This window comes from Lactuca serriola, chromosome 3, assembly GCF_051521515.1.
Source record: "Lactuca serriola cultivar US96UC23 chromosome 3, Lser_US96UC23_V15, whole genome shotgun sequence".
NCBI lineage: Eukaryota > Viridiplantae > Streptophyta > Magnoliopsida > Asterales > Asteraceae > Lactuca > Lactuca serriola.
In genome coordinates, this window is record NC_136410.1 from 162,416,371 (window position 1) to 162,488,459 (window position 72,089).

At 36.6% G+C, this 72,089-nt stretch overlaps 1 protein-coding gene across 1 annotated transcript; it reads left to right on the plus strand.

Annotated features, from left to right (window-relative positions):
* The first annotated feature begins 18,058 nt into the window (after nucleotides 1–18,058).
* On the plus strand, nucleotides 18,059–19,765 carry LOC145093320 (UDP-glycosyltransferase 83A1-like). Its single transcript, XM_079031422.1, has 2 exons — nucleotides 18,059–18,609; nucleotides 18,683–19,765. The coding sequence occupies exons 1-2, from the start codon at nucleotides 18,129–18,131 to the stop codon at nucleotides 19,588–19,590; spliced, it is 1,389 nt and encodes a 462-aa protein (XP_078887548.1). The 5' UTR covers nucleotides 18,059–18,128; the 3' UTR covers nucleotides 19,591–19,765.
* The last annotated feature ends 52,324 nt before the right edge of the window (nucleotides 19,766–72,089 follow it).

The following is a 72,089-nucleotide window of genomic DNA, read 5'->3' on the forward strand; positions in this document are numbered from 1 at the left end:
AATTAAAAATAATAACAGAAATACCCCTAGTTCTTTAACAATTTAAAATGACAGAAATAACCCTAAACTAACATTCACATGCCCTCTTTTACCAATTAAAATGAGACTAATACACCTGAGACTAATACCTATTGCTTTAACTGATTGAAATGACTAAAATACCCTACTTTAATAAAAACATGAAATACCATACACATATTGCATAAACTGATTCAAATGACCAAAATACCCCTACTTTAATAATAACATGAAATACCATACACCTATTGTATTAACTGATTCAAATGACCAAAATACCCCTACTTTAATAAATACGTGACATACCATACATTTTATAAATACAAACACGCATCCAAATGTCAATTTTTAATATTGGCAAAACATACATCAACATGGCAAACATAAATTCCGTTGTTCAATCCACATTACAGACACAAAGTTAGAAGTGTAATTAATCTAACTCCATTGGAAATCCAACACTATTACCTTCACCCTCAACTCTTTTAGCAAGCTTTAGTTTAAGAATTCTCTCTAACTTTTTCCTTTTGCTTGGTTGACTTATAGTTTTCACTTGCCTAACAACTTGATTAACCCTGTCACACCCCCGAACCAAACGGCAGAAACGTCTGAGGGCTATTGTGACTCAATTGAATACCATCACAATGAATATACATGAATCATAACATCATTCATCACCATGCATTGAAATATTACAACCGGTATTGTTTACATTCAGTACATTGTTTCTAAACATTACATTTCCAAAACATAAGCCATTCGATATTAATTAAACAAACATCATGACATCACTGGATACATTTTTCTTCGATTTACCTGTTACCTAAGAATACAAGTATTTTGGAAAAATGTCAACATATGAAATGTTGGTGAGTTGATAAGTAAGGTTTGAAAAGAAATGCTTTGTATAATTTTGAAAACCACAGAAAATCCGATATTTTCTAAAAAAAAGTGTTGTATATGAGAAAAAGTGTGAAGATCCGTAAGTATGCTTGTTGATTATTATAAACGTGAATAATTGTTAGACTTTCTATATATATCACATAATTAAGAGTGTTGAATTTCTTAGGGAAAACCCGATGTTTTCCCAATACATCAAATTACGTGGCTTAGTTAGTATTATTCCGATACGACGTTGTTTTCTATAATTCCAGGTGACATTGGACTAATTATGGGTTGTGAGTCGTTATAATCACACATTAATGAAAATGACTAGTTTACAACAATACAAACGATCCTTTAGGCGTCGTCCGTACAACTCACTTAATCCAACCACCCTGGCTTCTCATAGCCCAACAACCGAGGAGAAAAGAGGGTGTGAAGCCCCCGTTATTTCCATAAGTCGTTCAAAGCTATCGTGAATGCGAAAGGCACTTGGCCCGACTCGCATTTGACTTCTCGACTTTGCTAGCAGTACCAAAGGACCCTTGGGGCCCAACAGGACAATAAAGCTATTGAAAGTCTTTTTACACGGAATTACTTCATATAAGGCCCAATAACATGTAAGCGCGTTCCCTTCGGGCCTAAAGATCATGTCATTGGGCTAGCTAGGCCCAATAAACACGATTTGAAACTTTCGAGCCCAAAGATGGTGTATTGACTTATCGTAAACTTCCGCGTGTGTATTGAAGTGTCATTGTTTATTGATTTTTGATTCGTCATCGATTCGAGACCGAATCAATTCGTTTGGTAACGATTTTGGTGTTGAAAGTGTATTTATTATTATTACGTTTCGCCGGTAGACGTAGTACTCGTATTTTTATTTTAAGGGATCCATTGTTTTAAGAATGTGAGTTTATCTTCTTAAGCGCTTCCTCGGATAAAATTTACACTTTTAACCCTTTGAGTATAAAAGAATTTCCGGTTTAGTCCTTAAACTATTTTTCTTGACACTTTAGTATCAAAACTTATTGGAAAGACATTTTTAGCACAAATTTACTTGATAAATAGCTTAAGTCCTTCAAAAATGAAATTTTTTCGGTTGAAACCTCCATTTTCGCAACTTTTACAATTTTGACCCAAAATGGAAATTTTTTCCATCTTTGGTCCCTTTTTAATTGGAAAAGCATTTTTGACCATTGAAATAGATTTGGTACACTAGTAATCCCCTGTTTTACAGAAATGTGCAGTTTCAGCCCCTCCAACTCAAAATTTTCGCAATTTGGGACTTTACTGGGCAGAAAAGCCCATTTTGGCCCATTATGTTTAAATTTCACATTTTTAACCCTTCAAAAGTGTTAATATTCAGAAAATACATATTAGAAACTGTTTAGTCTCATCTCAACCTTCAGAATCTATATTTTGTCATTTTGGGGCCCTTAGTTTTGTATTTTAGCATTTTGAGCCCAAAAATGAGTTTTAAGTCCAAAAATGTTCATATTAACCAACTTGGTTATTTTTCTAGACTTGATTAGTGTGAAATGGTATAAGTTATACTTATTTCATTCATCATATTGTAGATCTCGGTTTTTAGGTTCTTTTGGCTAGTATAACATCACAATCACATAAGACCATACATATAAGCATAAAAATCACACAAGGCATACATATACTCATAGATCTACACATTTGCTTGTATTCTCCCCCACAAAACTTATAAAAACCGAAAAAGAGGGGGTATGAAGCTCACCTTTGGGTGTGATTTCGGTTTTTGGAAGAAAATGAGAAGAAATTCGGCCTTAGCAACCTTCCTTGGAAGATTTCGAAATTGAATGCTTCTTAGGTGCTAGATCATGAGTTTGAATGAATTAAGAGGTGATTTTTGGATGAAATGAAGTACCTAGTTTAAGGATTTAAAAGATTTCTTACCTTAGATGATGATTTTTGTGTAAAAATCCCCTTGATTGCTTTTTAGATCTCGAAATATGGATGAGTTATGAGAGAGTTTCCTTGAGAGAAAAGTGAGTGAAATGTGTGTGTGTGTGTGTCTGATTGAACTCGGCCGAGAGCAAGAGAGAGAGGGAGCAAAAGAGTAGCTAGACTTGGAAGTATGTGAGTGCATGGATGTTTGAGTCTTCATGCATGGATGTCCCTTGAACAATTGTGAGGTGTCACTCACAAAGTCAACTCTCTTCTTCTTTTGGGCTTGGGCCGAGAATGGGGAGGGTGAGAGGAGGTTTTTGGGCTTTTTGCCCTTAAGCCCATGTTATAGCTAGGTTGGATGATTTTGGCCTAAAAAAATATAAATATGATTTTTATGACCCATTAGGTTAGATTAGGTTAATTATGGTCCAAAATGGTTCATATAATTAATCTATCTCATTCTAGGCCCAATATGGCCCAAAATATTGAATTAAATGGAAGTGGGACCAATTAGAGCCCATTTAAGAGTTCTAAGCCCAAGATAGCCAAATTGGAAGCTTATTGGTCCATTGGGCCCAATAAGGAAGTCTTAGTCCAAAATGGACTTAAACAAGAACTTCTAGGGTTTCCAATTGCTTAATGACTATTTGAATTGCTTGCATGGGTGTTTGATTGAAATTTTGCTGACATAGAGTATGCATCATTCATGCTCTTATGTTTTTGATTCATAAATTGGTTTAAGTGTTGGTTACAAGGCACAAAAATTTCTAATTGTGACATCATCCCCCCGTTAGAGGGAATTTCGTCCCGAAATTCTTTTGAAAGCTAAATTTGAGAATGCTAGAATAGGTGAGGGTACTTTTGCTTCATTTGGTCTTCGCGTTCCCTCGTGAATTCTGGCCCACGCTTTGCGTTCCACCGTACTTTCACGATCGGGATGCGGCTTTGCTTAGTACGCTTCACCTCCCTGTCCATGATTTCAACCGGTTCTTCAACAAACAGGAGATTCTCGTTGATTTCAATCTCGTCAAGGGGAATGATGAGCGTTTCATCTGATAGGCACTTCTTTAGATTGGAGACATGGAACACGGGGTGTACACTGTTTAGCTCCGCGGGTAGCTGCAGTTTGTACGCCACTGGACCTATTCGGGCAACGATCTCGAAAGGTCCAATGTATCGTGGGTTCAGTTTTCCCTGTTTTCCGAAACGAATGACTCATTTCCAAGGTGAAACATTTAACAACACTCGATCCCCGACCTGAAACTCTAAGGGCTTTCGCCGTTTATCAGCATAACTCTTTTGTCGGTCGCGCGATGCTTGTAATTGAGCTCTGATTTAAACTATCTTTTCTGTGGTTTAACGAATGATCTCCGGTCCCGTTAGCGCCTTGTCAGATGCTAGTGTCTTTGGTAGCTGGGTGTCACCCACCTCAGCCCAACACAACGGTGATGTACACTTACGTCCATATAGTGCTTCGAAAGGAGCGACTTTGATGCTCGAATGGTAACTGTTTTTATAAGAGAATTCAACTAAGATTAAGTGGATGTCCCAAGACTTCCCAAAGTCTATCACACATGCGCGAAGCATGTCTTCGAGCGTCTGAATGGTTCGTTCGCTTTGACCGTCCGTTTGTAGGTGATAAGCGGTGCTCATGTCGAGATGGGTTCCGAGTGCTTTCTGAAGTGATTTCCAAAAACGTGAAGTGAATCTACTGTCTCTATCTGAGATGATAGACACTGGTATTCCATGAAGTCTCACGATTTCTCGAATGTATAAACGCGTCAGTCTCTCCATCTTGTATGATTCTTTTATTGGCCGGAAATGGGCGGATTTCGTCAGTCGGTCAACTATTACCCGTATAGTGTCTAATCCGTCCGACGTCTTGGGTAGCTTGGTCACAAAAACCATAGAAATCCCTTCCCACTTCCTCTCGGGAATCACCGGTTGCTGTAATAATCCCGAGGGCTTCTGGTACTCCACCTTTACCTTGGCACAAGTAAGGCACTTACCGACATAGGTGGCAATTTCTGCCTTCGTGTTAGGCCACCAATAGTGTTGTTTAATATCCAATTACATATTGTCTGAGCCGGGATGGATGGAGTATCGCGTCTTGTGGGCTTCCTTCATGACTACCTCCTTAAATCCTTCGAGTTTACGGACCCAAATACGGTTCATGAAATGGTATACTCCGTCCTCTCTCACCTCTAGGTTCTTTTCCATTCCGCGTAATGCTTCGCTTGCTTTGTTCTCCGTCTTCATGGCATCTGACTGGGCCACCCTGATCTGAGTGGTTAAGTGAGGTTGGATGGTTATCGAGAGAGTTTTTGCACGACGATTAGAGTACTCTTTCCGGCTCAATGCATTAGCTACTACATTGGCCTTGCCTGGGTGATACTTGATTTCACACTCGTAATCATTTAATAACTCCACCCATCTTCATTGCCTCATATTCAGCTCTTTCTGATTCAAGATGTGCTGGAGACTCTTGTGGTCTGTGAAGATGGTGCACTTTGTACCATAAAGGTAATGCCTCCAAATCTTCAGAGCAAAGACCACGACTCCCAATTCTAGGTCATGCCTCCAAATCTTCCGATCCCTGGTATGTTTCCTTTCAAGTATTTCTTATGTTTTTCTCTGGGACTTGACAAGTTGGTGGCCCAACTCATCGAGTAGAGTCGTGATCCGCGGGGAGTTTAAGGTGTTGTTTGTTCTTTCGAAGCGAAAATTCATGAAGTCTGCGGACCACCTCTGCAATCCTCTGTAGCAGAAGAGGTGGAACAAACGGCTGCAGCCTATAATAAGAAGCATGTTTGTTTTTTAGCATCTGTAGACTGCTGCAGTAAACTGAAATTTCAATAAACTAATTTTATAAACTGAAAATAGTTCTCAACACCAAAATTTAATAATTCTAGTTTTAAAACATTGAAATAATAGTAAAAAGAACATGTAAAAAAACAAAAATATAAAACTTTTTTTAAAAAAAAAAACAACTTAAAGAAATGTAAAATAAGCTAATAGTTTTATTCTAGAAAAAAAAACTAATTTTAAAAAACATTAAAAAAGAAAATAATAAAAAAAATTAAGAAAGTATTGCAAAAATTGTCTACAAAGTTCGTAAAAAATTACACACGTTAAAAAAGATGCAACTGAAATTGAAAATATTATTAATAAAACGGTAAAAAAAAATTAAAAAAATCATGTTAAAAAAATCGTGGAAATTATAAAAATAAATTGTGTCACATCCGTAAATAAAAATTTAAGAAAATCAAAGTTTTAAAAAAAAATTAAAAAAAAGTTATACAAAAATTCTTAAGAAAACACTTAGAAAAAATGAAAGCTGAAGAGGTTAGAAGAGGAAAGTCAAGTGCTGCGCCACGTAGCACACGCGCAGAGGTTTTTAGTCTGAAGTCTTCCAAAAAACAAGCTGCTGCGAGAGGGAAAGTGTTGTGTGTGTGCTGCGCCGCGTAGCAATAAGTGGTTTTAAGAGGTTTTTATAAAAAAAATAAACAACACCTAAATGATCTACTCAACGAGTTGGGAAACTGACTCGGTGAGTAGGTGTTGTTCTGGTGAAACCCTAATTTTGAGGGTTTGTGCCTTATTTAAACAACTTATCTCAGTCTCCACAGTCCCTGTTAGTCCCAGAAAGCATTATCTCGAAGCCCTAGCCTTGTGTGAGTGTCCTAAGGCCATTTTGGTACATTTTGGTTGATTATGAAGCTTTAAAAAGAGGAAGGAAGGTTGGGAGTTCGAGTTGGGGCTTGGAGATCCATAGATTTTGTTCCATTTCCAGCTCATTCAAGGTAAAATGCCCCTATATTGGTTTTCCATGTGCTTATTTATCATTAGGGCTTGGGTTTTGAGTATCTTTAGGGCTTTCTAAGACATTTTCAGAATTGGGAAGGGTTATATGGGGTTTTGTCTCTCGATCTGGGTCATTGGAAGGGTTACATGGCATAAAGGTGCCAACTCTGCGGCCATGAGAGCCCATGCACTTTGTAGAACATCTTTTATGCCTTTTTGAGCCAAAGACCCCTTGCATGTGCACCAATCTTGGAACTTTACGTATAAAATGGACATTAGGAGGCCAAATCTATGGTTTTGATGTGTTAAGACCCATTTCAATCGATTGTATAGTAATGATTAAGGATGAACTCGACGAGTTGTTCTTGGGACTTGGTGAGTCCGGGTGTAATGACCACCAAATCCTTTATGTCGATGGACCAGATGATAGTATGGAAGGTTCCTTAGTTTTTTAGGCTTATAAGGGACCTGGGAATCATGGGAATCATTGGACTCGACGAGTGTTCGAGCAAACTCGGCGTGTCCAAGGCAAACTCCCAAACTTTGAAGATGAACTCGACGAGTTTTCATACAACTTGGCGAGTCACAAACTGGACGCATTCATATGCTGATGATGAAATTGACGAGTTCAAGGAGGAACTCGCTGAGTCGGTTGAAGATTAATTAAAGTGTTGTTGAAGGTGAACTCTTCGAGCTCTTGCTAGACTCGATGAGTGGGGACATATTTGTAGTATTATGTGGGCGAAGGGACTCGGCGAGTTGGAGGACCAATTCGGCGAGTCTGGTCAACCAAAGAGTTGACCTGACCAGGGTTTGACTTCGACTTTGACTTGGATTCAAGATTGACCCTTGTAGGGATTGTGAGTGCAAATTGATAACTTAGTAGGGTTAGCGTGTAGGGATTGAGGAGTCGAGGAGAGCCAAATTTCACACCGAGGACAGTACAGACACTACACGACATCGAGGTGAGTTACCTTCCAGTAGAAGTGGGTCTAAGGCACCAAGGCTGACCCACTAGTAGTTGACTACAGTTGAGATGATTATATACGTGATAATTATCTGGTTGCTATAACTTGATGTGTTCTATGTGCCAATATGTTGTGTTCTATGTGTAGTGGTAGTAGGAGGCGAATAGTCCCACGATTGGTTGTTAGGACCGAAGGGTAGGTCGGACACCCCATATATGTCTGACAACATGTTTATGATATGTTATCATGTGATAGTAGTAGGGGTAAAATAGTCCTCGTGACCGGGTGAGATAGACTGAAGGGTAGTCAGCACCCCAGAATGGCCTGACACGGGTAGTCAACACCCCAGAATAGCTTGACACGAGTAGTCAGCACCCCAGAATGGTTTGATATTGGTACGTCGGGTACCCCAGAATTGCCTGGAAGTATGCATGCTATGTGATTGTATGGTATGTGGTATGATGGGGGAACTCACTAAGCTTTGTACTTATATTTTCAGTTTTGGGTTCAGGTACCTCCTCGTCTAAGGAGAAAGAGCCGGCGATGCAGCAATGCAATTTGGGATGTTACAAGTTGGTATCAGAACCTTGGTTTGAGGGATTCGGACACACCCTCGGGGGTGTTTGAACTCAAACCCAGGGCTTGAAAGATTTTTATGTAACACCACCAAAATTTAGGTCAAAAATAAATTGTTCAATAACCTTAATTAGGATAAATAAAGTGATAGAGATCGTAAATAGGTTTCCAAAAATATAAAGAACACAAAAATCCGGGTTATAACGAAGAAATTATGACCAATCAAAGATCCGCGACAAAACTGACAAAGCGTAGTTTAGTGTAAAAACTGAGTTTAATATAGACTACCTTTTAGCCTTAAATATCTTAATGAAAGTTGTAGAGTATGTCTCCACCTTCGCATGGATATAAAGAACGTCGAAAACGGAGCTCGTATGCAAAAATTATGGCCTTCCGAAGATACAACTATCTGAGAGCAGGACGCGTGTCAAAAACCGTAATTTAACTGAACTCACCACGTGAGCAACATTTCTCACGACGTGAGGAGTCAAATCACCACTTTTCAGGCCTAGAATGCAGAAGTCAAGTCTACGTTTAAGACTCACGACGTGAGCCTTAAAACTCACGACGTGAACAGTCTGAATGACCCTTCTAGAGCAAGTTGATGAGTGACGCATGCCATGAGCGAAGCGGGACCAAACTCACGACGTGAGTTATGAAAACTCACAACGTGAGAGTCGAAATCTTGCCTATAAATAGAAATCGATGCCTTCCGAGTTTGGCTGCTCATTTCCATCCTTTCTCCTACTTCTACACGCTATTAAACCCTTCTAAACCACCCCGAAGGCCCGCTAACACCTCTCACACACGATGCGAGACCCAACGCTCCGAATCTCCCAAGAAACTAACTTCTTTCCGGTCGAAGTACTGCCCACGTGAAGCTCGTTTTTTCACCCAAGACTCGTGGTTATGTCAAGAATGATCCTTCTTGGAAACGAAACGCTGCTCGATACACCACTTATAAAGTGAGTTCATACCCCTTAATTAACCTTTTAAATGTTTTTAAATTCTTTGATGGGGGGATACAAGTTGAATCATACTAGTTATTATATCAACCACATGTGATTAATAACTAGCATACAAATGGATTTACTACGCTTTTAGCTGTTTTACTCAGTATACTACTTCAAAATGATTTCTCAAAACGTTTTGACATATTAAACTCTTTATCAAACTGTCTTACATACTATATCTTCCCTTTCAAACTCTGTTATAACTACGTTTCAAACAAAGGTCTTCATATACTTCAATCCGTGTTTCAAACAAAGGATTTCTTACACTCTAAACTGTTCTTATCAAACAAACTACTTTTAAATTGCTTTATAAACTGACATCAAGTCATAAATTCTTATTTATTAACTTGTCAAAGGTTTTACAAAACTTCTCTTATACTTTTATATTTTCAAATGCATGCCTATATACGTATAGTTATATAAGTAATGTTTAAAGGACTTAGGACTGCTAGCTCGCTTTAATTCCTTTTCCTTGTTTGGATGTGGCCTTAGGGCATCAGATATTTGTCCGAATGTTGTCTAAATATTAGTTATATATTATGTATACAAATACAAACATAAAAGTTCTATTAGTCAATTCAGTACCTTTGGGTAGCAAAGGCATACTTTCGGTTATACGCGTACATTACTAGTAACTATAAAAGGTATAGTGAGGAGATACTATTTACTATTCCTAGTACAAGGAATCACACTAAGAGTCAGTTCATACATGAGTCAATACATATAATAATCTAATACATACTATACAAAGAGACACTAATACATACTATACGAAGAGACACTAGTACATACTATACGAAGAGACACTAATACATACTATACGAAGAGACACTAGTACATACTATATGAAGAGATACTACTACATACTATAGGAAGTTATACTTCTACATACTTATGGATTGACCATCCTACACTTGGCTGCTCGCAACAAAAGGTGTGTTCATCTTCGGATGTTCTCAAATGTACTATTCGACGAGTTACCACGCCATGTTTATCCTATACAAATGGATATATTCTTAAGGATTATACAATTTTCCTTACTACCTTTACTTTGTGACTCATTCACATAAACGATGAGGTAGATTATATTTTAATATAAATATACTATTTTCCTTATTACCTTTATTTTGTGACACATTCACATAAACGATAAGGTAGACTATATTTTTATAATAATAGTTATACATGAGAAAAACCGTCATTTTTACAATGATACATACTTTCAAAACAGTCGGGTCTTGGTAGAAACTACTTTTTAGACTAGTAGGAAATATGGGATTTTCTAGGGTTTTCATATTTATACAAACTTTTCCTCAAAACAATTACAGGTCTTTCATTACATGTTATTACAAATCAATGTCACTAAAATACTTATGAATTCACTAGCTTTGTGTTGATACTCGCTTTCAAAATAACTTGTATTCTCAGGTCACCAATAGACAGCTACGATGACCATGTTTTGAGAAGACGGAGCAGTCAAGACTCGTCTTTTATTTTGATTATTCATTATGTTGTTTTATTCTATGAAAGAACACACTTGTATTCAAAATTACACTATTAATGCAATGGATGATGTTGTTGCTTGTTTACTACTTTGCATTGTTGTGGTACTTTACATGACGTCCTCCGCCCCAGAACGTTTCCGCCGTTCTTGGTTTTGGGGTGTGACAGATTGGTATCAGAACATTGTTTATAGTGAGTTGAGTATATCAACCCATAAAAGATATACAGACTATAAATACCATGGGATTAAAATACTCGGACGAAGAGTTTATACTTTTAAATAATAAAATATTTAACTAAGTATACATACCTGCATTCATACTAAAATCAATGTCACAATGACAAAAACAAAACTATTACGATTGTTGAATATCACATGTAAGATCGAGGATGTATGGTCAGTCCTGGGAGTGGCATAGCTTGATCAACTATGCTGGTCCGAGGAGTCATTAGCGTATGCCCAAGAATGGTTGTGATATAGAAACAAGTCTAAAAACTTACCAACACTACTACAATGGAGACATTAGGAGTATCCTGTGTCACTATAATTACTTAGTTGAGAACTAAAAAGATCTTCATTAGCAGGTCAATAGTTGCTAAGTGGATACACTAAGGTTATATGTAACTAGGATAACATAGGCTTAGAATCTGTGAATTTTTGCTTTACACCTGTTCCTTGTGAACGTGGAGTTAAGGTCACTTATTCGAAGGCCTATCCTATTTTGATTACATATAACCGGTATGCACTTTACAAATAGCGAAGTAACTAATGAAGGTTATCTTATAATTATCTAGTTAGTACGTGTAATAATTATTTCTTTACCTAAATTCTAGCGTAGATAACATGGCTGGACTCCATCCCCACGGCGACCCGTACCTTCCGATCGAAGGCAATGATGGATGGTTTGAAAGAAGAGTCAGAAGATGATCATCCAATCCCTATGGATGATCACCATGCTGAAGGCTTTTCGGATGGTGCTAACTCCGAGCCCGAGGTTGAGAACCTACCCCCGGTAGCTCCCATTCCAAATCCTAACCCTCGTCTGGCTTTTCATGGCCCGACGCGTCCTTTGGTAGAATGCTTGGAAACATGGAGCGATGAACAAGATTAACCTATGTCATTTAATTGAGACCAACGCTTCTACAACTTAGGTGAAGGGGGGCTCAGCAGACAGGGTTCTGCCAATCCTAGTCCGTAGAGTTACCCGAAACGAAATTCCGAGGAGGACGGCTCTCCATCGTATCGCAGAGGTTGATGCCAATGAAGGAATGCATACCATCCACACCAATCGCATTGAAAATACTCATGAGAGATCTGAGAGAGGCCATGAAGCCCTGTTCCAATCACTAGCTAAAACTCAAGCCGAAGTCATAGACCTCTGAGTACGTCAGAGGGTGTACGAAAGATACCTGCTTGATATGGAACGACAGCTGGCTGAACTGAGAGTTCACCAGAGGAATGACCGTCACCAGTAGGAGAAGCTTTATTTTCCTTCCTTGTTATAAGGAATCGTTTTCATGTCTGTGTCCTATGTAGCACTTTTCTATGTAACTATATTGTATTGTAAGTACTTTTAGTTAGGCCTCTATGCTGTCTAAACTTTTGTACTCCGGATGTGATGTAAGACCTACTACAAGGTCAATTTTCCCAAACTTATTACATCATGAACATCAACGATATTGATAGTCGGCTAAATTCCATGTCACTCTTTGTTCAAATACTTTCATCATACTATCGTTGGAGTCTATCTGAAACTCACTCTAGTCAAGTTATTGGACTATAGTAATGTAGCTCCGGGATCATTTCTAATTCTCTTTCAAAGGTTGGATCATGTTGTCAACCAAACAATGGTACCCTGGTTTGGACGGCAAACGTCTTGAGACCATTTTATGAACTTACTTCTACTCTTTACTAGGACTGCATCATAGGGATGTAGGTCAAACCCTCGAGAACATACTTCTACGCTTTACATGAATGATCGAAATACATCTAGGTTCAACCATAATCACTCACAAACTCTTGTTCTTTCATATAACAGAATCATGTCATCATCCAGAAATAGTCAACCGAACAACGAAACCCCTATCCTTCATATTGACGCCGCTACATTCCAAGCCGCGATAACAACTGCCGTGACAGCTGTCCTTACAAACCTCAACTCTAGCAACACAAACAAGACTGTCAAAGGGGTTGACAATTCCAATCGTTGTATTGATACGGGAAGCCAACAAATGATAACACTCACGGACTTCCTAAGCCGTAAAACCGATAATTAGAAACGAAAGCGCCAAGCCAAAAAGGAGCGCAAGCGATCTGAAAGACTTGCCATATAACCGCAACAAGTGGCAACCCCTGCCATTTTAGCACCGATCAAATCATATCACAGAGCACTCCTGAAATGTGACAAGTGTAGCATTCATCATAATAGAGCTTGTCGGGTATTGTAATGCATCAATTGCAACAAAATGGGGCACATTACTCATTTTTGTAGAACGACCTCCACCATCGGAGCCAGCCAGGATTGCTATAGTTGTGGAGAGATAGGACACTATCATAGGAATTATCCAAGAGGGAAGATCAACGAAAGCACTTGTGTCCACATAACTCCAACCCGAAACATCACTTCCACCACCAATACTGGTACAAGCCAGATATGTCACCAATGCGGTGAGATTGGACACCTCAAGAAGGATTGTCCAATAACAAAGAACTATGGCATAGACGGGAAGATACTAAGGATCACTGCCACAGAAGAGACTACTCTGGACTCACGTTGAAGTAATTAAGGCATTTCGTTGTAACATACTCATAAACTGTTTAAAACTAGTGCAACTCGAGTCTTATCTTTTGCGAGGCCCCGTCAGTCAAGGACCCTCGTGTTGCGTATACTTGCCTTTTGTAGTATACCTTGTTCGCAGCAGTAGTCTTGTGGTTGATCTAAAGTACTGTAACTCTGTTAAAAGTTGCACTATTGTGTTTTGTCTGTAACGCCTTAATGATCAAGTCTAATGCCTTTATTTCCAAGTAAGTCAGACATTATCGTACAACTTGAGTCAATTCGATCCTCACAAAACCAGTTTCGTGCGAAAATCTCTTTCTCCATAATCGCCTTTCTAGTTAAGTTGTCTTTCCAGAACTTTGAGGTACTCATGCATAGAGTACCTTATGTTCCGTATCAACAAACCTTCCCGGAATACCACTCGTACAGCACGTCAAGTTCAATCCAAAGATGTAACACCGAAATTTTTAAAACAAATATTTCGTTTAAATTCGCTTATCTCTTTAGCACTTTTCATAAAAATCTCATTTTTATTAAATTTACAATACATGACTCTTTTGTTAAATCGTCTAATAAACCAGGATCCTCAAAACAAACGCTTCCTCTGGTGTGTACAATCGAGCCGATACCGTCCCGTGATCCTGAGAAAACCTGAAACATATAACACAAAACACTGTAAGCACGAAGCTTAGTGAGTTCCCCAAAATACCACACTAACACATATTAGCCACTCCAGGCTATAACTTTGTTCCCATCTGGTCAGTGTGTCTCAGTGGGACCCTCCAGTCCCAACTCTTTGTGGACCCTCTGGCCCTAACTCTATGGACCCAAAGGTCCTAACTCTGATAACTCTGAGTCATGCATATCACCTATCACAATAAAGCTCAACACATAAATAGCATACAAATACACTCGCACATTTAACTCTGTAAATCCTCTGGTCCTAGCTCTGTGAACCTTCCGATTCTAACTCTGATATAGTCTGATATACACATGGCATAAATCACATAGAAATAATGCAGTGCAACACATCACATAAATAGAATACAATAACTCTGTCACCTAACTCTGTTACCACTCAAGGCAAAGTATAGTGAGAAGACTCACCTCAAACGAAGTCGAATGAACTCTCGTGCTCAACTTCCCGACCTGGCCTCCTCCTATTATTCAAATAACATCCCCGATCAATACTCTCCCATTGTCTTAGCTCTAAATATTGGGTAGAAGACCATTCTACCCTTCCCTGAACTCTCTTAAGTCAGTCGTGACGAAAACCCTAAAGTCAACGAAAGTCAACGGTTAAGCTTTGACCCGACTCGTCGAGTGCACATCGGCGACTCGGCGAGTCCAAACGTGTCCACGGAATCCTCCTCCTAGCCTCTCTTGACACGTCGATCCAACCCCTTGCTCGACGAGTTACACCAGGTATGAATCGCGGGGCAACCCCGAATCGACTCGTCGAGTCCTCTCATGAACTCACCGAGTTGCTCCCAACACAACACTCATCTGACCTTCTGAGGTCAGATCCGTTCCTCTAATCCATAGATCTGACTTCCCTAGGACCAATAACCACGTAAAGGTCGAATCGTGGTACACATGCAAGGCTCTCTATGCTTATTTTGGTGAAATCCTTCATATCATGACAACCTTAGCTCATAACTCCAAGGAAAAGGCATAAAGCAGAATGGAATGGACTCTCTGGACATCTTAAGGTCCAGGTCTAGGAATCATTTCACCATGGGACCTCTCATACTAAAGATTCAAGCTAAATAAAGCATGAAGAAACCCTAGATTAATGAAATCTACTAAACAAACGAAGATGGACATGAATCCTTACCTCTCACAGCAACTCTGAACTAAATGATGGAAGATTTGAGTCCCACAAGATAGTCCAACTCGAAATCCTTCCTTCCCTTTGCTAAGACACCCCAAAAGATGATGAATTAGCCCTCCTCTTGCACTACAAGCTTCCTCTCTGCTCTCTATGGTTTCTCAGGGTGTAGTGGCCCCAAATGAAGGCCATAAGGACCTTTAAATAGGTCCCAAACCCGAGAAATTAGGGTTTCTCTGCCCAGCACCTACTCGGCGAGTCCCTCCTCTGACTCGTCGAGTCCACTCATTAAATCTGCGTGAGAAACCCGACTTGACTCGGCGAGTTGGATCCTCAACTCGTCGAGTCTCTCCTTTAATCAAATGATTATCTATACAATAATAACCTAGAAAATCCAGATGTTGCAATTCTCCCCCACTTGAATTAGATTTTGGCACTCGAAATCATTCCTTAACCAAGCATAGGTTAAATCATTAACCCGAAAGGCACTACCGAAATGATCTTCATACCACATTGATATCTTTCTCTATGGACATCCGAGGTCACATAGAACCTCCAAAACCAGAGTTTAAACCAACTCTTTCGTCGCTAAAAATACTCCTTCCCAATAACCGGAAACTCTAGTGGCCTGATCCGCCACCAGACTGCCTACTTGAGCGATCACCATGATATTTGCTCCTCGAATATCCACCCAGTTTCCTCACTGGCTCTCTGATATTTGATCCTTGTGTTGATCAGAAATAAAGACCAAACCACTTCCATCATTCCAACATTGCAAATCTTCTACAAGATTTTCAATGAACCATTTCCAATTATCCTTGTTTTCCACACATACAACTGCCCAAGTAATTGGGAATATTCCATTGTTAGCATCCCTACCAACAACACACAGCAACTCACCTTGGCAAAAACTTTTCAAGAAACAACCATCTAAGTTAATGATCCGTCTATACCCTCCACACCACCCTTTTTTGACTGCATCAAAACATATGTAAATCTTGCTAAATCAATTCTTACCATCAAGCATTGTATCCACATAAAATTTAATAGTGGGTCCATGATTTGATCTTTTATTCTCCTCATCGTAAGACCATATTCTAGCATAATTTTCTACAACCGTGCATTCAACTAGACTCAATGCCTACTTCTTTTCTCTTCTACACTGACTCATACTTACAACAATGCCAAAAGTTGTTTTCACGTCCTCTTTTAGTAATCTCACACTCATCTTCTGATTGTTGAAAAATTGTTGGGTAAAGTGGGTACCTATCCATCTATAAGTTACAATTGATCCGAATTTGAAATTCTTGGAACAATTGTGCTCACTAATAAGAGACTTAATTTGGAAAGACTTACCATCACTCATCCATGAACCCCAAACCCTAATGCACATTTTCCATCACAACATTTTCCTAGCAACCGTCTACTATCATTTTTCATAAAACATAATTGATAACCATTTACAAAAGCATAGTTATAGAGCATGTGTTTCAATTGTTTAGGACTCTCAAACCTCATACCTAACACATGTTCCTGCTCCTTCAAATGAAGCTTTTCATTGAAAATGTTTGGCAAATGAGGATAAACATCTTCATACTCATCCATGGCTTCTTCCAAAGCCAACCCCCCCCCCCCCCCCCCCCCCCGCCAAGCTGCATTGTTACCCATTTCGACATCAGGGTCATTATCCTTTTTGATAAAATGAGGGTTGCTATGGTTATCATCATCTTCATCAGCATCCATATCCTTAACCCCATGGTCATCCTCATCTTCATTTTCATTTTAATCCTCATCATCCAAATGGTCTGTCTCAATTTCTTTAACTAGTCCTGCACCATCAAGAACTTCTTCTACTATGTTATCAACTACCTCTTCTTTGTGTTCTTCCAACCATTCTTGCATATTAGTATTACCAAAATGGTGTACATACATAGGCAGTATAACACCACATTCATATGCTATTGCTATAAAATCGGCAAAATCTAATTGATTCGAAATTAAGGTCAGACCTTTGGGAAAATGAATATCTGGTTGGCAGTAATAGAGCTTCGTACACTTTTGTCCGACGAACCTTTTGATAAATTCATAACACCCGATCTTGTCCATGCTTGCGAAATCGATGTTCGATAACCTCTAAGTAATCCCCCGGTGTAGCGTATGGGGTATTTTGCAAAGATTTCTAGGAAATGCACATCGACTTGGATGATACGAGATTCATGTTTGAGGTTTAAGGAGACAGAACGAAATTCAGGGTTTATCGAAAGAGCTGGAAGTGGTGAACGGTGTACAGTAGACTGGAATGATCTCATTTAAGTTAAACTATTAGTAAATGACATGGCATACACAGTCAGCATGGCAGGGGATTAACTAACACATGTAGCAGGAATATAACCAGCTGACCCCTTCACAATTCACATAATGACTTAAATGACCCGAGAAAATAAAGTTTGTTCACTTATAAAGCCACTTAAAAGTTTAGTGACTATAAGGGGAAACCTTAGAAAGTTCATATGTCATATATATATATATATATATATATATATATATATATATATATATATATATATATATATATATATATATATATATATATAGAGAGAGAGAGAGAGAGAGAGAGAGAGAGTTATGAACTATTTGCTAATTTTTGCTTTAAGATAACTTTCCACAAAGCAGCCAACTAGCCCCTTAATAAAAAATAATAAGGCAACCAACAAAAAAAACAATATAGCCTTGACGTCTCAATTATTTTTGTCTATAAAAAGGAGCCAGCCACAAAGTATGGAGAAAGCACTATTACTTGTTTGAACCTCCAAGAAAACGTCCCTCACAAATCATGGCAAAACCTCATGTTCTAGTCATACCTTATCCCGCACAAGGCCATGTCATTCCTATAATGGAGCTTGCTCAACGCTTAGTCAACCATGATGTCAAAGTTACAGTTGTAAACACAGAGGTCACTCACAAGTTGGTAACAAGCAATGCATTAGAAAATGATGGTTTTAGTGATCTATTGCAGTCGGTTTCAATCCCCGATGGATTAGAATCATGGGCGGACAGAACTGACCTTTGTAAGTTGACCAGATCAATACTAGAAACTATGCCTGGCAAATTGGAAGAACTTATAGAGACAATTAACAAAGAAGACAGCAATAAAGTTACCTGTATTATTGTTGATGATTGCATGGGATGGGCGATAAAAGTCGCAAAGAAGATGGGAATAAGAAGAGCAGCCTTCTGCCCAGCATCGGTTACTTTGCTAGTTTCCATGTTGAGCTGTCAGAAATTGATTGCTGATGGAATCATTAACAACAATGGTGAAACATGCAACGATTACCCATTTCATTTTCTAAGAAGATCGTTTAACGTTTATTGAATTTTTTATTTCAGGCATACCTCTAAATCAGATGATTAAGCTGTCAGAAACCATGCCACCTATAAAACCAACGAATCTCTGGTGGACGTGCTTTGAAGACTTGCCCACTGTAGAAGCTATTTTTCAAGTTGTAAAAGAAGCTCCTGAAGCCGCCAGATTGACGGAATGGCATCTATGCAGATCAACTATTGAGCTGGAGCCAGGAGCACTTAACCTCTTCCCCCAGCTATTGCCAATTGGCCCTTTGCTGGCAAGCAACCGACGTGCTGATCAAGTAGGTCACTTCTGGCAAGAAGACTCCACCTGTTTAGCATGGCTCGACCAACAGCCACCATGTTCGGTCATTTATGTAGCATTTGGGAGCTTCACCATTTTCAACCAAACCCAGTTTGAAGAATTGGCACTTGGTCTTGAACTTAGCAACAGACCATTCTTGTGGGTTGTGCGACAAGGCATGACAAAGGAGACTACAGCTGCTTACCCAGATGGGTTTCTGGAAAGAGTAGGCTCTCGTGGAAGAATTGTGAGTTGGGCACCTCAACAGAAAGTGTTAGCTCATCCTTCTGTGGCTTGTTTTGTGAGTCATTGTGGTTGGAATTCTACTTTAGAGGGTGTTACAAATGGACTCCCTTTCTTGTGTTGGCCATACTTTGCTGATCAGTTTCAGAATGAAATTTACATTTGTGACATCTGGAAGATTGGGCTTGGGTTTGAAAAAGATGAAGCTGGTATCATCCGAAGAGGGGAAATAAAAGGTAAGGTAGAGCAGCTGCTCAGAGACAATACATTCAGAACTAAGGCCATGGATATCAAAGAGAAGGTTACGAGCAGTATTACAGAAGGCGGATGCTCACACAAAAATCTTAGCAATTTTATTGAGTGGATAAAAGAGAAAGATACAGGCTGCCAAGAATCCAGTTAACACTTTATTATTGTATGAACAAAACATACCCTTTCATTTGTTTCCATATGTCGAGCTGCACTTACCTTTTACACGTTTAAGAGAGCTAATGTACTCGAAATTTTAGTAAGCGTTAATTTGTATGCAAGTCTTGTAACGAATTTTTTATTAATTAGGATTATATGCTTGGATTATATATATTGGATATTCAATGTGCCGTTATAGTAATATTTTTTTCGATTATATTGGCTAATCCGTTTTTCAATTATGTAATCACAAAGATGAGTGATTATGTTATTGATTTTTGACTAATAACTAATAAGTCTTTTTATGAGTCGGTATAAACAGCATTAGTTTTGACAAATATATCGACACGAAAAAAAAATGCGTTGCAAAGGAGGGCAAGAGGCTTGGGTAATCATCCGATATATAGAATCATTAACAACAATATATGGTGAAACATGCATACGATCACACATTTCATTTTAGACATACCTATGCTTAAGTTGCAAGAATCGGTCTTTTAATTTTTATATATCCTAACGATATAAGTAAATTAACTTAATTTAAAAATATAAATAAACAAATGAAAGAATATTATAAAAAATTGTTTATGATAAAAAAAATATAAGTTAAATAGATGTATGTATATTTATATCTAAATCTATATAAATATTATAGGGTATGTCATTCCTTTCAATTTTCAATATGGTTCAAAATAAATCATTTATTTTTTACTACATTGATTTCAACCCATATAAATATTATAAAATAGGTCATCTTTTTTAATTTTCAAACAAAAAAAAATTATTTTTAACTACATTTTTTTCAACCTAAAATACTGTTCAAATTCCTTTTAAATTAATATACGTTATTAAAGTTTTCAATTACTAATAAAAATTATATATGATCCTGATTCAATATAGTTCTAATTATATTTAAATTATTTATAATAATTAGAGTTTCCAACTATTAATAAAAATTAAATATAATGTTTGCTTAATATAGGTTTAATCATGTTTAATTTATTTATAAGTTTACATAATAGAACTTAGTAAAAACAAACAAAAAAGAGTATTATATAATTTATCTTTGTACATTAAATATGAAAGTTAATAAATAAATAAAAATCAAGTTCATATCGGCAAATATAAATGATTTAACTTTAACAACATGATATAGATATAAATATAAATATAATTTTTGGTCAAATTGCAAAAAAGTTAGTATATTAGCACAAAATTTTAAATTTGACATTGAATTATTTTTTTCGTAATTATGTCGGTATATTTACCATTTTGTTGTAATATTAATCAAATGACCAGTTCTACTTATTGTTTCGATAACTATTTTTTTTTCTAATTGCAATAAAGTCACTATATTTACTAAAATTGCGATTTTGACACTATGTTTTTTTTTACAATTATATCACTATACTTATAGTTTTGTTGCGATATCAATCAAATGACCGGTTACCATCAATCTAACACCTTATAAAATAAATAACATGATATTATTGTGAGGTGGAAGCCATACCACACCTTTATGTGTCGTAGCTTGTTTATTAAATGACCTGAATCCACACGTCCAACATTGTGTGCACGAAAGAAAAGTCAGTCTGGCCTATGGCCGCGACGCGACCCTCCGTAGGATGTCGCGCGTCTAGGAAATAACTTCCCTATAAAAGGAGGGTCACCATCCTCATTTCTTTCCACCAATTCTTCCATTTTCTCTCTCTCTCCCTCCCTCCCTCGCCCTCTCGAGATTTCGGTTCATCGTGATTCGAATAAGTTACCTTGACACTTAATTATATAACTTACTTACTTGTTTCAAGAATATTCAGGTGAATTAGTCTGTTTATTTAACTCTATTCCAATAGTCCTCACATTCTAATATACAAAGAACATATATGGCCACACAAGTATAGTGAGACAACTCACCTGAATATTCTTGAAACAATTAAGTAGTTTAGATAAGGGTAAGTGTAACTTACTCATTTGATGAGGTCCAAATAGTCGCGAACAGAACTTTGACATTTACTTCCTGTCTTTAGTTATCCTCTGAAACCTCCAGAGCTTCACTACCTGGATTGCAGAACAAGAAGTCGAATCATAAGGGATCGAAATCTCGATATGGAGGGAGGGAAGGAGGAGAGAGAGAGAGAGAGAGAGAGAGAGAGTGTGTGTGTGTGTGTGTGTGAGTTGGAAGAATTGGTTGATAGAAAGGAGGATGAGTGACCTTCCTTTTATAGGGAGGCTTTTGCCTCGCCATGTCGCGCCCTATAAAGGCTCGTGGCGTGGCCATGGGTCACACTGACTTTTCTTTTTTGCATATAATGATGGACGTGTGGAGTCAGGTGCATTTAATAAAATGCGTCGCGGCACATAGAGGTTTCATATGGGTTTCACGTCAAAATATTATCATGTCATTTATTTTGTAATGTGCTAGATTGATGGTAATCGATTATTGTGTTTGATTATATTGCAACAAAACGGTAAATATAGTGACATAATTGAGAAAAAAACACAATGTCAAAATCACAATCTTGGAAAACATACTAAATTTATTGCAGTTTGAAAAAAGTGATTACCGGGACAACAGGTACAACAGTTCATTTGGTTGATATTGCAATAAAATTGTAAATATAGTGACATAATCGAGAAAAAATAAATAACATGATGTCAAATTCGAATTTTCATGGTAATATAGTGACTTATTTTCCATTTGCTCTATAATTTTGGTGAAAAATAATTACTTTATTGTCATTATACATAGCATGTACAGTTTTATATTAATTTGATACAGAAGTGTATAATAATTTAAACTATATGATAATATAAAATCAGTTGAAACAAAATTTGTGAATGACATCTAACCGTGGTTTACAAGTATAGATGACTACAATTATATATAACTTTTTTAGAGTAAATTACATGAATGGTCCATTTGGTTTAGGGTAATTTGCGTGTTTGGTCCCTAACTTATTTTTTTAATTTGGAATCCCTACTGTTTGTTTTTGTTACGCGTTTGGTCCTTGTCTTACCTAAAAAAACTATTTTGCCTTTGATTTGTTTAATTTATTTAAAAAAACACACCCCAACCTCACTCCTTCACCTTACCTTACCCATCCCACCATTTTTTCCTATTAAAATAATAGTCCTTTTAGGTAAGACAGGGACCAAACGCGTAACAAAAACAAATAGTGTGGACCAAACGCGTAACAAAAACAAACAGTAAGGACTTTCCGGGTTAAAAAAATAAGTTAGGGACCAAACATGAAAATTACCCCAAACCATAGGGACCATTCATATAATTTACCCACTTTTTTATAAGTGATATCTTTTTATATTCATATTTACCATTAGTTAAAGAACATGATAGACTTTATACACATAGTGAATAAAGTCATCATCGTCATTAATAATCTAAAATTTTTAAATATACAATTGGATGGTATGGATTCTAAATTAGTATATATCAACTTTTAAAAATAAAATGATAATATATTACAACAAAATTTAAAAAGGAAAAAAAAGTACCATGCACTTCAACTTTGCCAAACTTCATATGTTAATTAAATTGTTAAAGTCATCATTTTTATAACTTAAAAGATTAATTTTTAAAATATTTCATTCTCTACAACATGTATAAATATCCATTTCAGTATGTATATAAGATGATGTATTTACATATTAACAAATATACATCAAAGTCATATTATATACATAGTAGTCAAAATGAATCTAAGTAAATGGCATATATGTGTGACTCAAAAATCCATATAAATGTTCAAAAAATCTTCTAAAGTGTTGTATGCTTTCTATAACTAATATACATCTTTCTTTTATTGTATGTAGCTAAAATAAAATAACAAATTCACGAGGTAGTGGTCCATTTCTATATATCTATCTAAGGAATTTTTTATACAATGTTAATTATATATGAAAGTTTATTAGGTAAATAATACATGGTCATTTTAAATGTTTATGAAAATATTTCTAAGAGACTTAAAAAACGTTTTTCAAAAGCCATACAATTTTATCCTACATAACGCATGAGTATTCGTCTAGTATATATATGATCGAGATCATAATTTGCATACAAATGTGGACATCTCATGGCAACAGACACATCATTATAGACATTTTAAGATAAGTTTGCTTAATATTTATCATAAAATAACATGTTACAATTTATTTTATTAGGTCATCCATATTGATGTAATATATAAAGTTTTAACACAAATTTAAACTGTACCTTTGAATCAATCGGACCGAGAATTGAGGACAATAGTTATTTAACAATGATCAGTTATATGTAATTTTATAAACTTGAGGACAATAAAAAATCGTTTAAATTAGGTTGCTGGACTTAGATAGTTAAATTTCACTTAGCTCTTTAAAAGCAATCCATTTCCAAAGGAAATTAAACAACTTAATCGATTTTGGAGTGTACACAACTCAAAGGCCGATTCACAACATTGTCGAACACGACCTTGATTTACACCAAGCACCAGTCTGACACCAATTATCTTAACTTGCAGACCGGTACTCCTCAACTTACACCTTTATGATTTTATAATATGGTTCATTATGATAATGATTTCTGTTTATGGATGTCATATTCTTGGTGTTATATATATATATATATATATATATATATATATATATATATATATATATATATATATATATAAACATACACACACTCACAAACACACACACACACACATATATATATATATATACTGTTACGTTTCGAAATTTGTATATATTGTGTCGGAGTTTGTTGCGTAAGTTCATATTGTAATATTTTAGTTTTCATTGTATAATTCCAATAATATGTTTTCTATCGGAATTTTGTACATCTTCGATGCGTAGTGAATATAACATAACTGGTTTACAACATATCATTGTCTAGGTATCATCATCTTAATGGTTATTCTCTAACTAACTCCTTATTTTTAATCCTATAAATACAGTTATTTGTTAGAAGGCATGGTAAGTCTTTAGAGTAGTTCTTATATCCATTTTTTTGAACTCTCTGACTCTATTTTGAAAATATAAGGATTATTTTCCTTTTTATGTGAACATTTCTTACATTTTTTTTTGTACATGATCATGATTCATATGTATTGAATTAACCAATCGATCCAGCAAGTGGCGTCAGAGAAGGAAATCTTTAAGTTGATTTCAAATCATTAAATTTTGTTTTGTTCAACAATTTCGTTGTTCTCAAATTATGATTTTTTAGGTCTCTTCTGCAATTACAATTTGTTTGCATTTTTATATAGAAATTCTTGTTCTTGAAATCATTTTTGTTTGAATTTCGTTGTTCACTCTTTGATTTCATTTGCAGTTCAAATTTCAACTGAAAGCATAATAAAAGAAGACTCTCGTGCCACGGCGTTTAATTTTGTCAACTAATATTGGTTAAAATACTAAGATTCCAATTCACTTCTGATGTGCATTAAGTATACCTATCAAATTTTAGATTTATAGACCTAACTAACTTAACTAATTTACGCACTATAAGTAGTGTACCTAGTATAATTATAGAATAACTTAGGTAAGTTGGGTGTCGAACACAGGGAACAAAATTTAATTATTAATAAAATAACTATTTTTAATTAAACTAAGAAAAGAAACTTAAAATTGGGGTTTTTTTTACCGGTTTTGCAAGTTCATTAACTTAGTTCAATCTACTATCAACTAAACAACAATTAAAACTTAAAAAAAGCAAAGAATGTTATTTCTACTTCCAGATTCAAAGAGTACTTCTATTTAGTTTCGATTTCCCCCTCTCATATGGTTGATTTCTAGTGGATGGATTATATTAATTATCAATTTTTTAATTTACTAGTTATTATGATCAAATACCTAGATGTACCAATTTATGAATTATCATGCAATGATCAAGCACAAATTAAACATCAAATTGATATACGTATGAATTGGACTATGAATGATAAATCTATTTGTTACTATCCTATAATCAAGTCAAGCAACTAAGCACAAATTATGAATCAATTACCCTCTCTAACGTAGTTAAAGTTATTAACTTTTATTTACTTAACCCTAGGATATGATTAATCACTAACTCTAATTATTTAATGATCATAAACAATTAGGTAACAAATTCATGCAACTTGAATGATCATGGAACATGATTAATAAGCACTATAAATTAACACTTCAACATGCTAGGATTTTGATTATCAAACACAAGTAAAATCAATGTAAACATCCATTATAATTTCGAAATCAACTCATAAGGATCAGGATCATCTTCACCAAACAGAAGTATGGGATGATTAGCCCATAAGTAAAACAGAAACAAACATGAAATCAATGGTAGCTAGAGAAGAAATGGTAAATTCTAGCAAACTGAATGATTCAATGATTATCTTCCTTCAATTATCTTCAAAGCTTGAGTGCAAATGGAAATATTTACTTCAGAGGGTTTTCTAAAGGTTTTCAGTCGTAATCCTTAACTTAATACTCAAGCCTCTCTCAAAAATTCGAATTAATACCACAGATGACTTGTGATCATCAGATGACTTGCCACATATGGGATTTCAAAGATTCCGACAGCGTGACACCTATTCCCCACGTCGAGACGACCAAATTTTAGGAAACTATATATATATATATATATATATATATATATATATATATAGTTTCCTAAAATTTGGTCATCACGGCGTGGGGAATAGGTGTCACGCTGTGGGCATCTTTTAAATCCCATATGTGGCAAGTCATCTGATGATCACAAATCTTCTCCTCCTCACGACGTTTAATAGAATAGCCATGTTGTGGGCTTCCGAATATATGACTTCTTTTGACTTTGATTGCTATAGCCCACTTTTTCCTGCTTCTAGCTCCTTAGTTTTCTTTTTTTTTTTTATGTCGAGCATGTATTTGCTGCTACAAAACAGATATTAAACATATTAAGTACCTTTTGTCCTAAAATGATCACAATTGTAGCTAGAAATATTAAGATAATGTACAAAATATATGATTAAATATGCATATATCAAAATACCCACACTTGGCTTTTGCTTGCCCTCAAGCAAAACTGGTTTTTTTATATTATCATATGATCACATCAAAAACCTAGCCACCAACATTGCAAAAGACAATCCATTTTAAGCTTCTCTGTTACATCAAGATCGCAATGCATATATTTGTGTCTACTGATTCCTAAGAACTTTCCCAATCCTAAATACTCACAATCCTCTTAAACACTTCCTAGTTATTTTAAACAACATTCATGTTATGCATCCCTCCAAACATATCCTCAAAAAACTGTCTTAAACTCAAGGAATTTTTGGTTAAGCTCCAAGCATACATATGGTAAAGTAACCTAGAAAGAGAAAATACAATAAATAATAACTTGGAAAATTGTCTTATTCTTTAGTCTTTTTTTTTTGGATTTCCTGAACCTTTCTTCATAATATTTATTGGTCTTCATAGCTTTGTAGACTCTTATTCAATCAGTCTTTACATTTTTTTTTTCTATTTTTCTATTTCTTTTTCTTTTTTTCACAATTTTTTTTTCTTTTCTCACTTTTTACTAAGAACTAAAAATCCTAAAAATAAAAACATATGCTTAAACAAGAGAACTTAACTTCAACACTTATTGGTTAAAGGTATTAGTCTAAACTGCAATGACTACATAAGCTCTCCTAGATATATTTTAGGTACATGATGTTAAACATATTACATCCCTCAAACTAAACAAGGTTATGCTTTTGTCTCATCATTTCATAAGGATAGAGAAGCCACAAATACACTAGAACATATATAGTCTCAACTAAAAGCCTTAAAACTCGCATCATATCGTCCCACACAACATTAGCAACCTAGGTCTCAACATAACAATATAACAATTTTTATAACTAGATTCCATTTTAGACAATTATTTCAAGTCTTTCTAAAAAAAATCCTAGTTATTTTAATTATTTTTTATTATTATGCTTGCATTCCTATATTCAACCTTATACCCCGCACTTAATTCATACAATGTCATCATTGCATACTTAAACAATTAATGAGCATAAAAGGGAAAAAAGGAAAAATGAAACAAACTCCCCTGGGATAGTAATGGCGAGATCGAATTCAAAAGGCGTGTGGTTGACATCTTGTATAATTATTGGAAATAGTACTTTTGGATTCTCTTCTCGCGAATGTAAATGTGTAGAATAAATATAAACCAAAGAACCTCTTCAAAAATTGTGTTGAATAGGGCAACAATGTGGGAAATATTCACCACGTCGTGGTGATTAGTTTGACAAAATTCAGTTGCGATAAAAGTACATATGTAACGGTATAGAGGTCATGACCATGTCGTGATGACTTCACAGAATGTCTTGGTAAGCCAAAATATAAAACATCTATACTTCTCAATGGCTTAGGACATTTCAGATCTCTTCTTCTATTTAAATTCTTCCAAACTCTTTTTTCATGTGATAGGTACCCCGTAATTATTCAAAGATATGGTCTTCGACTGTAATCTTCTAAAATCTCTCGACTTTTTCCCATAAAAACATACCGTCTATCCTACACAGCAAAAAATAAAGCAAACTTACTAGATAAATTCAGAATACATTATGATCTTTTAGTTATAAGGATAGAGAAGCCACGAATATAAATTCAGAAAACATTATCATCATTTCATAAGGATAGAGAAGCCACAAATACACTAGAACATATATAGACTCAATTAAGCCTCAAAACTCGCATCATATCATCCCACACAACATTTGCAACCCAGGTCTCAGCATAACAATATAACAATTTTTATAACTAGATTCCATTTTAGACCATTATTTCAAGTCTTTCTAAAAAAAATTAAAATCCTAGTTATTTTATTTAATTTTTATTATTATGCTTGCATTCCTATATTCAACCTTGTACCCCACACTTAATTCATGCAATGTCATCATTGCATACTTAAACAATTAATGAACATAAAAGGGAAAAAAGGAAAAATGAAACAAACTCCCCTGGGATAGTAATGGCGAGATCGAATTCAAAAGGCGTGTGGTTGACATCTTGTATAATTATTGGAAATAGTACTTTTGGATTCTCTTCTCACGAATGTAAATGTGTAGAATAAATATAAACCAAAGAACCTCTTCAAAAATTGTGTTGAATAGGGCAACAATGTGGGAAATATTCACCATGTCGTGGTGATTAGTCTGACAAGATTCAGTTGCGATAAAAGTACATATGTAACGGTATAGAGGTCATGACCATGTCGTGATGACTTCACAGAATGTCTTGTTAACCCAAAATATAAAACATCTATACTTCTTAATGGCTTAGGACAATTCAGATCTCTTCTTGTATTTAAATTCTTCGAAACTCTTCTGTCATCTGATAGGTACCCCACAATTATTCAAAGATATGGTCTTCGACTGTAATCTTCTAAAATCTCTCGACTTTTTCCCATAAAAACTTACCGTCTATCCTGTACAGTAAAAAATAAAGCAAACTTACTAGATAAATTCAGAAAACATTATAATCATTTAGTTACAAGGAAATAGAAGCCACAAATATAAATTCAGAAAACATTATCATCATTTCATAAGGATAGAGTAGCCACAAATACACTAGAACATATATAGGCTCAATTAAGCCTCAAAACTCGCATCATATCGTCCCGCACAACATTTGCAGCCCAGGTCTCAACATAACAATATAACAATTTTTATAACTAGATTCCATTTTAAACCGTTATTTCAAATCTTTCTAAAAAAAATTAAAATCCTAATTATTTTAATTAATTTTATTATTATGCTTGCATTCCTATATTCAACCTTGTACTCCACACTTAATTCATGCAATGTCATCATTGCATACTTAAACAATTAATGAACATAAAAGGGAAAATAGGAAAAATGAAACAAACTCCCCTGGGATAGTAATGGCGAGATCGAATTCAAAAGGCGTGTGGTTGACATCTTGTATAATTATTGGAAATAGTACTTTTGGATTCTCTTCTCACGAATGTAAATGTGTAGAATAAATATAAACCAAAGAACCTCTTTAAAAATTGTGTTGAATAGGGCAACAATGTGGGAAATATTCACCACGTCGTGGTGATAAGTCTGACAAAATTTAGTTGCGATAAAAGTACATACGTAATGGTATGGAGGTCATGACCATGTCGTGACGACTTCACAGAACGCCTTGTTAAGCCAAAATATAAAACATCTATACTTCTCAATGGCTTAGGACATTTCAGATCTCTTCTTGTATTTAAATTCTTCCAAACTCTTTTGTCATGTAATAGGTACCCCGTAATTATTCAAAGATATGGTCTTCGACTGTAATCTTCTAAAATCTCTCGACTTTTTCCCATAAAAACTTACTGTTTATCATGCACAATAAAAAATAAAGCAAACTTACTAGATAAATTCAGAAAACATTATGATCATTTAGTTATAAAAAAACAACGAAAATAAAAATAAAAAGGATAAAAATTCTTCAAACATCGGGTTTCCTCCCGATAAGCGCTTCTTCTTGGAGGAGTCTTTAGTAGGAGTACTTCCTACTCTGCATTGTATCAGTTAGGAGCAGAATCTCCATCTTCTTCATTTTCTCTTCCCATCTTCTTTCGTATAAATGAACTCTATCTTTGTACGCTTTTCGAATTTTCATTCTTCTTTTGATTGGCATTTTCTTCGTGTTTTTGTTGCAACCCTTTTTCTTTTTCCAGCAAGTTTTGTTTTCTTATCTTCTTCTTTCGCTGCTCCTTCTTCCACTTCCATCTTGTTAATTTTTGGATCATTTTTCTCTTTTTCAATCTCCTTCTCGCTTATTTCCTCGTCATCACCTGAATCAAACTTTTCTTCTTCAATTGCTTCATCGACCTGAGCCTTGGGTGTAGTAAACTCAATAACTTTAAAAGTCATAGGATTTGAAGCTTTTGGCTTGGTATGCTTTGGTTCTTCAACTTGAGGCTTCTCCGAAGCTTTCAATTCCTCTTCCATCAGTTTCTCTATTTCATCTAATTCATTGAAACGTTCTTCTAATCCTTTTTCTTCTTGTACACGCTTCAAATCACTCACTCTTAACATCTCATCCAAAGACCGCTCATGACTCACTTCTTGGTTCATTTCAAAATTTATTTCTTCGTCTCTATTCGAAGTGTAAGCTTTGAATAATGGATGTCAAAAAGACCTTGTGCGGTGCTTAAATATGGTCTTTGCAAGATTATGGGAATGTCTTCATCTTCTATCTAGTACCACAAAATCCACTGGAAAAATGAATTTCCCAACTTTCACCAACAAATCTTCTACAATGCCATATGGATGAGTTATGGAGTAATCCACCATTCGAATTGTCATTCTCGTTTTTTGTAGCCATGCTAGAGAAATCTTCTTGTAAAAAGAATATGGCATGAGATTTATGCTAGCCCCCTAATATTTGCATATTTAGTTCATATTAAGTATAGATTTTTTTATCACTTATTAGCTAAATTATTGCATATCATGGACAAAAGGTACTTAAAAGTGTTTGAATTATGTTTTCAGTCCAAAAGTGAAAGTCGGAAGCAAAAGGAAGCAGGAGAAGCGGTTGGGAGCTCGGGAATTGAACAAAGAAGAAAACCACCAAAAAAACAACACCTACTCGGCGAGTAGGGTCATCTACTCGGCGAGTCCGATCGAATATCCGAGAAGATAAAGACTTAAAGACTCAGAGACTTATCGCATACGGGGATTAAGAGATGGACTCGGCGAGTCGGCAATGGACTCGACGAGTCGGTTCGCATCTATAAAGATAACTTCTCAGATCGACATTAAAAATTTTGGAACCCTTCTGGAGAGATTAGCTGCGATGGAAGAGCCAGAAGAACCCTAGAGAATTAAGATACAACCTAGAATCCATATCCGAAGGAGATTTGAGGCAAAATTTCATCATTCTACTTAATCTTTTGTTTTCCATTATGGCTAGACAATTAGAATTCGTTTATTTACTGTTATTTACCTCAATCGTGAGCTAAAACTCTTAAACTTCTGTTTGGGGATACAAAATTGAGACTATGGTTTGATTATTGGTAGGATTAATTCAATGTTGGTGGTTTTTGTTAGTTTTAGCTTGCTAAAGAACCTTGTGTGTGAATGATAATTAATTTTCTGTTAATATGTTTATGTGACCACTTTATCATATGTCTAGGACTAATGAACATGAAACTAGAATTAATAAGAAAATTAGGTAAATTCATGTGTGAGCTTGTGTGATGACCATCAACAAGAAGTTAACTAAAGGACCAAATTAGTTAAATATTGCAAGTCTAAATTAACCTGAATAATTAATCTAGTGAATTTAATTAAATTAGACAACTGATCACTGTTTGAGTTAGTTTGTTCACTAAGGGTTAGTGTAGATTTTTTGAGTAGAATAAATATAAACCATAGGATCAATTGCACTATTACCACAATATCACAATATCAACAAAAGAGTTGATCCATTGCACTATTACCACAATATCAACCATAGGATCAATTGAGTTAAACTAAACAGAAGTCCTTCCCATTATTGAATCTAGTTAATTCTTTGTTTTTCTAGCTTTTAGATTAAGTGATAATTAGTAAGTTTCTAGTCTTGTAAAACTAGAGAAAACCCCTATTTATTAATTAATTTAGATAAAATTAGCTTTTAGTTTTAATTTACTGTTCCCTGTGTTCGATACCCTATTTATTTAGCTATACCACAATTGATAGGTCCACTGCCTTTGTGTGTTTATTTTATAAAAGTAGGTTTAAAACTAAGTGAGTTTACACACATCACCCCCAAATTGGCTAAAGCATTTATTGAATTAGAATTTCCAAATTCACAGGGTAAAGTTAATCGACCCGGATCTCCCATCATTATAGGCAATCCATCAATGATTGCAGCAAAACTAAATTCATTAAGAAGAATATTAGATGCTTTTGCTAACTCTTTGCGGTTCGTCATCACATCCTTAGCAAATTTAGGGAGTTTAGTCATAGATTTGAGGAATGGAGCATTGATAGAAAGGGATAGCACTTGTTCCATGAATTTATTTTGTTTCGACTCTAGAGGATTCTCGAGGGCTCGAGATAGATATGGAAAAGGAGGCTGATATGGTTTTAAAAATGAGGAACTATCATTCTTCAGTGGCCACGACGTGGCATGCTCGCTACAGCGTGGGCACTGAGCAGATGAGTTTTTCTATTGTTGGCTCAAACCTTCCTTCTTTTGGTTGTGGATCGGGTTGTTTGTATAACATCCATAAATTTTATGCCAACTTTAAACTTTTTCCATCATAAATAAAACCCAATGGTATTGTTTACAGAAAATGTTTTCAAATCATTATTCAATCAGACTGTCTCAAAATCCAGATCATAAGGATGAGGAGCGGTACGGTCACGCCTTCGCCTTGCCATGATCTCCTTAGGGATGTCAAAAAGTCTCGTGGGACCCCGTTCCCGTGGGGGCTCCGTCCCGTTTGGGGGATTTGTTTTAAAATCGGGGGCGGGGATGGGGGCGGGGGCAAGGTTAACCCCCGTTTTAATTTCGGGGGCGGGGGCGGGGGTAGGCAATCCCGTCCCGAAATCCCCATGGGGACCCCGTTAATAAATTACACATATATTTACATATATTAATTATATAAATATAATAAACAATAACATGATTTTGAGCTTCCAAAATTCATCAAAAAACATGTTTTTAAGTTGTTAGCATAATTTTTTAAAATGCCATAACTTTTTTATTTTTAACATATAAAATTCTGCTATAAATAATTATTTGTTATCTAAAAAATAGCTTCTTTTAGCCTAAAAAACAACTTCTTTTAGCCAAAAAAAAAGTAGCCCAAAATCAATCGGGGGCGGGGGCGGGGGTAATAAAGGGGATTCAGGGGCGGAGTAGGGGGTAGGAAGGCTGAACATTGCATGGGCGGGGGTGGGGGTGGGGGAACGGGAAAATTTTGGGGGCGGGGGCGGGAGATGCACTCCCCGCCCCGTTTGATCCCGTTGACATCCCTAGATCTCCTGAAGTACCTGAAACAATAACTGTAAACTGTAAGCCCGAGGGCTTAGTGAGCTACCCCCAAAATACCAATACCACACTGATAATATCGTATTAGTAATAATCAATCAATCAACATGCATACTGGTCCATTGGCCTGACTGGTCCATCCTACAGGGCCTACAGTCTAACTGAATCTATATTGAGCCTTCGGCATGACTGGGACGCCACATGGGCCTACAGTCTCCCCAGACCGCTTATAGGGTATGTTGGCCATCAACACAAAGCATGACCGCCTCAACCTAACCAACGAGTAAATAATCATGTGCGCATAACTAACATATACTGGCATATACGGACATCAAATATATCTATCTTACTGATCATCAATCATAGCAATCCCTCATAACTAGAGCACCAACCCAGCAGGCCACTAACATACCAATCCCTAAGGATCATAAAAACATAACATACTGTCTATCCTGATTCCGATCTATCAGGTCATAATCTCATACATATTATATCATACGCATAACAACTAAAGGTCCGGCCATGGTGCCTTAGACCCTTTTGATACAGTGAGGATAACTCACCTTGCAGATGTCGACTCGATAGATGAACTCCAACTCTCGGATCACTGCCAAAAACTCCACCACCTATTACCATAATATCATCATACCCATCAGTTCCCAACCTTTCAAGGTACTACATAAACCAACTAGTCAACCCTTGGTCAAAGGCAAAGTCCTCAGTCCAGGTCAACAGTCCATGTTGACCCTTACTCGCCGAGTACCCTCGGCTACTCGCCGAGTGCCTTGAACTCTTGAAGTACTAGTCCACTCATCGAGTCATCGGAGTGACTCGTCGAGTTCCTTTGGTTTACGATCGAAATCTAAGTCCACTCGTCGAGTTTCCTTCTTGCAACTCGACGGTTACACATGCATACATAAATTGGGGAAACTTCAACCGACTCGCCGAGTTGTTCATACAACTCGTCGAGTTCTATGGCAATCTTCATCGGACTCGCCGAGTTGTTCATCCAACTCGTCAGGTCCATGCCCATCTTTATATGACTCGCCGAGTCGACCTTGCGACTCGCCGAGTTCCTTCAGTCCTTAAGCCATACAGACTCTTTTAAGCCATGTAATGGCTCCAAATTATAGATCCCAGCTCCTAAGGCATGCTTTTCACATAAAGTTGCAAACTTTACATGCACGCATAGCTAAAAAGGCTCTAAATGTCAAATCCAAGCTCACAATGGGGTTTCATACTCAAGGAGAGCTTCATACGTGGTCAAACTCAGAGCTTTATGACTCTAGGACCGAAGAAGGGTCCATATCTGAAGTTACAACTTCAGATCTAGCTCATATCCCACAATATCATCACAATCAAATCATAAAAACCCTAGATCTCAACCAAATAAGGTCTAGAAGGAAAAATGAGGTAAAGGTGGCGACTTGATACCTCCAAATGAAGCTAACTGAGGTAGATTTCTGTTTCCCACACTTTTCTTGCTCCTAGTCTCTTGCCCTCCAAGCTCTTCCTTTCCAAAAACCTTCTTTCTAAAGCTTAAGACACACAAGAATGAAGCACCACACGAATTAGGGTTTCTTTGAGCTCTCAAGGACTGCAAGGAGACCAAAGAAGGCTTAAGCCTCTTTAAATAAGGTGCAAAACCCCAGGATTTAGGGTTTCATCTGCCAGCTCCTACTCGTCGAGTCCCTTTATGGACTCGGCGAGTAGGTCAGTAAACACGCGATCCCACCCCGCTGCTACTCGACGAGTAGTGCAACCAGCTCGTCGAGTAGGACTTAAAACCAAAGAAATTATTATTTACATCAATACCTGAGAATCGGGGCGTTACAATTCTCCCCCACTTAACTACTTGCACTTCTCCATACGATTTTTCTACGATTTATGGCCATTTTTACAAAACAGCCTATCATTTCAAGAACAAATCCGGACCATTCTGTGAATATGGACATTTTAACCCAAGTTAAAGACTTCCAAAAATCATAATAAAAATTATGGATAAACTAGACACGTTTCTTGAACTCTCAAAATTTACGGATTCAGTTTTCGATTTCGTATGATTTTTCTATGATTGTTCTAAAGCAGTGCAGAAAGGTTAAAAACTAGTTAACAGCTTATAACTTTCATAACACTTTGTATTATGTTGAGCAAAGTGTATAACAATAAGTACTAACCGTTAAATGTAATTACTTGTTAGTTTATCGTTATAAACTAAAATTTAGTCATTCACGATAGGGGTTCTTCATTCATTTAAAAACACATTAATAAGCTATAATAAGCATAGTATATGGATTTTTACTACATGAGAAAAGTTTTACTCTCAAAACGAATGGGTTTTTCATATACTACCTAATACTAATAGTTTATGGACTCATAGCATTAACGTATTTCATAAAAGGAGTTCTTTTACAGTACTAACATTTTTGATAAACTATAATAGGTATGGTTTATGTTTCATTTACATTTCAAACTTATTTACCAAAGGTTTTCAGTTCAGTTCACGTAAATCTGTTAATGAATAAATTTGTGAGACATTCCCTTCGTGTTACCTTCATGGTAACAAAGTCAAAAGTCCTGTAAATTGTAACCAGAGTCTCTTGTAGGGAGAGCGTGATAGTTGTGTATAGATCTATATTGGGTCTGACAAACCCGCACCTGAGCTGCTTGCAACAGCTAGACCGGCAGGTCTAAGGTGACAAGTGTCATTTAACGTGTGACGCCTAAAGAACGTCGTATTAGGAGACCGTCTGAGTCTTAGCATGGTTATAATAACTCACATGTGGTATTAACAAATCATAAGATTTACAGGTTCCACTTTTATATTAGTGAGTCATGTCGATTTAACTCACCAGAATTATTTTAAGTATGGAAAAATACTTGTACACTCTTATATCAAAAAGGGTTTTATGCCGATTTAAAAACCACATTTATATCTTTAAGTATGGAAAATACTTGTTTAGTTTTGGTCCTAGGATTTAGGAATACCTAACACTTATAAGGAAAATATTGGATTTTCTTTGGAAACATATTTTTGTTAAAACTACATTCATCTAGAATTGTTAGGCTTCGGCTATAATTGTTAAGTGTATATGTTAGAGTTATATAAGAATCTATTCATAATCGACTTAGAATTGGTGGGCCCGCCTTTCTTCCTGTTCCTTGTTTGGTTGTGGATCTAGGGCAGACCCATTATATTCGACGATTTATTTAATTTAAATCTTATATAACTTATATACACTGAGTGATTATAGAAGGAATCTACAGGTCTTTCTAGGGTTCATTACCGCATAACATAGATGCTTTCATTTCACACTTAACAAAGAAAATATTGGGTTTTCTGGATACATACTTTGTCACTTTTACAAAGGAAACAGTTTCTTTCTAAAAAAACTCTTATGAACTCACCAAATTAATTGTTAACACTTTTTCAAAACTACTTGTATTCTCAGGAAATCAGTGAAACAGGAAAACCAACAGCATTTTGAGGATGGGACGATAAATCGTCAAACAGTTCATTTTGTCATCATAATGTAATTGATTTTGAAACATGTAAACTTACTATGATGTAACTTTTTTAATTATATTTATGATGGTTGTATTTACTTTGAGCATTATTATACTCGTTGTTGTGATACTATACATGAAGTCCTCCACCCCCGAACGTTTCCGCCATCCTTGGTTTGGGGGTGTGACACATACTTCCCTCATGGGAATAGGAATCAAGTCTATCGGGAAGGATACCTCGAAAAACTCCAAATCGCATCCCCAGTAGAACGAAGAAGCAGAAACCCCGTGCTCGTTGGCGATCGACACTCGCAACGGACACTTTATCTCATCCACCGGCACACTAAACCCTCTACTGAAAGCCTGAGATACAAACAATCGACTCACCACCGAGTCAAATAATACCAAAGCAGGCAAAGAATTTACTAAAAACATGCCTAAACACAGGTACTGTCACAACTGGCATTTTGCTAGGAAATTCTATTCTCATGTAAACATCATCCATTGAAAAAGGCTATACTAAATATACTCTATTCTCATTCAAATACATCGCATATGTTCAACTAAGGGTTGGAAACCCTAGAAATTCCGGCTCAAATTCATTATGGACTAGGATTCTCTTATTGGGCCTAATGGACCAATAAACTTTCAAATCGACTATTTGGGCTCTACTTGGACCCACAATCATGAAACTAGATTGTTTTGGGCCATGTGGGCCCAAAATAATTCATTTTTATCTCTAATAGGCCTTGTTGGGCCATAAACTCCCTTTCTTTTATTCAAAAGGGGTCGTGAATCGTCCTTAAGCACAATGGGCCGAAAATTAATATTGGGGCTATGAAGTTCGATCAAAGCCAAGAAGTTGAGCCCAAAACCATTTTTCTTCATCCCATTAGACACATTTTTGGCCCAAGGTAAAAAAAAAAAAAGGGTAAATTGCATGGTGACACATCATTTTTACATGTAGGGTTCCCATGCTAAATACCCTCCATGCAAAAACTAATCTCATGCATCAAGACTTCTATCACTTCAAACCACTCTTCTCTTTTCCCCTCTCTCCTTCTTAATCTCGGCCATAGGGCCCAAAAATCACCAACACACTTATTTTACTTACAAATCTCTTAAGGAAAGCTCACAAGAACACTCCTACACTCTCCTCTAAATTTTCGAGAATTAGAGGATACTTCAAGAAATTCTTATTCAAGATCATCAACTTTGGTAAGTTCCCACTTAGATCTATGATATAATTTCTTGATCTCTTCAAAGATCTCCACTTACATCCATATATTTGTGGATTATGTTCTTAGAACCATCCACATCTTCAAGATCTTTTAAAGGAAGTAAGCTAGGCCAAAAACAACATCATCATCTCATATCTTTTCATCAAAATCGAACCAAACCTCAAGGTGAGCTTCATACCCCCTATTTTTCGGTTTTCATGAGTTTTTTTTTTTTTTTTTTTTTTTTGGGGGGGGGGGAATACAAGCAAATGTGTAGATCTATGGGTATATGTATGCTTGGTGTGATTTCTATGTTTATATTCATGTTTTTATGATATTGTGGTATAGGATCTAGTCAAAAAGTACTTAAAACCGAGATTTACATTAGGTTGTATGAAACAAATATAAAACATATTATTACACACAAATTATTTCTAGGAAAATGACTAAGTTGGTTAATATGAACATTTTTGGGCTCAAAATGTTAAAGACATAAAATTTAAGGGCCCAAAATGACAAAATATGAATTCTGATGGTTAAAATGAGACAAAATAGTTTTATTAAAGTATGTTCTGGAAATATACTCTCTTGAAGGATTAAAATGTAAAATTTCAAGCATAATGGGCCAAAAATGAATTTTTCGGCCCAATAAAGCCCAATATGTGAGATTTTCAAATTTGAAGGGCTGAAATTGTACTTCTCTATAAAACACGGGACTACTAGTGCTCCAAGTCCATTTCAATGGTTAAAAATACTTTTCATATTTAAAAAGGACCAAAGATGCAAAAAATTTCTATTTTGGGCCAAAAGTGTAAAAGTTGTGAAAAATGAGGCTTCAACCGAGAAAACTTCATTTTGAGGGACTAAAACTGTTTTCCAAGCAAACTTGAGATGAAAAATACCTTTTCAACAAGTTTTAATACTAAAGTGTCAAGAAAAATGGTTTAAGGACTAAAATGGAAATTCTTTTATACAAAGGGTCAAAAGTGTAAATTATCCATAAGAAAGGGGCTGTAAAAAGTAATATTCTAATGTGTTAAACAATAAATCCATTATGATGAAATACTAGTACCACGACTACCGACGAAACATAATGCACCTTCAACACCAAAAATCGTTACTAAACGAATTGATTCGGTCTCGAATCAATAATAAATCAAAAATCTATACACGACGATACTACAATACACACGCTAACATTACGGGAAGTCAATACACACGCGGAAATTTACCAGACGTCGATACACCATCTTTGGGCCCGAAAGTATCAAATCGTGCTTGTTGGGCCTAGCTAGCCCAATGACATGATCTTTAGACCCGAAGGAAACTCGCTTACATGATATTGGGTCTTATACGACCTAATACCGTGTAAAAGGACTTTCAATAGCTCATGTGCTGTTAGGCCCCAAGGGTCCTTTGGTACTGCTAGCAAAGTCGAGAATTCACCAAACGAATTGATTCGGTCAATACACCTTCAACACCAAAATCGTTACCAAACGAATTCATTCGGTCTCGAATCAATAATGAATCAAAAATCTATACACGACGATACTACAATACAGACGCTGAAATTATGGGAAGTCAATACACACGCGGAAATTCACCAGACGTCGATACACCATCTTTGGGCCTAAAAGTATCAAATCGTGCTTGTTGGGCCTAGCTAGCCCAATGACATGATCTTTAGGCCCGAAGGAAACTCGCTTACATGATATTGGGTCTTATACGACCTAATACCGTGTAAAAGGACTTTCAATAGCTCATGTGCTGTTGGGCCCCAAGGGTCCTTTGGTACTGCTAGCAAAGTCGAGAATTCACCAATGCGAGTCGGGCCAAGGGCCTTTCGCATTCACGATAGCCTTGAACGACTTATGGAAATAGCGGGGGCTTCGCACCCTCTTTTCTCCTCGGTTGTGGGGCTATGAGAAGTTAGGGTGGTTAGATTAAGTGAATAGTATGGACGACACCTAAGGGATCGTTTGTATAGTTGTAAACTAGTCATTTTCGTTAATGCGTGTTTATAACAATTCACAATCCATAATTAATCCAATGTCACCTGGAATTATCGAATACACACGTCACAACGGTATAACAAAATATAAAACACGTAATTCGAAGTATTAGGAAAACATCGGGTTTTCCTAGGGTTTTCAATTCATACACCTACAAGATGTATACGAGGTCTAACAATTTTTTTTACATTTATAGAAACAAACAAGTATACTTACGGATCTTCACACTTTTTACACGATACTCTTTTCAGAAAATATCAGATTTTCTGGTGGTTTTCAAAACAATACAAAACATTATATTTCAAACATTACTTATGAACTCACCAACATTTCATATGTTGACGTTTTTCAAAATACTTGTATTCTCAGGTAACAGGTAAATCGAAGGGAAAAATGTACTCAGTGATGTCTTGTTGTTTGTTTAACTAGTATCGAACAATCTACTTTTTGGGAATGTAATGTTATGAAACAATGTACTAAATGTAAACACTACCAGTTATACTATTTCAATGCATGGTGATGAATGATGTTATGTTTCATGTATATTCACTGTGATGGTATTCAATTGAGTCACAACAACCCTCAGACGTTTCCGCCATCTGGTTCGGGGGTGTGACAGGTTGGTACTAGAGCTCTGTTTATAGTGAACTAGCATATCTAGCCACACATTGATATGCAACTATAAACCAAAAGAGGGACTAACACAACTCTAAACAAAACAAGTAAAACATAACAATAAAACACCCTTGCTTATATTAGGAACGAGAACCTAACACCGAACCAAACAAGATAATGCTAGTATCTCGGTTAATCCAGGACTGTTCTTAGTTGTATCAAGGAGCGGATGTAGCCTGATCAACTACATTCCCTCCAAGGTACAACCATCACATGTCTTGAAGAAATCGTGATAGCTAGGGAACCTAAAAACATATCCCTTAATCTCCAAGAAGGGAACCCCAACTAAATCTATGCAATAGACGTAGAGTTATAGGAGTAATTGGTATGCTAGTTGTTTCTAGTATTCATAGCCCTTCGTGCAAAACGCTATAGACGAGTATCATTAGCCAGGAAACCCTATCTCCCTAGTCAAGGAATAGTCGGGTGGCTTGACTCAGAGAAACAGCCACAGGAGGAACACAAAGTGGAACTCGCAGGTGAACCCGCCGAGTCAATAAGTGGACCTCGAAGGGGAAGAGCCAGAGGGCAATGATGATGATGACTCGGATGTAGAATCCGATGACATCAATCCTCCATGTAAAGTCAGAGTACCGACACATCGTGTGGGCCCCGGTGGCCCCATGCCCCCTTAGGCACACGATATTTGGAGATAGAGTCACCAGCAGGGGATACGACCACACTAGGGTAGGAACCGAGGTTTCTCCGACCATTAGCCATAGAGGACCAGCTGACCGGGCCCTCCCATTCATGGTCCGACGCACCCGAGGTATTGCTAACCAAGCTCAGGACGCCCCAATCGAACGGAACAAATGCGGTTTGCTATTGAGAGATGAGAGGCAAACATTGGAAGTGAACGGAGACTCCCGAGCGAGACAGTTAGTGTGATAAGTACGACTATGAGATACCGAGCAACAAGTAGCTCGTCTTTGAGGTGCATCCACTTCATCAGCACCACCACCAGACACTTTCCGCCACAATTAGGATCAACCTTTTCTTTTCCCCCTCACTATCCGATATGACTCTTTCGTATACTAAGATGGTACTTAAGGATCTAGAAACCGAAACAATCCATATCCTCTAAGGGTAGACGTAACGATCGTGCCAAATCTGTGATTACCTACTACCACCAATACATCATAGGGATGTAGATGGAAGAAGTAAGAATTATAGAACAAGATGCAAGATTTATAGAGTACAACCAGGAATGACGATCATTACTTACGATCTGGATTATCAACGTGCATCAGGAAAATGCCATCCCGTAAGAATAACAAGCGAACCCGTGAGACACCGCGACTGCAGATGGACTCTACTACATTCCAAGCTGCTGTAACGACGACAGTAACCGTTGCGATGGCGCAAATCAATGCAAACAACCCCAATGGAGGCGGGAATACCAGTGACAACTCCATCCAAAGGAACGAACATGGAAACCAACAAGTGACAACCTATCAAGGAACTCCAAACCCCGAGCATAAGATTACATATGTAACGGTATGGAGGTCATGACCATGTCGTGATGACTTCAGAGAATATCTTGTTAACCCAAAATATAAAACATCTATACTTCTTAATGGCTTAGGACAATTCAGATCTCTTCTTGTATTTAAATTCTTCGAAACTCTTCTGTCATCTGATAGGTACCCCACAATTATTCAAAGATATGGTCTTCGACTGTAATCTTCTAAAATCTCTCGACTTTTTCCCATAAAAACTTACCGTCTATCCTGTACAGTAAAAAATAAAGCAAACTTACTAGATAAATTCAGAAAACATTATAATCATTTAGTTATAAGGAAATAGAAGCCACAAATATAAATTCAGAAAACATTATCATCATTTCATAAGGATAGAGTAGCCACAAATACACTAGAACATATATAGGCTCAATTAAGCCTCAAAACTCGCATCATATCGTCCCGCACAACATTTGCAGCCCAGGTCTCAACATAACAATATAACAATTTTTATAACTAGATTCCATTTTAAACCGTTATTTCAAATCATTCTAAAAAAAATTAAAATCCTAGTTATTTTAATTAATTTTATTATTATGCTTGCATTCCTATATTCAACCTTGTACTCCACACTTAATTCATGCAATGTCATCATTGCATACTTAAACAATTAATGAACATAAAAGGGAAAATAGGAAAAATGAAACAAACTCCCCTGGGATAGTAATGGCGAGATCGAATTCAAAAGGCGTGTGGTTGACATCTTGTATATTTGTTAGAAATAGTACTTTTGGACTCTCTTCTCGCGAATGTAAATGTGTAGAATAAATATAAACCAAAGAACCTCTTCAAAAATTGTGTTGAATAGGGCAACAATGTGGGAAATATTCACCACGTCGTGGTGATAAGTCTGACAAAATTCAGTTGCGATAAAAGTACATACGTAATGGTATGGAGGTCATGACCATGTCGTGACGACTTCACAGAACGCCTTGTTAAGCCAAAATATAAAACATCTATACTTCTCAATGGATTAGGATATTTCAGATCTCTTCTTGTATTTAAATTCTTCCAAACTCTTTTGTCATGTAATAGGTACCCCGTAATTATTCAAAGATATGGTCTTCGACTGTAATCTTCTAAAATCTCTCGACTTTTTCCTATAAAAACTTACTGTTTATCCTGCACAATAAAAAATAAAGCAAACTTACTAGATAAATTCAGAAAACATTATGATCATTTAGTTATAAAAAAACAACGAAAATAAAAATAAAAAGGATAAAAATTCTTCAAACATCGGGTTTCCTCCCGATAAGCGCTTCTTCTTGGAGGAGTCTTTAGTAGGAGTACTTCCTGCTCTGCATTGTATCAGTTAGGAGCAGAATCTCCATCTTCTTCATTTTCTCTTCCCATCTTCTTTCGTATAAATGAACTCTATCTTTGTATGCTTTTCGAATTTTCCTTCTTCTTTTGATTGGCATTTTCTTCGTGTTTTTGTTGCAACCCTTTTTCTTTTTCCAGCAAGTTTTGTTTTCTTATCTTCTTCTTTCGCTGCTCCTTCTTCCACTTCCATCTTGTTAATTTTTGGATCATTTTTCTCTTTTTCAATCTCCTTCTCGCTTATTTCCTCGTCATCACCTGAATCAAACTTTTCTTCTTCAATTGCTTCATCGACCTGAGCCTTGGGTGTAGTAAACTCAATAACTTTAAAAGTCATAGGATTTGAAGCTTTTGGCTTGGTATGCTTTGGTTCTTCAACTTGAGGCTTCTCCGAAGCTTTCAATTCCTCTTCCATCAGTTTCTCTATTTCATCTAATTCATTGAAACGTTCTTCTAATCCTTTTTCTTCTTGTACACGCTTCAAATCACTCACTCTTAACATCTCATCCAAAGACCGCTCATGACTCACTTCTTGGTTCATTTCAAAATTTATTTCTTCGTCTCTATTCAAAGTGTAAGCTTTGAATAATGGATGTCAAAAAGACCTTGTGCGGTGCTTAAATATGGTCTTTGCAAGATTATGGGAATGTCTTCATCTTCTATCTAGTACCACAAAATCCACTGGAAAAATGAATTTCCCAACTTTCACCAATAAATCTTCTACAATGCCATATGGATGAGTTATGGAGTAATCCACCATTCGAATTGTCATTCTCGTTTTTTGTAGCCATGCTAGAGAAATCTTCTTGTAAAAAGAATATGGCATGAGATTTATGCTAGCCCCCTGATATTTGCATATTTAGTTCATATTAAGTATAGATTTTTTATCACTTATTAGCTAAATTATTGCATATCATGGACAAAAGGTACTTAAAAGTGTTTGAATTATGTTTTCAGTCCAAAAGTGAAGCTCGGAAGCAAAAGGAAGCAGGAGAAGCGGTTGGGAGCTCGGGAATTGAACAAAGAAGAAAACCACCAAAAAAACAACACCTACTCGGCGAGTAGGGTCATCTACTCGGCGAGTCCGATCGAATATCCGAGAAGATAAAGACTTAAAGACTCAGAGACTTATCGCATACGGGGATTAAGAGATGGACTCGGCGAGTCGGCAATGGACTCGACGAGTCGGTTCGCATCTATAAAGATAACTTCTCAGATCGACATTAAAAATTCTGGAACCCTTCTGGAGAGATTAGCTGCGATGGAAGAGCCAGAAGAACCCTAGAGAATTAAGATACAACCTAGAATCCATATCCGAAGGAGATTTGAGGCAAAATTTCATCATTCTACTTAATCTTTTGTTTTCCATTATGGCTAGACAATTAGAATTCGTTTATTTGCTGTTATTTACCTCAATTGTGAGCTAAAACTCTTAAACTTCTGTTTGGGGATACAAAATTGAGACTATGGTTTGATTATTGGTAGGATTAATTCAATGTTGGTGGTTTTTGTTAGTTTTAGCTTGCTAAAGAACCTTGTGTGTGAATGATAATTAATTTTCTGTTAATATGTTTTTGTGACCACTTTATCATATGTCTAGGACTAATGAACATGAAACTAGAATTAATAAGAAAATTAGGTAAATTCATGTGTGAGCTTGTGTGATGACCATCAACAAGAAGTTAACTAAAGGACCAAATTAGTTAAATATTGCAAGTCTAAATTAACCTGAATAATTAATCTAGTGAATTTAATTAAATTAGACAACTGATCACTGTTTGAGTTAGTTTGTTCACTAAGGGTTAGTGTAGTGAACGCGAAGCTAATCATTTGAGCCGGTAGCCAACAAAAGAGTTGATCCATTGCACTATTACCACAATATCAACCATAGGATCAATTGAGTTGAACTAAACAGAAGTCCTTCCCATTATTGAATCTAGTTAATTATTTGTTTTTCTAGCTTTTAGATTAAGTGATAATTAGTAAGTTTATGGTCTTGTAAAACTAGAGAAAACCCCTATTTATTAATTAATTTAGATAAAATTAGCTTTTAGTTTTAATTTACCGTTCCGTGTGTTCGATACCCTACTTATTTAGCTATACCACAATTGATAGGTCCACTGCCTTTGTGTGTTTATTTTATAAAAGTAGGTTTAAAACTAAGTGAGTTTACACACATCAAGTTTTTGGCGCCGTTGTCGGCGAACGGTTCAAATAGTTAATTTTATTTTCTAATTGTTATCATTTTTATTTTATTGATATTTTTATATAGTTTAATTTTTATTTTTTTATTATGTATTTTCCAAATCTCGATGCTTTTGATGCTTTTCTTGAGGAAGTAGTGCAAGAAATTGAGCAAGAAGATGAGGAGTATGACTCAGATGATGATTTGAAGAAATTTGGATGATGGTTAGATAACTTCTTGACTAACGAACAAGAGCAATCTGAGTCACAAGAGCTAAATTTACTAGATGAAGAATTTAATCCAGAAAGAGATTTGGAGGAGCTAGAAAGGTTGTTGGCAGAAGGGTCAGATGAAGAACAAGAACAAGCTGAATTGCTGGAACCAAGTTGTGGTTTGACCATTACCACGACTTGGCCCCATGTTCTTCCGGTTTGTGTTTCGAAGCATGGGGTGATGACTCCAACTTTGGAGAAAGTTCTTAAGCATGATCCATTTCTGATTAGTACCCCACCGGTCCCAACCCTTGTCAGAATTCTTGGGTTTTATGTATTTAAGCTCGTTTGGCCAATTTTAGAAGAAAAGAGCCAAATTTTACTAATTGGTCCAAAGAAAATATTTAATGTAATGGATGGATGGGCATCGAATTTATTAGAAGTTTATTAAGTTGGAAGTCCAACTAAAGAGTCGCACAAAAAGAAGCGCTTGCGGGAGGCAACCCGTCATTAGAGTTTGCTTTTCTTTTTCTTTTTAAACTTCTAATTTATTAGGGTAATTTAGGAATTTAATTTTGATGTTTATTTTCCTTTTTCTATTACTTGTGTGTTGTTTTGATCTTTTCAGTTTGAAGCTTATGATTGCATGTGAGGGTCTAGAGTCAAGGCTGACGAAGTGAGAAATCGAGTCTAGGCGAGAGAGGAAACGAAGTTTTGAGTCAAGCTATGAGTCGAATTGATAGAAGGGTTATAGAGTGTTTATTCCCTGAAAAAAAAATGAGGGAAATTATTAGTTTATATAACCCCCATACATCAGAAACGGACTTGGGCAGAATAAATTTTTTTGTCACACAGCGGTCTACTCGTCGAGTGCATCTTATGGACTCGCCGAGTCCATGTGAAAATTCACGATTCTTCTGCCATTTACGCTTCAACTCGGCGAGTCTACATACTTACTTGACGATTCACTCATTCTTCTTACTTTTGAGCTGAATATTTGATGACATTTGATATGGGCATTGGTTCTATTCTTTGAAGATCATTTTCCGAGCATTTCCAAGAGTTTTTCCCTTATATTTGGAGCTTTTATAAAGACTGTACCACACGATATGTTTGACACCCAAGGCATGGATGAGCTGTTCCCATGTCTAAAGTCAGCTGAAGATGGAGCTTTAAATAAAGAAGTTCAACCTCGCAACTACAATCCTAGGGCAGTTTGTTCCGATTCCCTCTTTATTTTATTATTCTTTATCGTGCATTATATGCAATGGGGACATTGCATGAATCAAGTGTGGGGTAGGGGGTTGGTTACATCTTAGTAAATTTAGAATCATAATTTCCTAATTTAGGTCTATTTAAAAAAAATTCAACTCTTTCATACCAAAAATGTTACTTAGGACTTAATTTAGAAAATTTTGGTAAAAATTAAATTAGGATTCCATGTTAAAATTATGTTGATGATTGCATGAAAACTCAAATGTTTAGTTGAGCCTATATACGTTCTAGTGCATTTGTGGCTTCCTTATTCCAATGAAATCATGGGACAAAAACACGACCTTGCTTTGCCCGAGGGATGCAATATGTTTAGCATCGTGTACCAGAAATGTATCCAGGAAAATTATTATTGTTAGCCAATAAAGGTTGAGGTTGAGCGCCCCTACTTAAGCATGTAGGATTTTTAGTGAAAAAAGTGAGGTACATGTTAAAAAAAAAAGAGAGAATTGCAAGAAAAGTTGAAGAATTTTGGAGCAATTAAAGTGAAGATCAAAAGATCAAAATTCCAAGAAATTCAAAAATTGAAGATACCAAAAATCAATCAGCAAAGGTGGTGAATTCAAAGAAATCAAAGATCAAATTATCAAGGAAGGGAAGAATTCAAAAGAGCTGCATAGTGGTATCATAAATTGTAATTCTAGATTATGTATGCTTGGGTTGCTCAACTAAAAATACCTTGAGGGTAGGAGGTTTTCTGCGGATGGATTCGGAGGGATGCATAAAATGAGCATTGTTCAGGATAAGTGGGCGAATGTTTATGAGGATTGTGAGTATTTGGAGTATGGGGGTATTTAGGAAAATTTTTAGACACAAATGTATGCATTGCAGTCTTGGCATAATGCTTGGGTTAGATTGGAGTTGTCATATGTGATTCTAATGTGCTAAAATTCAGTTTTGCTTGGGGGCAAGCAAAAGTCAAGTGTGGGGTATTTTGATATTCGCATATTTAGTTCATATTAAGTATAGATTTTTTATCACTTATTAGCTAAATTATAGCATATCATGGACAAAAGGTACTTAAAAGTGTTTGAATTATGTTTTCAGTCCAAAAGTGAAGCTCGGAAGCAAAAGGAAGCAGGAGAAGCGGTTGGGAGTTCAAGAATTGAACAAAGAAGAAAACTACCAAAAAAACAACACCTACTTGGCGAGTAGGGTCATCTACTCGGCAAGTCCGATCGAATATTCGAGAAGATAAAGACTTAAAGACTCAGAGACTTATCGCATACGGGGATTAAGAGATAGACTCGGCAAGTCGGCAATGGACTCGACGAGTCGGTTCGCAACCTAGAATCCAATTCCGAAGGAGAGATTAGCTGCGACTGAAGAGCCATAAGAACCCTAGAGAACAAAGATACAACCTAGAATCCAATTCCGAAGGAGATTTGAGGCAAAATTTCATCATTCTACTTAATCTTTTGTTTTCCATTATGGCTAGATAATTAGAAGTCGTTTATTTGCTGTTATTTACCTCAATCGTGAGCTAAAACTCTTAAACCTCTGTTTGGGGATACAAAATTGAGACTATGGTTTGATTATTGGTAGGATTAATTCAATGTTGGTGATTTTTGTTAGTTTTAGCTTGCTAAAGAACCTTGTGTGTGAATGATAATTAATTTTCTGTTAATAGGAAGGTAATTAAATAGTATAAACATATTTTGATTATCAACCTCATATGTTTATGTGACCACTTTATCATATGTCTACGATTAATGAACATGGAACTAGAATTAATAAGAAAATTAGGTAAATTCGTGTGTGAGCTTGTGTGATGACCATCAACAAGAAGTTAACTAAAGGGCCAAATTAGTTAACTATTGCAAGTCTAAATTAACCCGAATAATTAATCTAGTGAATTTAATTAAATTAGACAACTGATCACTGTTTGAGTTAGTTTGTTCACTAAGGGTTTATGTAGCGAATGTGAAACTAATCATTTGAGCCGGTAGCCAACAAAAGAGTTGATCCATTGCACTATTACCACAATATCAACCATAGGATCAATTGAGTTAAACTAAACAGAAGTCCTTCCCATTATTGAATCTAGTTAATTCTTTGTTTTTCTAGCTTTTAGATTAAGTGATAATTATTAAGTTTCTAGTCTTGTAAAACTAGAGAAAACCCCTATTTATTAATTAATTTAGATAAAATTAGCTTTTAGTTTTAATTTACCGTTCCCTGTGTTCGATACCCTATTTATTTAGCTATACCACAATTGATAGGTCCACTGCCTTTCTGTGTTTATTTTATAAAAGTAGGTTTAAAACTAAGTGAGTTTACACACATCACCCCCAAATTGGCTAAAGCATTTATTGAATTAGAATTTCCAAATTCACAGGGTAAAGTTAATCGACCCAGATCTCCCATCTTTATAGGCAATCCATCAATGATTGCAGCAAAACTAAATTCATTAAGAAGAATATTAGATGCTTTTGCTAACTCTTTGCAGTTCGTCATCACATCCTTAGCAAATTTAGGGAGTTTAGTCATAGATTTGAGGAATGGAGCATTGATAAAAAGGGATAGCACTTGTTCCATGAATTTATTTTGTTTCGACTCTAGAGGATTCTCGAGGGCTCGAGATAGAGATGGAAAAGGAGGCTGATATGGTTTTAAAAATGAGGAACTATCATTCTTCAGTGGCCACGACGTGGCATGCTCGCTACAGCGTGGGAACTGAGCAGATGAGTTTTTCTATTGTTGGCTCAAACCTTCCTTCTTTTGGTTGTGGATCGGGTTGTTTGTATAACATCCATAAATTTTATGCCAACTTTAAACTTTTTCCATCATAAATAAAACCCAATGGTATTGTTTACAGAAAATATTTTCAAATCATTATTCAATCAGACTGTCTCAAAATCCAGATCATAAGGATGAGGAGCGGTACGGTCACGCCTTTGCCTTGCCATGATCTCCTTAGGGATGTCAAAAAGTCTCGTGGGACCCCGTTCCCATGGGGGCTCCGTCCCGTTTGGGGGATTTGTTTTAAAATCGGGGGCGGGGATGGGGGCGGGGGCAAGGTTAACCCCCGTTTTAATTTCGGGGGTGGGGGTGGGGGTAGGCAATCCCGTCCCGAAATCCCCATGGGGACCCCGTTAATAAATTACACATATATTTACATATATTAATTATATAAATATGATAAACAATAACATGATTTTGAGCTTCCAAAATTCATCAAAAAACATGTTTTTAAGTTGTTAGCATAATTTTTTAAAATGCCATAACTTTTTTATTTTTAGCATATAAAATTCTGCTATAAATAATTATTTGTTATCTAAAAAATAGCTTCTTTTAGCCTAAAAAACAACTTCTTTTAGCCAAAAAAAAGTAGCCCAAAATCAATCGGGGGCGGGGGCGGGGGTAATAAAGGGGATTCAGGGGCGGAGTAGGGGGGTAGGAAGGCTGAACATTGCATGGGCGGGGGTGGGGGTGGGGGAACGGGAAAATTTCGGGGGCCGGGGCGGGAGATGCACTCCCCGCCCCGTTTGATCCCGTTGACATCCCTAGATCTCCTGAAGTACCTGAAACAATAACTGTAAACTGTAAGCCCGAGGGCTTAGTGAGCTACCCCCAAAATACCAATACCACACTGATAATATCGTATTAGTAATAATCAATCAATCAACATGCATACTGGTCCATTGGCCTGACTGGTCCATCCTACAGGGCTTACAGTCTAACTGAATCTATATTGAGCCTTCGGCATGACTGGGACGCCACATGGGCCTACAGTCTCCCCGGACCGCTTATAGGGTATGTTGGCCATCAACACAAAGCATGACCGCCTCAACCTAACCAACGAGTAAATAATCATGTGCGCATAACTAATATATACTGGCATATACTAACATCAAATATATCTATCTTACTGATCATCAATCATAGCAATCCCTCATAACTAGAGCACCAACCCAGCAGGCCACTAACATACCAATCCCTAAGGATCATAAAAACATAACATACTGTCTATCCTGATTCCGATCTATCAGGTCATAATCTCATACATATTATATCATACCCATAACAACTAAAGGTCCGACCATGGTGCCTTAGACCCTTTTGATACAGTGAGGATAACTCACCTTGCAGATGTCGACTCGATAGATGAACTCCAACTCTCGGATCACTGCCAAAAACTCCACCACCTATTACCATAATATCATCATACCCATCAGTTCCCAACCTTTCAAGGTACTACATAAACCAACTAGTCAACCCTTGGTCAAAGGCAAATTCCTCAGTCCAGGTCAACAGTCCATGTTGACCCTTACTCGCCGAGTACCCTCGGCTACTCGCCGAGTGCCTTGAACTCTTGAAGTACTAGTCCACTCATCGAGTCATCGGAGTGACTCGTCGAGTTCCTTTGGTTTACGATCGAAATCTAAGTCCACTCGTTGAGTTTCCTTCTTGCAACTCGACGGTTACACATGCATACATAAATTGGGGAAACTTCAACCGACTCGCCGAGTTGTTCATACAACTCGTCGAGTTCTATGGCAATCTTCATCGGACTCGCCGAGTTGTTCATCCAACTCGTCAGGTCCATGCCCATCTTTATATGACTCGCCGAGTCGACCTTGCGACTCGCCGAGTTCCTTCAGTCCTTAAGCCATACAGACTCTTTTAAGCCATGTAATGGCTCCAAATTATAGATCCCAGCTCCTAAGGCATGCTTTTCACATAAAGTTGCAAACTTTACATGCACGCATAGCTAAAAAGGCTCTAAATGTCAAATCCAAGCTCACAATGGGGTTTCATACTCAAGGAGAGCTTCATACGTGGTCAAACTCAGAGCTTTATGACTCTAGGACCGAAGAAGGGTCCATATCTGAAGTTACAACTTCAGATCTAGCTCATATCCCACAATATCATCACAATCAAATCATAAAAACCCTAGATCTCAACCAAATAAGGTCTAGAAGGAAAAATGAGGTAAAGGTGGCGACTTGATACCTCCAAATGAAGCTAACTGAGGTAGATTTCTGTTTCCCACACTTTTCTTGCTCCTAGTCTCTTGCCCTCCAAGCTCTTCCTTTCCAAAAACCTTCTTTCTAAAGCTTAAGACACACAAGAATGAAGCACCACACGAATTAGGGTTTCTTTGAGCTCTCAAGGACTGCAAGGAGACCAAAGAAGGCTTAAGCCTCTTTAAATAAGGTGCAAAACCCCAGGATTTAGGGTTTCATCTGCCAGCTCCTACTCGTCGAGTCCCTTTATGGACTCGGCGAGTAGGTCAGTAAACACGCGATCCCACCCCGCTGCTACTCGACGAGTAGTGCAACCAGCTCGTCGAGTAGGACTTAAAACCAAAGAAATTATTATTTACATCAATACCTGAGAATCGGGGCGTTACAATTCTCCCCCACTTAACTACTTGCACTTCTCCATACGATTTTTCTACGATTTATGGCCATTTTTACAAAACAGCCTATCATTTCAAGAACAAATCCGGACCATTCTGTGAATATGGACATTTTAACCCAAGTTAAAGACTTCCAAAAATCATAATAAAAATTATGGATAAACTAGACACGTTTCTTGAACTCTCAAAATTTACGGATTCAGTTTTCGATTTCGTATGATTTTTCTATGATTGTTCTAAAGCAGTGCAGAAAGGTTAAAAACTAGTTAACAGCTTATAACTTTCATAACACTTTGTATTATGTTGAGCAAAGTGTATAACAATAAGTACTAACCGTTAAATGTAATTACTTGTTAGTTTATCGTTATAAACTAAAATTTAGTCATTCACGATAGGGGTTCTTCATTCATTTAAAAACACATTAATAAGCTATAATAAGCATAGTATATGGATTTTTACTACATGAGAAAAGTTTTACTCTCAAAACGAATGGGTTTTTCATATACTACCTAATACTAATAGTTTATGGACTCATAGCATTAACGTATTTCATAAAAGGAGTTCTTTTACAGTACTAACATTTTTGATAAACTATAATAGGTATGGTTTATGTTTCATTTACATTTCAAACTTATTTACCAAAGGTTTTCAGTTCAGTTCACGTAAATCTGTTAATGAATAAATTTGTGAGACATTCCCTTCGTGTTACCTTCATGGTAACAAAGTCAAAAGTCCTGGAAATTGTAACCAGAGTCTCTTGTAGGGAGAGCGTGATAGTTGTGTATAGATCTATATTGGGTCTGACAAACCCGCACCTGAGCTGCTTGCAACAGCTAGACCGGCAGGTCTAAGGTGACAAGTGTCATTTAACGTGTGACGCCTAAAGAACGTCGTATTAGGAGACCGTCTGAGTCTTAGCATGGTTATAATAACTCACATGTGGTATTAACAAATCATAAGATTTACAGGTTCCACTTTTATATTAGTGAGTCATGTCGATTTAACTCACCAGAATTATTTTAAGTATGGAAAAATACTTGTACACTCTTATATCAAAAAGGGTTTTATGCCGATTTAAAAACCACATTTATATCTTTAAGTATGGAAAATACTTGTTTAGTTTTGGTCCTAGGATTTAGGAATACCTAACACTTATAAGGAAAATATTGGATTTTCTTTGGAAACATATTTTTGTTAAAACTACATTCATCTAGAATTGTTAGGCTTCGGCTATAATTGTTAAGTGTATATGTTAGAGTTATATAAGAATCTATTCATAATCGACTTAGAATTGGTGGGCCCGCCTTTCTTCCTGTTCCTTGTTTGGTTGTGGATCTAGGGCAGACCCATTATATTCGACGATTTATTTAATTTAAATCTTATATAACTTATATACACTGAGTGATTATAGAAGGAATCTACAGGTCTTTCTAGGGTTCATTACCGCATAACATAGATGCTTTCATTTCACACTTAACAAAGAAAATATTGGGTTTTCTGGATACATACTTTGTCACTTTTACAAAGGAAACAGTTTCTTTCTAAAAAAACTCTTATGAACTCACCAAATTAATTGTTAACACTTTTTCAAAACTACTTGTATTCTCAGGAAATCAGTGAAACAGGAAAACCAACAGCATTTTGAGGATGGGACGATAAATCGTCAAACAGTTCATTTTGTCATCATAATGTAATTGATTTTGAAACATGTAAACTTACTATGATGTAACTTTTTTAATTATATTTATGATGGTTGTATTTACTTTGAGCATTATTATACTCGTTGTTGTGATACTATACATGAAGTCCTCCACCCCCGAACGTTTCCGCCATCCTTGGTTTGGGGGTGTGACACATACTTCCCTCATGGGAATAGGAATCAAGTCTATCGGGAAGGATACCTCGAAAAACTCCAAATCGCATCCCCAGTAGAACGAAGAAGCAGAAACCCCGTGCTCGTTGGCGATCGACACTCGCAACGGACACTTTATCTCATCCACCGGCACACTAAACCCTCTACTGAAAGCCTGAGATACAAACAATCGACTCACCACCGAGTCAAATAATACCAAAGCAGGCAAAGAATTTACTAAAAACATGCCTAAACACAGGTACTGTCACAACTGGCATTTTGCTAGGAAATTCTATTCTCATGTAAACATCATCCATTGAAAAAGGCTATACTAAATATACTCTATTCTCATTCAAATACATCGCATATGTTCAACTAAGGGTTGGAAACCCTAGAAATTCCGGCTCAAATTCATTATGGACTAGGATTCTCTTATTGGGCCTAATGGACCAATAAACTTTCAAATCGACTATTTGGGCTCTACTTGGACCCACAATCATGAAACTAGATTGTTTTGGGCCATGTGGGCCCAAAATAATTCATTTTTATCTCTAATAGGCCTTGTTGGGCCATAAACTCCCTTTCTTTTATTCAAAAGGGGTCGTGAATCGTCCTTAAGCACAATGGGCCGAAAATTAATATTGGGGCTATGAAGTTCGATCAAAGCCAAGAAGTTGAGCCCAAAACCATTTTTCTTCATCCCATTAGACACATTTTTGGCCCAAGGTAAAAAAAAAAAGGGTAAATTGCATGGTGACACATCATTTTTACATGTAGGGTTCCCATGCTAAATACCCTCCATGCAAAAACTAATCTCATGCATCAAGACTTCTATCACTTCAAACCACTCTTCTCTTTTCCCCTCTCTCCTTCTTAATCTCGGCCATAGGGCCCAAAAATCACCAACACACTTATTTTACTTACAAATCTCTTAAGGAAAGCTCACAAGAACACTCCTACACTCTCCTCTAAATTTTCGAGAATTAGAGGATACTTCAAGAAATTCTTATTCAAGATCATCAACTTTGGTAAGTTCCCACTTAGATCTATGATATAATTTCTTGATCTCTTCAAAGATCTCCACTTACATCCATATATTTGTGGATTATGTTCTTAGAACCATCCACATCTTCAAGATCTTTTAAAGGAAGTAAGCTAGGCCAAAAACAACATCATCATCTCATATCTTTTCATCAAAATCGAACCAAACCTCAAGGTGAGCTTCATACCCCCTATTTTTCGGTTTTCATGAGTTTTTTTTTTTTTTTTTTTTTTTTTTTTTTGGGGGGGGGGGGGGAATACAAGCAAATGTGTAGATCTATGGGTATATGTATGCTTGGTGTGATTTCTATGTTTATATTCATGTTTTTATGATATTGTGGTATAGGATCTAGTCAAAAAGTACTTAAAACCGAGATTTACATTAGGTTGTATGAAACAAATATAAAACATATTATTACACACAAATTATTTCTAGGAAAATGACTAAGTTGGTTAATATGAACATTTTTGGGCTCAAAATGTTAAAGACATAAAATTTAAGGGCCCAAAATGACAAAATATGAATTCTGATGGTTAAAATGAGACAAAATAGTTTTATTAAAGTATGTTCTGGAAATATACTCTCTTGAAGGATTAAAATGTAAAATTTCAAGCATAATGGGCCAAAAATGAATTTTTCGGCCCAATAAAGCCCAATATGTGAGATTTTCAAATTTGAAGGGCTGAAATTGTACTTCTCTATAAAACACGGGACTACTAGTGCTCCAAGTCCATTTCAATGGTTAAAAATACTTTTCATATTTAAAAAGGACCAAAGATGCAAAAAATTTCTATTTTGGGCCAAAAGTGTAAAAGTTGTGAAAAATGAGGCTTCAACCGAGAAAACTTCATTTTGAGGGACTAAAACTGTTTTCCAAGCAAACTTGAGATGAAAAATACCTTTTCAACAAGTTTTAATACTAAAGTGTCAAGAAAAATGGTTTAAGGACTAAAATGGAAATTCTTTTATACAAAGGGTCAAAAGTGTAAATTATCCATAAGAAAGGGGCTGTAAAAAGTAATATTCTAATGTGTTAAACAATAAATCCATTATGATGAAATACTAGTACCACGACTACCGACGAAACATAATGCACCTTCAACACCAAAAATCGTTACTAAACGAATTGATTCGGTCTCGAATCAATAATAAATCAAAAATCTATACACGACGATACTACAATACACACGCTAACATTACGGGAAGTCAATACACACGCGGAAATTTACCAGACGTCGATACACCATCTTTGGGCCCGAAAGTATCAAATCGTGCTTGTTGGGCCTAGCTAGCCCAATGACATGATCTTTAGACCCGAAGGAAACTCGCTTACATGATATTGGGTCTTATACGACCTAATACCGTGTAAAAGGACTTTCAATAGCTCATGTGCTGTTAGGCCCCAAGGGTCCTTTGGTACTGCTAGCAAAGTCGAGAATTCACCAAACGAATTGATTCGGTCAATACACCTTCAACACCAAAATCGTTACCAAACGAATTCATTCGGTCTCGAATCAATAATGAATCAAAAATCTATACACGACGATACTACAATACAGACGCTGAAATTATGGGAAGTCAATACACACGCGGAAATTCACCAGACGTCGATACACCATCTTTGGGCCTAAAAGTATCAAATCGTGCTTGTTGGGCCTAGCTAGCCCAATGACATGATCTTTAGGCCCGAAGGAAACTCGCTTACATGATATTGGGTCTTATACGACCTAATACCGTGTAAAAGGACTTTCAATAGCTCATGTGCTGTTGGGCCCCAAGGGTCCTTTGGTACTGCTAGCAAAGTCGAGAATTCACCAATGCGAGTCGGGCCAAGGGCCTTTCGCATTCACGATAGCCTTGAACGACTTATGGAAATAGCGGGGGCTTCGCACCCTCTTTTCTCCTCGGTTGTGGGGCTATGAGAAGTTAGGGTGGTTAGATTAAGTGAATAGTATGGACGACACCTAAGGGATCGTTTGTATAGTTGTAAACTAGTCATTTTCGTTAATGCGTGTTTATAACAATTCACAATCCATAATTAATCCAATGTCACCTGGAATTATCGAATACACACGTCACAACGGTATAACAAAATATAAAACACGTAATTTGAAGTATTAGGAAAACATCGGGTTTTCCTAGGGTTTTCAATTCATACACCTACAAGATGTATACGAGGTCTAACAATTTTTTTTACATTTATAGAAACAAACAAGTATACTTACGGATCTTCACACTTTTTACACGATACTCTTTTCAGAAAATATCAGATTTTCTGGTGGTTTTCAAAACAATACAAAACATTATATTTCAAACATTACTTATGAACTCACCAACATTTCATATGTTGACGTTTTTCAAAATACTTGTATTCTCAGGTAACAGGTAAATCGAAGGGAAAAATGTACTCAGTGATGTCTTGTTGTTTGTTTAACTAGTATCGAACAATCTACTTTTTGGGAATGTAATGTTATGAAACAATGTACTAAATGTAAACACTACCAGTTATACTATTTCAATGCATGGTGATGAATGATGTTATGTTTCATGTATATTCACTGTGATGGTATTCAATTGAGTCACAACAACCCTCAGACGTTTCCGCCATCTGGTTCGGGGGTGTGACAGGTTGGTACTAGAGCTCTGTTTATAGTGAACTAGCATATCTAGCCACACATTGATATGCAACTATAAACCAAAAGAGGGACTAACACAACTCTGAACAAAACAAGTAAAACATAACAATAAAACACCCTTGCTTATATTAGGAACGAGAACCTAACACCGAACCAAACAAGATAATGCTAGTATCTCGGTTAATCCAGGACTGTTCTTAGTTGTATCAAGGAGCGGATGTAGCCTGATCAACTACATTCCCTCCAAGGTACAACCATCACATGTCTTGAAGAAATCGTGATAGCTAGGGAACCTAAAAACATATCCCTTAATCTCCAAGAAGGGAACCCCAACTAAATCTATGCAATAGACGTAGAGTTATAGGAGTAATTGGTATGCTAGTTGTTTCTAGTATTCATAGCCCTTCGTGCAAAACGCTATAGACGAGTATCATTAGCCAGGAAACCCTATCTCCCTAGTCAAGGAATAGTCGGGTGGCTTGACTCAGAGAAAGAGCCACAGGAGGAACACAAAGTGGAACTCGCAGGTGAACCCGCCGAGTCAATAAGTGGACCTCGAAGGGGAAGAGCCAGAGGGCAATGATGATGATGACTCGGATGTAGAATCCGATGACATCAATCCTCCATGTAAAGTCAGAGTACCGACACATCGTGTGGGCCCCGGTGGCCCCATGCCCCCTTAGGCACACGATATTTGGAGATAGAGTCACCAGCAGGGGATACGACCACACTAGGGTAGGAACCGAGGTTTCTCCGACCATTAGCCATAGAGGACCAGCTGACCGGGCCCTCCCATTCATGGTCCGACGCACCCGAGGTATTGCTAACCAAGCTCAGGACGCCCCAATCGAACGGAACAAATGCGGTTTGCTATTGAGAGATGAGAGGCAAACATTGGAAGTGAACGGAGACTCCCGAGCGAGACAGTTAGTGTGATAAGTACGACTATGAGATACCGAGCAACAAGTAGCTCGTCTTTGAGGTGCATCCACTTCATCAGCACCACCACCAGACACTTTCCGCCACAATTAGGATCAACCTTTTCTTTTCCCCCTCACTATCCGATATGACTCTTTCGTATACTAAGATGGTACTTAAGGATCTAGAAACCGAAACAATCCATATCCTCTAAGGGTAGACGTAACGATCGTGCCAAATCTGTGATTACCTACTACCACCAATACATCATAGGGATGTAGATGGAAGAAGTAAGAATTATAGAACAAGATGCAAGATTTATAGAGTACAACCAGGAATGACGATCATTACTTACGATCTGGATTATCAACGTGCATCAGGAAAATGCCATCCCGTAAGAATAACAAGCGAACCCGTGAGACACCGCGACTGCAGATGGACTCTACTACATTCCAAGCTGCTATAACGACGACAGTAACCGTTGCGATGGCGCAAATCAATGCAAACAACCCCAATGGAGGCGGGAATACCAGTGACAACTCCATCCAAAGGAACGAACATGGAAACCAACAAGTGACAACCTATCAAGGAACTCCAAACCCCGAGCATAAGATTACATATGTAACGGTATGGAGGTCATGACCATGTCGTGATGACTTCAGAGAATATCTTGTTAACCCAAAATATAAAACATCTATACTTCTTAATGGCTTAGGACAATTCAGATCTCTTCTTGTATTTAAATTCTTCGAAACTCTTCTGTCATCTGATAGGTACCCCACAATTATTCAAAGATATGGTCTTCGACTGTAATCTTCTAAAATCTCTCGACTTTTTCCCATAAAAACTTACCGTCTATCCTGTACAGTAAAAAATAAAGCAAACTTACTAGATAAATTCAGAAAACATTATAATCATTTAGTTATAAGGAAATAGAAGCCACAAATATAAATTCAGAAAACATTATCATCATTTCATAAGGATAGAGTAGCCACAAATACACTAGAACATATATAGGCTCAATTAAGCCTCAAAACTCGCATCATATCGTCCCGCACAACATTTGCAGCCCAGGTCTCAACATAACAATATAACAATTTTTATAACTAGATTCCATTTTAAACCGTTATTTCAAATCATTCTAAAAAAAATTAAAATCCTAGTTATTTTAATTAATTTTATTATTATGCTTGCATTCCTATATTCAACCTTGTACTCCACACTTAATTCATGCAATGTCATCATTGCATACTTAAACAATTAATGAACATAAAAGGGAAAATAGGAAAAATGAAACAAACTCCCCTGGGATAGTAATGGCGAGATCGAATTCAAAAGGCGTGTGGTTGACATCTTGTATATTTGTTAGAAATAGTACTTTTGGACTCTCTTCTCGCGAATGTAAATGTGTAGAATAAATATAAACCAAAGAACCTCTTCAAAAATTGTGTTGAATAGGGCAACAATGTGGGAAATATTCACCACGTCGTGGTGATAAGTCTGACAAAATTCAGTTGCGATAAAAGTACATACGTAATGGTATGGAGGTCATGACCATGTCGTGACGACTTCACAGAACGCCTTGTTAAGCCAAAATATAAAACATCTATACTTCTCAATGGATTAGGATATTTCAGATCTCTTCTTGTATTTAAATTCTTCCAAACTCTTTTGTCATGTAATAGGTACCCCGTAATTATTCAAAGATATGGTCTTCGACTGTAATCTTCTAAAATCTCTCGACTTTTTCCTATAAAAACTTACTGTTTATCCTGCACAATAAAAAATAAAGCAAACTTACTAGATAAATTCAGAAAACATTATGATCATTTAGTTATAAAAAAACAACGAAAATAAAAATAAAAAGGATAAAAATTCTTCAAACATCGGGTTTCCTCCCGATAAGCGCTTCTTCTTGGAGGAGTCTTTAGTAGGAGTACTTCCTGCTCTGCATTGTATCAGTTAGGAGCAGAATCTCCATCTTCTTCATTTTCTCTTCCCATCTTCTTTCGTATAAATGAACTCTATCTTTGTATGCTTTTCGAATTTTCCTTCTTCTTTTGATTGGCATTTTCTTCGTGTTTTTGTTGCAACCCTTTTTCTTTTTCCAGCAAGTTTTGTTTTCTTATCTTCTTCTTTCGCTGCTCCTTCTTCCACTTCCATCTTGTTAATTTTTGGATCATTTTTCTCTTTTTCAATCTCCTTCTCGCTTATTTCCTCGTCATCACCTGAATCAAACTTTTCTTCTTCAATTGCTTCATCGACCTGAGCCTTGGGTGTAGTAAACTCAATAACTTTAAAAGTCATAGGATTTGAAGCTTTTGGCTTGGTATGCTTTGGTTCTTCAACTTGAGGCTTCTCCGAAGCTTTCAATTCCTCTTCCATCAGTTTCTCTATTTCATCTAATTCATTGAAACGTTCTTCTAATCCTTTTTCTTCTTGTACACGCTTCAAATCACTCACTCTTAACATCTCATCCAAAGACCGCTCATGACTCACTTATTGGTTCATTTCAAAATTTATTTCTTCGTCTCTATTCAAAGTGTAAGCTTTGAATAATGGATGTCAAAAAGACCTTGTGCGGTGCTTAAATATGGTCTTTGCAAGATTATGGGAATGTCTTCATCTTCTATCTAGTACCACAAAATCCACTGGAAAAATGAATTTCCCAACTTTCACCAATAAATCTTCTACAATGCCATATGGATGAGTTATGGAGTAATCCACCATTCGAATTGTCATTCTCGTTTTTTGTAGCCATGCTAGAGAAATCTTCTTGTAAAAAGAATATGGCATGAGATTTATGCTAGCCCCCTGATATTTGCATATTTAGTTCATATTAAGTATAGATTTTTTATCACTTATTAGCTAAATTATTGCATATCATGGACAAAAGGTACTTAAAAGTGTTTGAATTATGTTTTCAGTCCAAAAGTGAAGCTCGGAAGCAAAAGGAAGCAGGAGAAGCGGTTGGGAGCTCGGGAATTGAACAAAGAAGAAAACCACCAAAAAAACAACACCTACTCGGCGAGTAGGGTCATCTACTCGGCGAGTCCGATCGAATATCCGAGAAGATAAAGACTTAAAGACTCAGAGACTTATCGCATACGGGGATTAAGAGATGGACTCGGCGAGTCGGCAATGGACTCGACGAGTCGGTTCGCATCTATAAAGATAACTTCTCAGATCGACATTAAAAATTCTGGAACCCTTCTGGAGAGATTAGCTGCGATGGAAGAGCCAGAAGAACCCTAGAGAATTAAGATACAACCTAGAATCCATATCCGAAGGAGATTTGAGGCAAAATTTCATCATTCTACTTAATCTTTTGTTTTCCATTATGGCTAGACAATTAGAATTCGTTTATTTGCTGTTATTTACCTCAATTGTGAGCTAAAACTCTTAAACTTCTGTTTGGGGATACAAAATTGAGACTATGGTTTGATTATTGGTAGGATTAATTCAATGTTGGTGGTTTTTGTTAGTTTTAGCTTGCTAAAGAACCTTGTGTGTGAATGATAATTAATTTTCTGTTAATATGTTTATGTGACCACTTTATCATATGTCTAGGACTAATGAACATGAAACTAGAATTAATAAGAAAATTAGGTAAATTCATGTGTGAGCTTGTGTGATGACCATCAACAAGAAGTTAACTAAAGGACCAAATTAGTTAAATATTGCAAGTCTAAATTAACCTGAATAATTAATCTAGTGAATTTAATTAAATTAGACAATTGATCACTGTTTGAGTTAGTTTGTTCACTAAGGGTTAGTGTAGTGAACGCGAAGCTAATCATTTGAGCCGGTAGCCAACAAAAGAGTTGATCCATTGCACTATTACCACAATATCAACCATAGGATCAATTGAGTTGAACTAAACAGAAGTCCTTCCCATTATTGAATCTAGTTAATTATTTGTTTTTCTAGCTTTTAGATTAAGTGATAATTAGTAAGTTTATGGTCTTGTAAAACTAGAGAAAACCCCTATTTATTAATTAATTTAGATAAAATTAGCTTTTAGTTTTAATTTACCGTTCCGTGTGTTCGATACCCTACTTATTTAGCTATACCACAATTGATAGGTCCACTGCCTTTGTGTGTTTATTTTATAAAAGTAGGTTTAAAACTAAGTGAGTTTACACACATCAAGTTTTTGGCGCCGTTGTCGGCGAACGGTTCAAATAGTTAATTTTATTTTCTAATTGTTATCATTTTTATTTTATTGATATTTTTATATAGTTTAATTTTTATTTTTTTATTATGTATTTTCCAAATCTCGATGCTTTTGATGCTTTTCTTGAGGAAGTAGTGCAAGAAATTGAGCAAGAAGATGAGGAGTATGACTCAGATGATGATTTGAAGAAATTTGGATGATGGTTAGATAACTTCTTGACTAACGAACAAGAGCAATCTGAGTCACAAGAGCTAAATTTACTAGATGAAGAATTTAATCCAGAAAGAGATTTGGAGGAGCTAGAAAGGTTGTTGGCAGAAGGGTCAGATGAAGAACAAGAACAAGCTGAATTGCTGGAACCAAGTTGTGGTTTGACCATTACCACGACTTGGCCCCATGTTCTTCCGGTTTGTGTTTCGAAGCATGGGGTGATGACTCCAACTTTGGAGAAAGTTCTTAAGCATGATCCATTTCTGATTAGTACCCCACCGGTCCCAACCCTTGTCAGAATTCTTGGGTTTTATGTATTTAAGCTCGTTTGGCCAATTTTAGAAGAAAAGAGCCAAATTTTACTAATTGGTCCAAAGAAAATATTTAATGTAATGGATGGATGGGCATCGAATTTATTAGAAGTTTATTAAGTTGGGAGTCCAACTAAAGAGTCGCACAAAAAGAAGCGCTTGCGGGAGGCAACCCGTCATTAGAGTTTGCTTTTCTTTTTCTTTTTAAACTTCTAATTTATTAGGGTAATTTAGGAATTTAATTTTGATGTTTATTTTCCTTTTTCTATTACTTGTGTGTTGTTTTGATCTTTTCAGTTTGAAGCTTATGATTGCATGTGAGGGTCTAGAGTCAAGGCTGACGAAGTGAGAAATCGAGTCTAGGCGAGAGAGGAAACGAAGTTTTGAGTCAAGCTATGAGTCGAATTGATAGAAGGGTTATAGAGTGTTTATTCCCTGAAAAAAAAATGAGGGAAATTATTAGTTTATATAACCCCCATACATCAGAAACGGACTTGGGCAGAATAAATTTTTTTGTCACACAGCGGTCTACTCGTCGAGTGCATCTTATGGACTCGCCGAGTCCATGTGAAAATTCACGATTCTTCTGCCATTTACGCTTCAACTCGGCGAGTCTACATACTTACTTGACGATTCACTCATTCTTCTTACTTTTGAGCTGAATATTTGATGACATTTGATATGGGCATTGGTTCTATTCTTTGAAGATCATTTTCCGAGCATTTCCAAGAGTTTTTCCCTTATATTTGGAGCTTTTATAAAGACTGTACCACACGATATGTTTGACACCCAAGGCATGGATGAGCTGTTCCCATGTCTAAAGTCAGCTGAAGATGGAGCTTTAAATAAAGAAGTTCAACCTCGCAACTACAATCCTAGGGCAGTTTGTTCCGATTCCCTCTTTATTTTATTATTCTTTATCGTGCATTATATGCAATGGGGACATTGCATGAATCAAGTGTGGGGTAGGGGGTTGGTTACATCTTAGTAAATTTAGAATCATAATTTCCTAATTTAGGTCTATTTAAAAAAAATTCAACTCTTTCATACCAAAAATGTTACTTAGGACTTAATTTAGAAAATTTTGGTAAAAATTAAATTAGGATTCCATGTTAAAATTATGTTGATGATTGCATGAAAACTCAAATGTTTAGTTGAGCCTATATACGTTCTAGTGCATTTGTGGCTTCCTTATTCCAATGAAATCATGGGACAAAAACACGACCTTGCTTTGCCCGAGGGATGCAATATGTTTAGCATCGTGTACCAGAAATGTATCCAGGAAAATTATTATTGTTAGCCAATAAAGGTTGAGGTTGAGCGCCCCTACTTAAGCATGTAGGATTTTTAGTGAAAAAAGTGAGGTACATGTTAAAAAAAAAAGAGAGAATTGCAAGAAAAGTTGAAGAATTTTGGAGCAATTAAAGTGAAGATCAAAAGATCAAAATTCCAAGAAATTCAAAAATTGAAGATACCAAAAATCAATCAGCAAAGGTGGTGAATTCAAAGAAATCAAAGATCAAATTATCAAGGAAGGGAAGAATTCAAAAGAGCTGCATAGTGGTATCATAAATTGTAATTCTAGATTATGTATGCTTGGGTTGCTCAACTAAAAATACCTTGAGGGTAGGAGGTTTTCTGCGGATGGATTCGGAGGGATGCATAAAATGAGCATTGTTCAGGATAAGTGGGCGAATGTTTATGAGGATTGTGAGTATTTGGAGTATGGGGGTATTTAGGAAAATTTTTAGACACAAATGTATGCATTGCAGTCTTGGCATAATGCTTGGGTTAGATTGGAGTTGTCATATGTGATTCTAATGTGCTAAAATTCAGTTTTGCTTGGGGGCAAGCAAAAGTCAAGTGTGGGGTATTTTGATATTCGCATATTTAGTTCATATTAAGTATAGATTTTTTATCACTTATTAGCTAAATTATAGCATATCATGGACAAAAGGTACTTAAAAGTGTTTGAATTATGTTTTCAGTCCAAAAGTGAAGCTCGGAAGCAAAAGGAAGCAGGAGAAGCGGTTGGGAGTTCAAGAATTGAACAAAGAAGAAAACTACCAAAAAAACAACACCTACTTGGCGAGTAGGGTCATCTACTCGGCAAGTCCGATCGAATATTCGAGAAGATAAAGACTTAAAGACTCAGAGACTTATCGCATACGGGGATTAAGAGATAGACTCGACAAGTCGGCAATGGACTCGACGAGTCGGTTCGCAACCTAGAATCCAATTCCGAAGGAGAGATTAGCTGCGACTGAAGAGCCATAAGAACCCTAGAGAACAAAGATACAACCTAGAATCCAATTCCGAAGGAGATTTGAGGCAAAATTTCATCATTCTACTTAATCTTTTGTTTTCCATTATGGCTAGATAATTAGAATTCGTTTATTTGCTGTTATTTACCTCAATCGTGAGCTAAAACTCTTAAACCTCTGTTTGGGGATACAAAATTGAGACTATGGTTTGATTATTGGTAGGATTAATTCAATGTTGGTGATTTTTGTTAGTTTTAGCTTGCTAAAGAACCTTGTGTGTGAATGATAATTAATTTTCTGTTAATAGGAAGGTAATTAAATAGTATAAACATATTTTGATTATCAACCTCATATGTTTATGTGACCACTTTATCATATGTCTACGATTAATGAACATGGAACTAGAATTAATAAGAAAATTAGGTAAATTCGTGTGTGAGCTTGTGTGATGACCATCAACAAGAAGTTAACTAAAGGGCCAAATTAGTTAACTATTGCAAGTCTAAATTAACCCGAATAATTAATCTAGTGAATTTAATTAAATTAGACAACTGATCACTGTTTGAGTTAGTTTGTTCACTAAGGGTTTATGTAGCGAATGTGAAACTAATCATTTGAGCCGGTAGCCAACAAAAGAGTTGATCCATTGCACTATTACCACAATATCAACCATAGGATCAATTGAGTTAAACTAAACAGAAGTCCTTCCCATTATTGAATCTAGTTAATTCTTTGTTTTTCTAGCTTTTAGATTAAGTGATAATTATTAAGTTTCTAGTCTTGTAAAACTAGAGAAAACCCCTATTTATTAATTAATTTAGATAAAATTAGCTTTTAGTTTTAATTTACCGTTCCCTGTGTTCGATACCCTATTTATTTAGCTATACCACAATTGATAGGTCCACTGCCTTTCTGTGTTTATTTTATAAAAGTAGGTTTAAAACTAAGTGAGTTTACACACATCACCCCCAAATTGGCTAAAGCATTTATTGAATTAGAATTTCCAAATTCACAGGGTAAAGTTAATCGACCCAGATCTCCCATCTTTATAGGCAATCCATCAATGATTGCAGCAAAACTAAATTCATTAAGAAGAATATTAGATGCTTTTGCTAACTCTTTGCAGTTCGTCATCACATCCTTAGCAAATTTAGGGAGTTTAGTCATAGATTTGAGGAATGGAGCATTGATAAAAAGGGATAGCACTTGTTCCATGAATTTATTTTGTTTCGACTCTAGAGGATTCTCGAGGGCTCGAGATAGAGATGGAAAAGGAGGCTGATATGGTTTTAAAAATGAGGAACTATCATTCTTCAGTGGCCACGACGTGGCATGCTCGCTACAGCGTGGGAACTGAGCAGATGAGTTTTTCTATTGTTGGCTCAAACCTTCCTTCTTTTGGTTGTGGATCGGGTTGTTTGTATAACATCCATAAATTTTATGCCAACTTTAAACTTTTTCCATCATAAATAAAACCCAATGGTATTGTTTACAGAAAATATTTTCAAATCATTATTCAATCAGACTGTCTCAAAATCCAGATCATAAGGATGAGGAGCGGTACGGTCACGCCTTTGCCTTGCCATGATCTCCTTAGGGATGTCAAAAAGTCTCGTGGGACCCCGTTCCCATGGGGGCTCCGTCCCGTTTGGGGGATTTGTTTTAAAATCGGGGGCGGGGATGGGGGCGGGGGCAAGGTTAACCCCCGTTTTAATTTCGGGGGTGGGGGTGGGGGTAGGCAATCCCGTCCCGAAATCCCCATGGGGACCCCGTTAATAAATTACACATATATTTACATATATTAATTATATAAATATGATAAACAATAACATGATTTTGAGCTTCCAAAATTCATCAAAAAACATGTTTTTAAGTTGTTAGCATAATTTTTTAAAATGCCATAACTTTTTTATTTTTAGCATATAAAATTCTGCTATAAATAATTATTTGTTATCTAAAAAATAGCTTCTTTTAGCCTAAAAAACAACTTCTTTTAGCCAAAAAAAAGTAGCCCAAAATCAATCGGGGGCGGGGGCGGGGGTAATAAAGGGGATTCAGGGGCGGAGTAGGGGGGTAGGAAGGCTGAACATTGCATGGGCGGGGGTGGGGGTGGGGGAACGGGAAAATTTCGGGGGCCGGGGCGGGAGATGCACTCCCCGCCCCGTTTGATCCCGTTGACATCCCTAGATCTCCTGAAGTACCTGAAACAATAACTGTAAACTGTAAGCCCGAGGGCTTAGTGAGCTACCCCCAAAATACCAATACCACACTGATAATATCGTATTAGTAATAAGCAATCAATCAACATGTATACTGGTCCATTGGCCTGACTGGTCCATCCTACAGGGCTTACAGTCTAACTGAATCTATATTGAGCCTTCGGCATGACTGGGACGCCACATGGGCCTACAGTCTCCCCGGACCGCTTATAGGGTATGTTGGCCATCAACACAAAGCATGACCGCCTCAACCTAACCAACGAGTAAATAATCATGTGCGCATAACTAATATATACTGGCATATACTAACATCAAATATATCTATCTTACTGATCATCAATCATAGCAATCCCTCATAACTAGAGCACCAACCCAGCAGGCCACTAACATACCAATCCCTAAGGATCATAAAAACATAACATACTGTCTATCCTGATTCCGATCTATCAGGTCATAATCTCATACATATTATATCATACCCATAACAACTAAAGGTCCGACCATGGTGCCTTAGACCCTTTTGATACAGTGAGGATAACTCACCTTGCAGATGTCGACTCGATAGATGAACTCCAACTCTCGGATCACTGCCAAAAACTCCACCACCTATTACCATAATATCATCATACCCATCAGTTCCCAACCTTTCAAGGTACTACATAAACCAACTAGTCAACCCTTGGTCAAAGGCAAATTCCTCAGTCCAGGTCAACAGTCCATGTTGACCCTTACTCGCCGAGTACCCTCGGCTACTCGCCGAGTGCCTTGAACTCTTGAAGTACTAGTCCACTCATCGAGTCATCGGAGTGACTCGTCGAGTTCCTTTGGTTTACGATCGAAATCTAAGTCCACTCGTTGAGTTTCCTTCTTGCAACTCGACGGTTACACATGCATACATAAATTGGGGAAACTTCAACCGACTCGCCGAGTTGTTCATACAACTCGTCGAGTTCTATGGCAATCTTCATCGGACTCGCCGAGTTGTTCATCCAACTCGTCAGGTCCATGCCCATCTTTATATGACTCGCCGAGTCGACCTTGCGACTCGCCGAGTTCCTTCAGTCCTTAAGCCATACAGACTCTTTTAAGCCATGTAATGGCTCCAAATTATAGATCCCAGCTCCTAAGGCATGCTTTTCACATAAAGTTGCAAACTTTACATGCACACATAGCTAAAAAGGCTCTAAATGTCAAATCCAAGCTCACAATGGGGTTTCATACTCAAGGAGAGCTTCATACGTGGTCAAACTCAGAGCTTTATGACTCTAGGACCGAAGAAGGGTCCATATCTGAAGTTACAACTTCAGATCTAGCTCATATCCCACAATATCATCACAATCAAATCATAAAAACCCTAGATCTCAACCAAATAAGGTCTACAAGGAAAAATGAGGTAAAGGTGGCGACTTGATACCTCCAAATGAAGCTAACTGAGGTAGATTTCTGTTTCCCACACTTTTCTTGCTCCTAGTCTCTTGCCCTCCAAGCTCTTCCTTTCCAAAAACCTTCTTTCTAAAGCTTAAGACACACAAGAATGAAGCACCACACGAATTAGGGTTTCTTTGAGCTCTCAAGGACTGCAAGGAGACCAAAGAAGGCTTAAGCCTCTTTAAATAAGGTGCAAAACCCCAGGATTTAGGGTTTCATCTGCCAGCTCCTACTCGTCGAGTCCCTTTATGGACTCGGCGAGTAGGTCAGTAAACACGCGATCCCACCCCGCTGCTACTCGACGAGTAGTGCAACCAGCTCGTCGAGTAGGACTTAAAACCAAAGAAATTATTATTTACATCAATACCTGAGAATCGGGGCATTACAATTCTCCCTACTTGACTACTTGCACTTCTTCATACGATTTTTCTACGATTTATGGCCATTTTTACAAAACAGCCTATCATTTCAAGAACAAATCCAGACCATTCTGTGAATATGGACATTTTAACCCAAGTTAAAGACTTCCAAAAATCATAATAAAAATTATGGATAAACTAGACACGTTTCTTGAACTCTCAAAATTTACGGATTCAGTTTTCGATTTCGTATGATTTTTCTATGATTGTTCTAAAGCAGTGCAGAAAGGTTAAAAACTAGTTAACAGCTTATAACTTTCATAACACTTTGTATTATGTTGAGCAAAGTGTATAACAATAAGTACTAACCGTTAAATGTAATTACTTGTTAGTTTATCGTTATAAACTAAAATTTAGTCATTCACGATAGGGGTTCTTCATTCATTTAAAAACACATTAATAAGCTATAATAAGCATAGTATATGGATTTTTACTACATGAGAAAAGTTTTACTCTCAAAACGAATGGGTTTTTCATATACTACCTAATACTAATAGTTTATGGACTCATAGCATTAACGTATTTCATAAAAGGAGTTCTTTTACAGTACTAACATTTTTGATAAACTATAATAGGTATGGTTTATGTTTCATTTACATTTCAAACTTATTTACCAAAGGTTTTCAGTTCAGTTCACGTAAATCTGTTAATGAATAAATTTGTGAGACATTCCCTTCGTGTTACCTTCATGGTAACAAAGTCAAAAGTCCTGTAAATTGTAACCAGAGTCTCTTGTAGGGAGAGCGTGATAGTTGTGTATAGATCTATATTGGGTCTGACAAACCCGCACCTGAGCTGCTTGCAACAGCTAGACCGGCAGGTCTAAGGTGACAAGTGTCATTTAACGTGTGACGCCTAAAGAACGTCGTATTAGGAGACCGTCTGAGTCTCAGCATGGTTAAAATAACTCACATGTGGTATTAACAAATCATAAGATTTACAGGTTCCACTTTTATATTAGTGAGTCATGTCGATTTAACTCACCAGAATTATTTTAAGTATGGAAAAATACTTGTACACTCTTATATCAAAAAGGGTTTTATGCCGATTTAAAAACCACATTTATATCTTTAAGTATGGAAAATACTTGTTTAGTTTTGGTCCTAGGATTTAGGAATACCTAACACTTATAAGGAAAATATTGGATTTTCTTTGGAAACATATTTTTGTTAAAACTACATTCATCTAGAATTGTTAGGCTTCGGCTATAATTGTTAAGTGTATATGTTAGAGTTATATAAGAATCTATTCATAATCAACTTAGAATTGGTGGGCCCGCCTTTCTTCCTGTTCCTTGTTTGGTTGTGGATCTAGGGCAGACCCATTATATTCGACGGTTTATTTAATTTAAATCTTATATAACTTATATACACTGAGTGATTATAGAAGGAATCTACAGGTCTTTCTAGGGTTCATTACCGCATAACATAGATGCTTTCATTTCACACTTAACAAAGAAAATATTGGGTTTTCTGGATACATACTTTGTCACTTTTACAAAGGAAACAGTTTCTTTCTAAAAAAACTCTTATGAACTCACCAAATTAATTGTTAACACTTTTTCAAAACTACTTGTATTCTCAGGAAATCAGTGAAACAGGAAAACCAACAGCATTTTGAGGATGGGACGATAAATCGTCAAACAGTTCATTTTGTCATCATAATGTAATTGATTTTGAAACATGTAAACTTACTATGATGTAACTTTTTTAATTATATTTAT

Bases quoted from the DNA above. Each gene is read 5' to 3' on its own strand.
- LOC145093320 (XM_079031422.1), top strand. From the start codon at position 18,129: ATGGCAAAACCTCATGTTCTAGTCATACCTTATCCCGCACAAGGCCAT. The intron at 18,610-18,682 runs GTGAAACATGCA...TTTTTATTTCAG, and splicing joins TGGAATCATTAACAACAATG to GCATACCTCTAAATCAGATG.